The sequence below is a fragment of the Dreissena polymorpha genome, chromosome 12, assembly GCF_020536995.1.
Source record: "Dreissena polymorpha isolate Duluth1 chromosome 12, UMN_Dpol_1.0, whole genome shotgun sequence".
Lineage (NCBI taxonomy): Eukaryota > Metazoa > Mollusca > Bivalvia > Myida > Dreissenidae > Dreissena > Dreissena polymorpha.
In genome coordinates, this window is record NC_068366.1 from 66,337,547 (window position 1) to 66,391,972 (window position 54,426).

Consider the following 54,426-nt stretch of genomic DNA (forward strand, 5'->3'; position numbering starts at 1 on the left):
GTTCCGTTGTCACTAAAGGCTTTCTCCGGGATCCGACATCAGCTTTTAAACCGTTGAAATGCTGCAACGAACCAGTTAGTTGTCAGACAAAGAGCAACTTCAATGTGAATTGCGCGAGTAGTTAGGCACTCGAATAGGCATCCGTATCTCTTCAAGTGTGATCGGCCATGGTTCACATTCAGCGGCCCAAAGAAGTCAACTCCTGTAGTAGTGAATGCTGGATTTCTGGGGTCGTCTGTTCCGGAAGTAGTGAATCCATCCGTTGATTCAGCAGTGGGCTGTGTTGCTTTTTATAAACGAAGCAGTCCTTAAGTACACTTTTTTTACTGTACTTGGACCGCGTAAAATCCAAAATCAAAATCTAAAGGCGAGTACCTGCTGATCACCGACGTGACCATTTAGCTCCTGATAATTCTTAACCCATTATGCCGAGCGGACTCTCCATTCCTTCTAAGATGGATCAAGTTATTTCCAAAATTAGGGATGTCTTGTACATTTATTTCTATATTAAGAATATTTCTTTCAGAAATTCTTTTATGCAAACAGCGAAGACCCTGATGAGACGCCGCATAATGCGACGTTTCATCTGGGTCTACGCTGTTTGCCAAGGCTTTTTTTTCAGGACGCTTGGCATAAATGGGTTAATGATGAACATAGTCAACGACTCAAATACGGACAAATCTGCTTTGTATTTACAGCAACTTAAATATGTTATCATCTAATGAGTATAAAAGCGAATAAAAATGAAAACACATAGTTATGGCTGCATTTTCAAAAGTACAAACGGAACCAAAATTCTAGTCACATAAAGCCAGTTAATAGTTTTGATGAATAACTCTGAATTACTATGAATAAGTGAGGCTAGTGTAGTTAGTTTGTTTGTTATCTTCTTTATGTAGATTTAATTTAGCGAACGACGTTTAGCAGTTTATACGTTAAACCTCGAGTTTATATACGTTTATCAGTAGGTCTATACAATTATGATGAAGGGAAGTTATCAAATGACTTGTCAAATCATCCTGACGAGAGTATCTTACCTTGAATAAAAGTGGTTTTAAATGTTGACTTAACAAACATATCGTCGACTTAAAATTCAATTAAGCTTATAGCATCCAAAACATTCAGATATTTAATTCTTAAAATTAGCTTCTTCTTTAAGTTATTTTTGAAATGAAAAGTGGGAACACCTCAGCATTGCAGATATAAATCAATATACGCAAAATTAAACACATGGGAAACAGCGATAAAGGAAAGACCTAATATTAATTTATGAATAGAAGCAGTAGATGCTGCATCGATAAATATATTATTAAAATTAACAAACGCAATCAAAACACTGTAATGTAAAAGCTAAAAATTCTGGTTAACCTCTTCATTTGAATTATTTATAAATATTAAAAAATCAAAAACTGTTTATCTGATACCAGGAGCAAAAATAGAATACACTGATAATCTAGGCAAAGGTTAAAACAAATCAATGTTTAGGCCATAGATTGGTGGCAATTTCAGCCGAAGTTTGTTTCCCGTCACGTTACTTAATCAATACTATCACAACGTAATTAAATGATATTTGTTCTCATTTTCATATAATGAAGATTCGCACTTTACAAATTTTAACTCTGCACTCTTATATTGACGATTTCAACGAAGAAATTTTATCAAACCATAACTCATATGAAAATACCAATAAGTCTCTATTACACCAGATGAGTATATGATACATTCAAGAGTTACACATAAGGCAAAGCACCAGGCCCTGATAGATTTGATAATCAAATTTTACGTGAATCTATGCGCCAGTAAAAAATCTCCGATTTGCGATCGTTTAAATGTCAGCTTTGCCCAATGTCAAATGCCAGCCGCATGGAAATAAGGCAAACATAAGTGAAGTTTTTAATAAAGATGATCAATCACTTGTTTCAAATTATCGACCTATCCGGACATCTGGAGCCAGTCGGGTTAAGGTTACTGTTACATACCTATCCGAACATCAGCAGCCATTCTGGTCAAGGTTACTGTTACAGACCTATTCGGGTTTCTGGAACCAGTCGGGTCAAGGTTACTGTTACAGAACTATCCGGACATCTGGAGCCAGTCGGGTCAAGGTTACTGTTACATACCTATCCGGGCATCTGGAGCCAGTCGAGTCAAGGTTTCTGTTACAGACCTATCCGGACATCTGGAGCCAGTCGGGTCAAGGTTACTTTTGCATACCTATCCGGACATCAGCAGCCAGTCTGAACAAGGTTACTGTTACAGACCTATTCGGGATTCTGGAGTCAGTCTGGTCAAGGTTACTGTTACAGACCTATTCGGGTTTCTGGAACCAATCGGGTCAAGGTTACTGTTACAGACCTATCCTGACATCTGGAGCCGGTCGGGTCAAGGTTACTGTTACATACCTATCCGGACATCTGGAGCCAGTCGGGTCAAGGTTACTGTTACATACCTATCCGGACATCTGGAGCCAGTCGGGTCAAGGTTACTTTTACATACCTATCCGGACATCAGGAGCCAGTCGGGTAAAGGTAACTGGGAGCCAGTCGGGTCAAGGTTACTGTTACAGACCTATCCAGACATCTGGGTAAAATGCTGTTACGTCTTTAACGGGGCCCGGTGATTGTTGTTCTGTATTTTTGACGATTGTAGATTTTGGATGTTTGTGTGTTTGTTTGTGTGCTTAAATACTTTTAAAGCTTCGCATGTTTTTCTAACAATAGAACAAATAATATTGACATTATGATAATTTTGTTTGTTGATATGAAACCTATTTTAAAATATTTTTAAACAACGCCCTGTCCGTTCCCACACCGTAGTATGAGTATGTTTAACGACGGGTGCAATATAGCACTATAACTAGTTCAGGAATAAATAATTAAGATATTTATGTATTGTTTTGCCAGACTGACAAGCATTTTAAAAAGGATAAAATAAATATAGGATCTGGCACGAGTTGTCATTTCATACCATATTTTATTAAACAAGTTCAGGGATTTTGTTAGTAAGCGAGCCTTTGGCGAGCTCACTAACGAATTTCCTGGACAAGTTCAATAAAATATGGTATAATATGACAACGAGTGTTGATCAGATCTTTTTTATCAGATGCGTTTAAATGAGCAAATTAAATAAATATTTACGCAAACATAGTGATAAATCCCGATATTGTTTACATTTCGTGACGTCATTTGACGTTGCAACGTCATTTCAGCAAAATAACAAAATGCGAGTGGTCAATAAACGAAAAATAAGCCAATGAAAACCCTTAAAAAGTTTGTATTACACATGTGTAATATTATATAAATATTACATGGCTGACAGGTTGACAGTAAATTTTTTATGACTCCTGCATAAGCTTAAATAATGGCATTAATCTATTCTACAGCACAGTTTCAGCTGCAATCGATATTTTAATTATCCAAACACAACGGACATGCAAAACTGCGTACTGCGCATGCGCGAATGGGACAGTTAAATTTTCGAACATTCCGCACGTGATTGCTAAGGCAGCGGGCGACAGTATTTTTTGGACAGTAAATTTTTTCCCGCTGGGTCTGACAGTATTTCTATGTCACGATGGCCTATGGGAGTTGAGCATTGTGAATAAAAGTGAGGTATAATAAAAAAATGTAATGGTTGTATAACATGGAAAACAGGGTATAGCATGTGATAATATCCATTATTTAACAGTATGAAAACTATAATTAAGCGTCGTGGAGAAACACACCAAACTAAGCACGTTGACCTATTTATTTTGACGGCACCATAAGTATGTGTTTTGAAGGTTTAACCCTTTGCATGCTGGAAAATTTGTCGTCTGTTAAAATGTCGTCTGCTGAATGTCTAAAATTAGCATTTTCTTTCATTTTTTTCAAAGAATACTATCACATGTATCAGAATAGCAAACAGTTTGGATCCTGATGAGACGCCACGTTCTGTGGCGTCTCATCTGGATCCAAACTGTTTGCAAAGGTCTTCAAAATTCGGTTCAAGCCCTGAAAGAGTTAACTTTCGCATGGCTAGATTCTTAATATCAAAGTTGAAACCAAGTATCAAAGCACTACCGTTCGTCATTTCATCAGAGTTCATATTTACAGATCGATGACTTATTTTCACCAGTTAATTCACATAATTGACATTCACGCACAGTTGAGAATTGAACGTTTAACATGCATTAAAATACTTACTATCTGCATTTCATCAAAGTTCATATTTACGGATCATAACATATTTTTATCGAATTCTTTCGCATCGTTGAAATGTACGTAGCGTATCGACTAGAACAATATGATATCTCTGTCAGACATAACTTTCGTTTACCAGCGACCCATACAATCATGACCGTTAATCTTGAATATGTTTATCATCGTTACACCTGCGGCAATGGTGTTTGCTCAGTACCCACAGTTCGAATCTCCGTTTCATCTTGGACTTTCCATCACTACTTTCTACTGTATCGAAGTTTTCATTTGCTAATCTGATATTTTTACAGCGTCATGCGATCATTGCGCATTCGCGTAATAAGGTCAGGAGCGTTGCTATGTTTTCGTGATTTCATGTGAGAATGCTCAGGTTGGTCGTTCGCTAGTCGCTACGCTGGATGTATATGGCATATGACCCATTTCTTAATGGTGCAGCTCAATTGATGAGATTGGTGGTTGTTCGCCGTCTGTTGTCACCATATAATAGCTTGCTTTTGACATTTGTTTTTGAGAATGGAATGTTCAGACAAACCTTGTCATATGGACTCACGTTTTTAATATGCATTTTAGGTGTTATTTTGTAGTTTAATTGTATATGGTTTTATATGTATCTTACTGGAAACTAGTTCATATTACACATCGTATCGCCCCTAATACGTTTACAAATGATGAAGAAATGTCGAATATTTCTGGATTTGTTAAACCATATCTCTGGTAGTAATATAGCCTGTTCTAAATTAACACATCCTCTTTCGGTCGGTTATTCGGTGTCCGTCTTAAAATGTCGGCCATCGTTTGTCTTCAATCATGAAAAATTATTGCTTCAAATCTCGTCGCCTTCTAAAGCGCCGAATAGATTTTTACTAAACTTCACACGAATAACCCTTTACGGTCCTCAATGTTGATCAAGTAGATCCTGCCCGATGCATATATAGTTTGTTTTACATAAATAAATACTAAATAAATACTTTACTCGTAAACAAAAATGATGGGATAAATATAAAAGGTTTAGGATTTAGATTTTCAAGCCTCGCTAAATTAACTTATCTGTATTCAACACAAGCCTTTCATTCATTTGAACGACCTCTCTACCCTACCCTCTTACTGTTTTAAATCGGTGAAATGTTTGTTGCCAGCACAATAACGCGCATTTACTGGTTAACCAACTTACCTGGAAAATGTTTATTTTAGCTGACCGGCGCGAGGAAATTGCAATTATTTAAAAAAAAACAAAAAAAAAAAACAATTACCACATAAAAAAGATGTGTACAATTGGAGACTTTTCTAACGCATCACTTAATCATATCAATATAGCTACCTTACTTTTGAACGGATTGTGTTGAAATTTGGACCAAGAATAAATCAACACATATCTGATAATTCCTGAACATTTAATTGAAATTGAAAAACAACAAAATATCAAACTTAATGAATTAAAAACGTCACTTCAAAAGTCAAATTCGCACACTCGTACAACTTTTAATAATAACAATGTGAAAAGTAAAACGCTCAAACTTACACGTCTTAATAACTGACCGGCTTGCAACATGCCGATTGAGCCGTTGCGCTCCTGAATATTTATACGAGCCATATTGTATTTTTTTTTAAATAAATTTTATGTTTTTCTTTTGTAAAAACTTACATAGAATGATGAAATTGAAATCAAATCAATAACATGTATATCGCGTTTTACTACACTTGGTGACTTTTCTAACGTAACACTTTTAAAACTTACATATCTCAGTAATAAGAAAATATTTTTATTTAAAATTGCACATGTGACCATTTGACTGCATTATGTGCAAGCTAAAGATAAAATCATTCATCCGTGACGATTGGTCGCTTTAGCAAGTGGTGAAGGTAGCCTGCAAAAAGCAAAGTGCGCGATTGCGCTGCTGAATATTCATACGAGCTATATTGTTTTGTAAATTAATTTTATGTTTTCTTTATGTAAGAACCCACCTAAAATAACTTTATTGAAGTAAAACAAAAATTATATCGCGTTTCACCATTTCCACATGCAAAAATATGGAACCACACCAATCCCACGTGCTAAAGCGTCCAATCGTCGCGGATTAATGATTTTATTGTGAGCTTGCATAGAATGTAGTCGAATGATCGTATGTAATCTTTTAAATCAATTTCTTTACTCATAACTGAGATATTCAAGTTTGAGAAGTGATGCGTTAGAAAAGACCCCAAGTGTATTAAAAAAATATACAAAAAACCGAAACCTGAAGAATATAGATTTGAAAGGTTAGGATAATACATATTTGGAATGTTACATGTCATTGTGGTTATCTACAATTATTGTTCAAATTGACCATTCGAAACTATCAAACCCTGGCAGTCACATGGTCTACATTAGCTGATAAAACATATAGAACAAAGTCCTCTGCCAAGTTAGCAAAGATCATGTCACCTGTGTCCCCAAAAAGCCAAATATACAGGTCACATGTTTAATTCCAAAGTTACTTACACATTAAATGCTCTTTTAAAGAAATCCCAGATAGTTGATATTTGATGCATATTTGATAGTTAGCAACTATAGTTTTTTTTTCATATGGAAGCTACTTTTTTCGAGAGTCCAATGTCCAATTATGGAAACAAACTCCGTGTATTTTATAGAGGCTTATACCATAATTGTCCGTGTTTAATGTGGCTTCCGTGCTAAAGACAACCCTTAAATAGAGCTATCCTTGTGGTTGAACATTCACTACTTTAGATCTTTTTTCGCAGTGAAATGTTCTTTACAATAGAGTTGTCATCGCATTAGTACATTAAATTTGTTAGTATATTTCTGCTTGTCGTGGTTTTAAATTTATTTGATATGGTATTTGGGATATTCCGTATAAAAGACATCTGTGAAACCTCTGAAAATTGGAAAATAAAACACATCAATGCACAAATAAGATAAGATAATTAAACAATTAATTATACATAAAATGTACTAATTGCATGATACAAACATTTCCGATGTTTACTTTGCAAACGGTGTGTTGTTTGCAATTATCAACAATTTTCCAGTGAATATGTATGTGCATTTTTTATAGAACTCCAGAAAGAACACAACGTGCATCTTAAGCATGGAGTAAAATTCTACTGTTCCAATCGTGTAATTATTATTTTTTAAATAATGAACTAAGGAATTGGAACTAGTCGATGTTTCTTTAAAAAAATATTGTGCTCATTCATTCGAACTGATTCTATGTTATATTTAACATTATCTTTAAGGTCATAAGGAACGTAAAACTATAGTCATTGTCATGTATAGAGTCGTATAGCATACCCCTACAACTAAGAGAAGACTATACACGTTCTAAAATAACGATTTGCTAATCAGCAGTATTACATATTACCAAAAAATCATTTAAACAGATCAATAATGTTACATATCATTATCAATTAAATAATTAGGTATCAGCTAATTTATCTCGAGTTATACGTCATCTAAAAATAAACACATGTTTAGCCCTTGACAAGGGTAAATATTTTTGCTTATTACGTTAGAATCTTAAAACACTAAGCGTTTGATTAGTTCTACTGTTATTAACCCATTTATGCCTAGCGTCTAGAAAAAGGCCTTGGAAAATAGCGTAGACCCAGATGAGACGCCGCATGATGCGGCGTCTCATCTGGGTCTGCGCTGTTTGCTTAAAACAATTTCTGTAAGAAATATTCTAAATATAGAAATAAAGATACTAGACATCCATAATTTTGGAAATAAATTGATCTAATTTAGAAGAATGGGAGAATCCACTAGGCATAAATGGGTTAAAATAACGTATAGGCAAATGGCCATATCAATACAACTTATCGACCATTTACCAGTCCAACATAAGACCTATCGCTACCAGCGAACGCTCAAATGGTCACCCTTAGGCGATATAGGAATGTAATATTTTGTTCGTATGTATATTGAAATGATACAATTTCGTAATAAACACTTTATGAGAGACAAAAGGTCGACCATAATTTTTAGAGCTACTTAAAGAATTAAAGGCTCGCCGTAGCCCTCATATATCGCAAATTGGTAAGTTGTTTTATAATGAAAAATATATAATTGCATCTTAAAAGCTCCAGTAAAAAAGCTAGAATAAGATTAAGAAAAAAAGTGTAACTCTCAACTGGACTCTAACCACTGACTCCTGGAGTAAAAGTCTATCGCTTAAACCACTCGGCCATCCGTCCTCATACCATAACTGTTTTATTTTTTACTTTGTATAAGCAATTCTCGTAGTATCACAAAATATAACGACAACAACAGAGCTCTCCAAATTATTTAATCGTTTTGCGTTGCAACGCTTTATAATTTTCAGGTTTTTAAATCGTCAAAAGATGCATATAACGGATATTTTAGATCATGGTAAATATTTAGTGTTACTGCTTTCTCGCATATATCATAACTACAACGAAAATTTGCGAATCTGAAACATTTTTTTTAATTTTGTCAATAAACCAAAACGTGAAAAGGCCCCTTTAAATCGGTAATTGGTTTAATAAACAATTTGTATTATTCCTCATTTCATGAATTGTAATTCGTTTTGATATTCTTAAGATTATTTTTTCCTAAACCGTAAAGCTTTATATTGTAATGCACGAGTCATTCACGCAGTCATACCAGTTAAACGAGTCTTATTCAACTCGCGCCTCCAAGAGTAATTTAAGAACCAGAAAGTGAAACCATTCAATTGGGCCGTGCTCTGTGAAAAAGGGGTTTGATGTATGTGTCCGCACAGACCGCACAGGCTTATCAGGGATGACATTTTCCGCCTAAACTGGATTTTAGCGAAGAAAAGACTCTCTGTAAACGGAAAATATCATTTAAACGGAAAGTGTCGTCCCTGATTAACCTGTGCGGACTGCACAGGCTAATCTGGAACAACACTTTACGCACACGCATTTAACCCCCTTTTCACAGAGCAGGGCCTATTTATGTAAAGCTTTTGTTTTGCGCTGTGCGGACAATCATTTTACAGATCTATACACCGGGATATAAATAATTCGAAGTTGCATGTACATTAAGATATTAAAAGTCAAAATGTCACGTGCCTATATTTACGCTTGTCATTGATTGATGTATTTTATCACTATACAACAACGTCAATAGACTGTATACGAGATTTTTTTATTTGTTCTCTCCTCATATTCAGCTTGCTTATTTATCGATTAAATTGATATGTGTATGCATTTATGTAAAATTTAGAAGTGTGAAACTTTTGATCATGAATGACGTAGCACAAACGGAATTTCACAGCAAATATTGTTATTGTGTGGCCCCAAATGCAATCTCAAGCAATGTCTGCATGTACGTTACATTCACTAAATATAATTGCGAAATACTGCCATCCAAAATATAGTAATTGAGATAATTCGTTTTTCTAGTTTCAGTTGCAATAATATTGACCCCACTAATGATCCCAAATACAATCCAGCGCCTAATAAGCAATTATGGTATCCACGCTAACAGTTTCATCGATTTAAGTAAGTACGCAAGGGTTGTATTCTGCTAAATTGAAGGTCGGAGTTGTGACCCGTGGTCAGTGATCATATGAAATGAACAATAATACATATTGATATTACAATTGGAGATTGTAGTAAATACTACACTATTGAATTCTTGCAAATGCAAACCTTATGTTTTCGCCAACGACGGAAAATGGGTGAGTGGTTTACTTCGGTCTTAGCTATTAAAAAAACAGGTCGTACATAATGTTCATATCGACAAGAAAGCTGCTTTGCTTTATTGAATATTTTTAAGTTGTCATTGAAGCCAGAGGCGTATCCATAATTTTTTCCAAGGGGGGGGGGGGGCTCAACTGGGGAGGGTGCGGGAGGGGTGTCCCCTTGCGTCATTGATTTTTTTTTTTTAATGGTACCTTCAAATGATGCAATTTCATGCTATCTAATTAGCATTTTGCATGATAAAAGTGCATGTAAAACAAGAACTTGAGTTTAGACATCAAGTGTGACAGACCCACAGACAGACAGACAGACAGACACACAGGGGTAAATCAAATGTCTCTCAAACCAGTATTTTGTTTTAATAACATTACTACGCTTAAAATAATTATAGACACGACTAAAATAAGAAAAAAACAAACAGTTTAATAGCATTAAAAATCTTACTTCAACAGAAATAGTCCAAATTTATGCCTTTTCCATGCATTTTTCGGTACTCTTCATTAAACTTGCGCATAAATTGCAGACCACTGCGCTAGTGTAAACACATAATTTCAAGTATTTGATTTATTTTAAAGAAAATTCGTTTACCTTTTCACGATTCCCAGAAATTGTTGCATGGAACAATCTGTGCGCGCACATCGCGAAAATATGAGACATGGATATCACCTGTCCCGATTGGATGATAATTTTATCAAATCTTTTAATAGTAATATATATGCCGAAATTGTATTGCAACAAATTGCGCTCGGTCAGCTGCTGGAGCGTGCGCGTCGCGACCGAGGCGAGAGTCGCCCGCAGAAGATTTTCTCACCTGTACATATTTCCTTATAGAGGGGAACTTCTGCGGGTGGCTCTGCTAATCCAGCAGAGTCCGTCACCCTCGAGCCGGACGTCTTCCACACTGCTGGGATTGCTGTCTTCTCCAAGATGCAGCGGACTTGTCACCCGCTGTTTATCGTCGAGAGTTCGCCGGCCCGGACCTGCCAGAGGTCCCGTCTGAAGAGGGCCGGGGACGGCGGGACAGCGAGACCACCAGTGTGGGGGACATACGGGACGGACCTGGGGCGACATACACCCAGAACATCGAGGGGGTGGCTTTAGAGAGGGACCCCGGGACAGCGGTACTCAGTACGCTCAACGCACTGGGGAAACTGTCTCGGGGATGAAGACGACGGCTGATGACAACAAGTGGGCCATAAAGGCGGAGCTGTGTGCTGCAGCGGTGCTGCGTTCAGACATGAATTTGTCTTTTGAGATTGTCTTACTACCAGTGCACATTAAGGTCTCATTGGCCACCGTGCACTGGTCTATTTGGATCTAAATTATTTCTTTGGCGAATACCCGGGAAGCCGGGGTAAATTTGACCTACTTTGGCTCTAAATTAATCTTTCTCCCCTGAAAGGTCACAGGGGCAGGTCGGGCTACTATAACCTCGTGAAGAGGCCAGTAGGACCTGTAAATAAACTCTGAAATACACACACGCAACAAATTGCGACTCGGTCAGCTGCTGGAGCGTGCGCGTCGCGACCGAGGCGAGAGTCGCCCGCAGAAGATTTTCTCACCTGTACATATTTCCTTATAGAGGGGAACTTCTGCGGGTGGCTCTGCTAATCCAGCAGAGTCCGTCACCCTCGAGCCGGACGTCTTCTACACTGCTGGGATTGCTGTCTTCTCCAAGATGCAGCGGACTTGTCACCCGCTGTTTATCGTCGAGAGTTCGCCGGCCCGGACCTGCCAGAGGTCCCGTCTGAAGAGGGCCGGGGACGGCGGGACAGCAAGACCACCAGTGTGGGGGACATACGGGACGGACCTGGGTCTTGCGCTTCTGCGCGAGGGGGAAGCCCAAGAACATCGAGGGGGTGGCTTTTAAGAGGGACCCCGGGGCGGCGGTACCTAGTGCGCTCAACGCGCTGGGGAAACCGTCTCGGGGATGAAGACGACGGCTGATGACAACAAGTGGGCCATAAAGGCGGAGCTGTGTGCTGCAGCGGTGCTGCGTTCAGACATGAATTTGTCTTTTGAGATTGTCTTACTACCAGTGCACATTAAGGTCTCATTGGCCACCGTGCACTGGTCTATTTGGATCTAAATTATTTCTTTGGCGAATACCCGGGAAGCCGGGGTAAATTTGACCTACTTTGGCTCTAAATTAATCTTTCTCCCCTGAAAGGTCACAGGGGCAGGTCGGGCTACTATAACCTCGTGAAGAGGCCAGTAGGACCTGTAAATAAACTCTGAAATACACACACGCAACAAATTGCGAACGTTGTAGTTTTTCTTTCAGTTCTTGAGCACTTTTTCATGTCAATGTTGCTCAAAAGAAGATCGACCGTTAAAACAGAAACTTGTTAAATGGTAAATAAAAGTTATAAAAAAAGTAAAATTAATCTTTCGGTTTCTCAAAATTTGTTCAGTGAATCGAATTTTCGAAGTTTTGTTGACCTCATGTCTATTGCAATCGAGTACTCTCGCTTTTCGGATGTTACCTCTCGACTCAAGGTAAACAACGCGCGAAGTGTATGTCATTTGCGGATGTGTATGGAACTATCGGCTTTGTGTGGTTAAACACGCTCTAAATAAACAATTTTGACATGGATTTAACAGGAATGAAATACATCTTTTTAGGTACATCGTTTATTGCGGCAATGTTTGAATTCATTCAGAAATTATTTTTCCTTAACCGCTCGACTGAAGGTAATTGGAGGATATTGTTTTTCACAAGTCCCATGCGGCAGCCATTTGTAAACATTTACCTATAGCTAAATGTATCGATGAATTTCATAAGTTGAATGTATCTCCTTCAGCCAATCAAATAGCGCAGTTTATCACTTACAGTCAATGAAGCGTGCAGTTTAGCTGGCGAAGGTTGGATCGTCTGTACACATGTCTGGGGATTATCACACAAATTGACAGCTGTTAATTGCCTAATTAGGGGCATATGACAGGAAATACACAAGTGGATTGGAACTGTAAGGGGCTCATTTTTATTAAATCATATCTAGCCAGCCAGCTGGCGGGGCTTTAGCCCCCTAGCCCCAACCTAAATACGCCTCTGGAAGCGCTTCATTGATTTAATTTAATCATATGCACATTCTTAATAGGGAAAAAATGAACTGGAATTATGGGTACTTATTTACTTGAACGATTTAACAATTATCACCGTTTTAATGAGATGAGTTTTTCTTAAATGCTGTTGACATCTTATAGAACACCATTTAGCAATCTTACATTAAATGTACCTGAATAAATGATTAAGTAAAAGACTTTTAATCTTGATGTGCCTTTATTTGTTTTGTTTTTTATCAACTTGGTCCGGTTGTGTATATTTACTGCGCGTTGTTAGTAATAAAAACACTTTTACATATGCGTTAAGTGTTGTTACGCATTTAGTTTTTATTTATGCTCATTTTAGAGGAAACTGTGATTTCTAAAAAAGGGAAAAAATACTTTTTAAGTTCCTGTTATTAAAAAAGGATATTGAAATCACAAAAATTGACATTTTTAAACAAAAATGTCTAAAAGAAAGGCGTCATATCCGTGTCGACCACATGTCAGAAGTATCTTTCACGATTTTTGCAATAAAACCACGATATTTAGTTAAAGAAAACATAAATAAAATCGTAATTTATTGTTTTGCCAGAATGTGAGACATTTAAATTCATGATTAAATCATTTCATTAATTTAACAGTAAAAACATTTAAATTTAGTATTGTGGATAAACACTCAAAACTAATCACGTCGAATTTGTTTTTACATATAGGACAATAAACGCGGTGTTTCATGTTTCAACTTACGCATGATTAGATACTGCGATTCAACAGATATTGTATTCTTAAGGATCATTAAATTTTATCATCGGTATCTTTCGCATCATTTACGTCAACGCACAATTAGGAAATAAAACCATGCATCCAAAACACTATCTTCGTTTAATCAGAGTTTTTACTGACGGTTCAATAAGGTAGTTACCGGTGTCTTTCGCATCATTTACATTGTAACGAAAAAAAGAGAGTCACATTTCTGCCTGAAAGAATTGGCGTATTAACAGCGACCCAAACTATCACGCATCATCATCATAGGTTCTTATCGTTCTACCTACGGCAATTGTATTTGCTTCAGTGTTTAGATTTTGAATCTTCGTTTCATCCTAGGGCTTTTATGGTACCCGCGTGTACACGGCGTTATATCACGACTTTTCTACTGTATTGGAGTTATTAGCTTAGCTCGATTTCATTAGCGGACAGGTCATCTCCTGACCAGAAAGATCCTTTGTTTTGGAGCAACGACGGTTCTTTATGAAATAAGACACATTTCCTCAAAACACGATTTATTTGATGCGATGCGTGCTTGATCGCCGTCCGTCGTCGAGTATAGTCCATCGTATGGTGCCTGTTATGTATTAATTACTTTTATTTTCATCGCCTTCTATATATCCAAGAGGATTTATTCTTAACTAACGAGAATGATCAATTACGAACCCTTAAGTTCCGACCCGTCGCATATGAAGGTCCCCGGAGCTTTAATAAGTAAAAACGTAAGAAATATAGACATCAAATTCAAACGCCCAGAAGGTAAATACTTAGAATGTCATATGTCATTGTGGTCTACGTTTTTATTGTTTAAGTCCAGTGCTTTTAAAACTGGCACACCGTGGCGGTCAAATCGTCTTTATCAACTTACAAAGCATAGTCCCCTTCCAAGTCAGTTCAAATCATGTCATTTGTGTAACAAAACAGCTACATCTATAGGTCAAATGTTAAACACATTCCAAAATAACCTTTGAAACGTCCAGGGATTTAATATTTGAACCCCTTGCCTTTGCGGTTTATAAGAAGAAAAATAATGAAAAATTAATAACGAAAACTGTCAAGTTCCCTTCGCGGCAAATAATTGTTAATGGTGATATATTTTTTAACAAACTGTCTTGAAGATAAGATAATACAAATGCATTCTAAGGTGTTCACACGTTTTACAATAGACATATGAAAAAAACTGCCTTTACTAAGTACGGACGAAACTTAACGCACATGCATTAAACCCCGTTTTCCCAGAGCGAGGCTCATTTGCGTTCGTCAGATATAAGTTGCTTTTGTATGAAGTTTAATTACAAGTTTTACAATTTGATGCGGTAAGCTGTTTGATTTACTTTATATCGATTGTATTCAACTCTTAGAAATAGATTGATAGGGTTTAATTTTTTATATCATATATCGTCTTGCAAAAGGATGTTCACTTGGTGACTAAGTAACACTTGTTACAGTTCGTTCATGCGACTGATTGAATGATTATTAATATCGAATATATTTCATAATTTTGTTAATTGCTACATCAACCAGTTTTGTTCTGAATCAGATACGTTATACCATTGTTATGTGAAACAATCTTAATATTATGTCTAATACATGCTCGAGCGCACAGAGACTACAGTAGAATGGATTGTGAACCACTTAAACACATGCGTGTTCATTAAATGAAACATTGTAGACTTAGTTTGCGTCAAATCAAAACAAAATACAAATGAATGGCTTTTGATAAACAGCAAACAATTTTCGTATAGTTTCTGTATGCAATACTTAAATGATGACATGTACTTTAATTCTAGTTAAACGTACGATAAAATATTAACTCGTACAAGAACGCTCTTATTCTGGAAACACGATTTTATTCTGAATACCGTGTCGGTAAAGACGTAGATTATTGCAGTCGTTTCTGTCAAATATTGTTATTGTCTTGTTAAAAGATTCTTCGAATCTGGTTTTCTTCTACTATGGTATGTTAGCAACTTTAAACTTTTCAATACAATAAAATGATAACTTTGTCAAGGACATGGTATTAAATATGAACAGGATTTGTATGCCTTTATATTTCCTGTATTGTTTAAGCAGTGTATTTTTTATATTGAAATCAGTCTAATCAATAATCCTTCTACCCGACTGGATATCTGAACGGGAGATAACATCGTGTCATATTTTTCAAATCGTGAACATATTGCAACCAAGCCCAAAGAAGCATTTAATAACGTAATAACACGCAACACAACGTATCAAAGACTGAACTCTCAAAGAAAGACCGCGATTAAGAGCGTGTGACACATTGTTGATTTTGTGCTCGATCGCTTAGTGTAGTGCTATGTAATGTAGTGTAGTGAAGTTTTGTGTAGTGTCGTTTGGTGTGGTGCTGTGTAGTGTGGTGCGGTGATTTAAGGTGTGTTGTGGTGATGTAAGGTGTGTTGTGGTGCGGAAAGGTGTGGTGTGGAGTGGGGTGGGGTGGGGTGGTAAGGTGTGGCGTGGTAAGGTGTGGTGTGGTTTTATAAGCTGAAGTGTGGTAATATTCGATGTGGTGCGGTTTGGTAAGGTGTGGTGAGGTTTGGTGTGGTGAGGTGTGGTAAGGTATGGTGTGGTATTGTGTGCTGAGGTTCAGTTAGTTGTGGTGTTATAAGCTGAGGTGTGGTAAGAATCGATGCGATGCGAAGTGGTGTGGTAAGGTGTGGTGCGGTGTGGTCTGGTTTGATGTGGTTCGGTAAAGTGGGGTGTGATGTAGTGTAACTCAAGTGTGCTTGTTTGCATTGTAAACTTGATATCCGAATGTAAGTTTGTTTAGAATAGTATGAAAGCTTAGAAGTTCATGAGGGAATTTTATCCAGAAAATAAAGCAATCGTCTAGAAATCTTATTATTTTATAAATTTTATATTGATTATAAAAAACAATACTACAATTAATACTGATATATATTACAAAGAAACTGATTCTAAACAATATCTTAATTATACCTCGTGTCATAATAAACACACAAAAATAAATATTCCTTTCACTTTAGCGAAACGGATTTGTACCATCGTTTCGAATGATACTCTTAAACTAAAACGTTTAAAAGAACTTGAGCATTCACTTATACAAAGAACATATCCAAATTTTTTATAAATACAGGTATTAAAAAAGCACTATCCATCCCTTAACATGAATTACTGTCAAAATCAACACAAAATGACAAGAGTAATATAATTTCATTTATTTCAACACAAAATCCAAAAAATAAAGAACTGTTTGGCGTATTAAATAACAACATTGACATTTTAAAAACGGACCCGCTTATGAATAAAATAATTTCAGATCAGAAGATAATAAAATGTAAGCGACAGCCACCTAATTTAAAACGTCTGTTAACCAAATCTTTCTTTTCATCTCAAGAACCAAGAGTATCAAAAAATGTAATGACCCTAGACGCGCCCTTTGTGGTTATATTATTGAAGGGAATTATTTTGATTTTAATGGCAAAGTGTTCAGAATAAAAACTAATTAGTCAAGTGATATACAAAATGTGATTTATGTATTAGTATGCAATGGGTGCAATTTTCTTTATATAGGCCAAACTAGCGATAAACTTAGAAATAGACGATCTGTCCATGAACAACAAATGCGAGACCCCTCAACAAGACAGATGCTCTTAAGTAAACATTTAGATGAATGTTCACATTATGAACCAAAATTTAAATTTTTTCCATTTTATAAGCTATTTTCGAACAATATTTCAGCTAGGTTAGCCAAAGAACAACATTTTATACATGTATTTAAACCCCAATTAAATTTCATTTGAATATTTATTGACGTTATGACGTCATAATCGATATGACGTTATCTCCATGACATTTTGACGTTGTAATATATTGTATTATGCCCTGTTGAGCTGTGCGAAACGCGTTGGCTATATCAATATATATTTAAAATCCCAGACACGTGTTTTTACTTTTATATATATATATATATAGTTACAACAGGTGGAGCAAATATAAATTATATTATAACACCATTTCTTGAAATATCTGAAATAAGAAGGAGTAAATCTGATAGAGATGACACTAACTATTCTAGACGGATATCATGTCACAGGCAACAGGTTCAAATGTTAAATTGAAGATAATACTTTAAAAACGAGACGTACCAAAATAACAGTTCGCTAAAACCGCTACAAAATTTTGTTGTGACAATACACAATCAAAATTAAGATTACCAAAGAACAACAACAACATGTATAAAAACATAATAATTATTGCTAATAAAGGCAATTTAAAAAAGGAATAACGAGAATCCCTTTTCGAACTATTTAAATAATCTGCATTGAAATTAGTTTTTCATCAGTAATATTTTGTTACTGAACAAAAATATAACAACAAAAATAAAAACAAAAACAATAAATAACAAAGGCACAATCATAAAAAAGTACATATCGATTGAAAGAATTTAAAAAGCCGAACTTACAAAAACACAAGTTTTCAGGAGATGTATTTTTCTTAAATATTTCTTGCACAAAATCAAATAAATATTATTTTAACATTTTTAAAAGTGACTCATGATGGAGCGTGTTCGTGTGGAATTAATTTGACGTTAAGTTAATAAATCTGCTGTACAATGTATCTTCGTCATTTAGAATTGCATTACTGTGATGTTTCGGCAAATTGGACAGCTATATAAATTGTAATAGATTTTGTTACAATAGAATAAATTATTCCACTGTTTTCTATTAGATGTAGAAAGCAATGCGTGTTTTTCTGTTTTACACGGTGGCACAGAGGTGACAACCGCAATTCTTTATTTATATTGTGGCCTCAACTTAGTAACTTATGGGAACAACCTATAAAGTTGTGGGAACAACTTCATATGTTATGGATTCAACTTAAAAACTTGTGGAAACAACTTTCAAAATAACTTGTGGAAACAACAAAGTACGCTGTCTCCACATCTTATTAAGTTGAGACCATAACGTCATAACTTGTTCCCAAAACTTATTAAGTTGTGGCCTCAACTTAGTAATTTGTTCATTTAACTTATTAAGTTATTCCTTCAACTTAATAACTTGTGGGAAGAACTTATTACGTTGAGGCCTCAACTAAGTTATTTGTTCATTTACTTATTATGTTATTCCTTCAACTTAATAACTTGTGGGAACAACTTATTAAGTTATGGCCTCGGCTTAGAAACTTGTGGCGACAACTTCATAACTTGTTCCCACAACTTATTAGTTGTTGCCTCGACTAAAAAACTAACTAAGTTGAAGCCACTACTTTATGTTTAACCAATCAGATCGGCCGTTTCGACATCGAAAACCTGGTCAAAATCGGGTTTGAATCGATGTGAATATGCGCCTGACCAACTGAGCTACATGTAGATGGCTCGACTACAATAAATGAGCCGTGGTTTGTGAAAAGGGAATTTAATGCATGTGCGTAAAGTGTCGTCCCATATAAGCATGTGCAGTTCGCTCAGGCTAATCAGGGACAAAACTTTCCGCATAAACTGGATTTTTGATTAGAAGAGATTTTCTGTACACGAAAAATACATATAAGCGGAAAGCCACAAATATACGACATTTCTTAATTAAACGAGTCAGGGCCGGTAAGGTATGTGTACCATAGACTTGTTTCCAGCAATATACATATCAACCCATTTAAAGTGAATCTACAACATCACACCGAAAATGAAAAAAAACAACAAGGGTCCTTTAGACACCACTGTTTTATGGTTACGACAGACGCCGAAAAACCACCCACCGAATCAATTGAGTCGTAGTATATGGGTTTTATGCCATATTTATCCAGCTAAGCTCACGACCGATGTAAGCATTCGCGCAAATTGGTCAGGGGCTACCTCGACAGTGACTACCCCGTCCCCGAAACCTTGCGTGATGTTTTAAAGGGCAGGGTAGCTCCTGACCAAACTGCGTGAATGCGCAATTTCACATGACGCGGTTAAAATTATATCACGATTAATGCTCAGATGAGCGAATGAAAACTGCAATGAAGTAGAAAGTCGTGATAGAAAGCCCAAGATGAAATTGAAATACGAAATGTTGACACTGAAGTCAACCGCAAACACAATTGCCTTAGGTAGAACGATAATTAAGATATTTAAGTCTTATCATGATTGTTTTGGTCACTGTTTAACGCCATTTATATCAGCCAGTGATATCATCTTGTTCAATTTGTAACTCTACGTTTATGACAATGATGCCAAAGAATTCGATAAATATAAGTTAGTGATACATCAGCAAATATGAACTGTGATGAAACGCAGATAGTATTTATGTGTATGCATGTTTTATGTTCAATTCGCAACTGTGAATGTATGTCAATGGTGCGAAAGAAACTAGTGAAAATAAGTTATTAATCGGTAAATATCTACAGTGAATAAATGCAGATAGCTAGTGTTTTTTAAACATGGTTTCAGCTTTGTAATTTAAGTCTAGTTAAACATATGAAACACCCACGTAAACTGCCTAACAAATTAGCATGTCGACGATGTTAGTTTGGAGTGTTTCTCTAGAGCCATAATTTTAATAATGTAACCTATTGATATTGTTTAATTTTATTTTGTTTATACCTGGTAGATTGGCAATAAATTATCATAATATTCTTATTCTCCAAATAATTATAGTAGTTTGATTGCATACATCGTCGAAGATACTCCTAAATAAGTGCTGGAAAAGGAAGGGCGCCGTTTTACTACTTTTAAGATTTATTTTTATATCAACTAATAAAATGACCGCTGTACCGTAATTAAATGTCAAACACTAACTGCTTTGTTTCTTATAGACAAGCCAATTCACTGAATAAATTCTAAGTCTTTATTTTATTTTTTTCTATCAAAATACGATATAACACAAATTATAATATAATAATAAATCTCAATTGTTTATTCGAATCATGTCGCAAAGTGCCCTGTTTACACAAAACATCTCAATTTATATTGACATATACATAAACATAAACATCTCAATTTATATTGACATATACATAAACATAAAATAATAATACTTCTTATTTTATTCTTTCCGATGATTTATAAAGGAATATCAGTGAAATAAAACTGATAATTCACTGTTACAAACAGTGAAAAATAACAGTGAAAATTATCGATAATTTTCATTGTTTTACTGTGAAATTACGTTTATTTTTTTAACGAAATGACGTCATTATTCCAGTGAAAATCTTCAGTTAAACTCTTTTACAATAAATAAACGGTGACAAAAAGCTTAAAATAAAAAGGAAAATGTGTTGGATTCAGTGAACCAGCTGCACCACTCGTGAACAAATAATTTTCTATGATCACTCGTGAATTAAAATCGATATTTCACCGAATCCAACAAATATCCTTTATTTTTTAAACAGAACAGAACAGAACAAATATTTTATTCACTTAAGCATATTATAGCTGATCGTGATCAATATAAAACATTCATACATGCGTGAAAAATATAGTAATGAAGATAATAATAAATTTCTCGTGAGAGTGTTGTGTGTTTATGTACACACTGAATTGAGTATTCATACTCAACCATATATAAGCAAAGAACAGATGAAATAGCATTTAAAAAAACACATTTCATAATCATTACATAATACACTGAAAATGTAAACAAAAATCGGCGTCAACAGATAAAAAAACACAGTACATTCATTTCATATCAAGCGGTAAATAAATAACCATAATTAACGTTGAGTTAAACAACAATAAAATTATTTCTTTTCTTAAAATCATGTGATGCAGTTAATTGCTAACTTCCGAAGGGTACTTTTATTTTTACTATTTAAGAGTTTCAATAATTAATGCATACTTGGTCTGATTGAATAGTGCTTTGATATGTATTTGGATCTTTCTTCTAAATAAAATTAAATATTTGATTGGTCAAAGAGTTCGTTCTGAATACATGTACTTGTTAATTGTTGATTGGTTGACCGCTAATGTATTGTTTCAATGACACTCCCCGGAAATGGTGTGACCAAATTATCCACGCTTTAACCCAGTTACCGAATGTTAATGATGGAGAACCCTGATTAGACTCCCGTGACCATTTCCGTGGATGTTATTGATTGACAAGATAATATTCTATGTATCATACTTGAGCAGTTTTTAACAGAATGTATAAAAATAGTGAATATCAAAATCCTGGGGTAAAGGAATTATAATACCTATATTCAAGGGAGGGGATACAGAGGATGCGAAAAAATATAGGGGTGTCACCCTAATTAATATTCTGGCAAAAATATACTCAACAGTACTTCTAAATCGATTTAAAAACTGGTCAACTAAACATAAAAACTTGATACAAAACCAGTTCGGCTTTCAGAAAGGAAAGTCTACAGTAGACTGCATATTCGTATTGCAATCTATTATACAAAAACTCTTAGCCAACGGAAAAACTATATTGTGCCTTCGTGGATTTCGAAAAATGTTTTGACAAATTAGACCGAACCCTTATATTCCACAAACTTATTCATGAAAACGTAAGCACAACATTTGTGAACGCCGTGCGGAGCGTGTATAACTCCGTCAAAGCATGTGTCCGACATGAAAGTAACTATACATCACTATTTGAGTCGAATATTGGTGCAAAACAAGGCGACCAAAGCTCAACGTTATTGTTTTTATTTTTCATAAATTATATTGTTTCAAGTTTTAATGATAATATAGATGACCTTTTTACTATTGAGAATGCTAAATTATTCATAGTGCTTTTCGCCGATGACGCGGTCATATTTGTTCATTCGCCTAACGCACTACAATCGCTACTTAAAGATTTAGAAAATTACTGCAACGAGTGGAAACTAACAGTTAATACAAAAAAGACAAAAATAATGATTTTTGAGAAAGGTAGACATACACGAGATAATTTTACATTAAATAACATAATATTAGATATTGTCGATTCATTAAAAAATTTAGGGGAAAAGTGTAGACTGTTTGACAGTCTAGTTGGGTCAAAATTAAAATCGCAGCCGAAACACGGGGCTTTCATGAAGGAAAAATTATCGAACGCATACATTGTAAATTTCTTCGTAAGCTACTTAAAGTTAGAAGACGGACTTTACGGGGAACTAGGCAGATATCCAATGTATGTAAAACGCCAATTGACATTAGTTAAATACTGGGTAAAAATCATTGATCCGAACAACAACATACTGACAAAATCTATTTATAATCTGCTTAAGAGCGATGCAGAACGTAATAATACAAATGCCGACAAGAACTGAGCTTATCAGATTAAAGAACTACTCGAATACATTGGATAAGCTACCATGTGGACGCAACAAAATACGCATACCCCAAACGAATATGAGCTAAAAATAATAACAAATCGAATTTTGGCTATATATAAACAGACTTGGTTCTCAAATATAAACAACTCAAATAGACTGGCTGAATACCGATATTTCAAATATAACTTTGAAACGGAAAAGTATTTAAAATGTATTTATAACAATAAATTTAGAATATCACTTACACAATTCAGAATCTCGGCACATAATCTATCCATAGAAAAAGGTCGTCATGAAAACATACCAAAAGAAAATAGGAAGTGTATTTACTGCAATACCTAAAACCATACTTTCGTCATTAGCCAACATTGAACAAATTCGAAATTATAATGGTGTCCCTCCTAGTTTCACCAGCATTGGACTGTATGGCAGAACCAACCAACTTCAACTCCCAATGACCTCACTAGTTGAAGAGTTCAAGGTTGCCAAAGGAAGACTGGTGGTAACCCTCAAAGAGTCATCAGATGACATGATATGGAAGGCAGGCATCGAGACACGCACAGGGCGAAAGTGGTCAGCAAGCCAGGCAGTCGCCCAGGCAGAAAGCAGGCTACGACACAAAGACATCGTAGGCACCACAGCTATAGGAAGACAAGGCCTGGGCAGTTCAAAACCACAACGCTGGAGCACTGCCGGTAAGAAAGAAAGAAGCCAAATGGTCCAGTATGAGATCAGGCTTTCAGAAGAGGAAGACAGGCGCGCCAGAGCAGTCGGGATGGGAGGGCAGTGCGCATGGACACAATGGCAGACCACAGAAAGACACCTGACATGGGTAGACATTTGGCACTACGAACCACTACGACTCAAATTCCTACTGAGATCCGTATATGATCTGCTGCCATCTCCAGTCAATCTACACAGATGGGGGTTAGTGGAAGACCCAAAGTGTCAGCTGTGCGACAAACCAGGAACCATGCAGCACACCCTCTCATCTTGCCAGACAGCGCTAACACAAGGCCGCTACAGATGGAGGCACGACACAGTCCTCAAGGAGCTAGCAGACATACTAGAGCGGGAGAGAAGGAAGACAAGACCTACCAACAAGAAGGCAGTACCAACAATCAAATTCGTCAAGGAAGGACAAACTACCAAGAAGGCAAGAACCGCAGCAACATCTATCCTTGATGAATCAGAGCGTTGGGAGATGAAGGTCGACCTAGGAAAACAGCTGGTATTCCCAGACATAGTCCATACCACACAGAGACCAGACATAGTTATATGGTCTCCCAAGGACAAGAAACTGGTGATGATAGAACTCACTGTACCCTGGGAGACTAGGTGTGATGAGGCCTACGAGCGGAAAATGGGAAAGTACACTGAGCTACAAGAACAGTGTAAAAGTCGCGGTTGGAGTGCCTGGCTGTTCCCCGTTGAAATAGGGTGCAGAGGATTTCCAGCCCAATCAGTATGGAGAATGCTCAGCAACATTGGGATCAAGGGAGGTGACAGGAAGTGGGCTCTAAGCAGACTTGGACAAGCTGCAGAAAAAGCATCCAACTGGCTGTGGATGATGCGAGAGAAGAAGAGATGGACGCTAAACCACTGACCCGTAGTGTTTGGCCAACACTACGGATCCACTGCCCGGAGAGTGTCCTGGGATTAAAGGATAGAAACACTTGATGATAGGCAGTTCCCAGCTGATGAGTCAGTGGTTTGTGCAGTAGTATCTGTATTCTTCACATCATATATCTGGGCAACCAGTGACTTCCAGGAAAGACTGGATGACGACTGAGAATAGAACAGTGACACTGGAGAGACAGATGACACCAGGAACAGACTGGACCCGGGGCATGACGGGGTAGCATCCCAGATTGCAGTCTTCGTGAGAAGACACCCACTATAAAGCTACAGACTCCGATACAGAAGAATACCCCCAGAGTCTCCCGAGAGGGGGGGAGGATGAGAGACTCGATCAGACGGATTCAACGACAACGACACGGCTAGTCCAATCGACATTGACCGGAACAAAGGCAGAGGTGAAGTGTAGATTTGGAAAGGTGTGCAAGAACCTTAGAGGCTTGCGTATTCATCAAGGGAGAACGGCATGCGGGAGCACGGCAAGGCAGCGGCAACGCTCAGATTTTACATCTGGTGAGACGTTGGAGGATCCTAGTCAGGACTCAACCCACCGCACTGGGGACCTCTACGCAGCTGAGAAGCCACGCACCAATTCAGCAGATCCTGATATTGTCTCGCAAGTCAGCGACATCTTTGAAGAAGATGACCCTCTTCTAGAGCTTTTAGGTACTCCAGAAGACCTGAGGCCAAACACAGACACACAGCACAACACCCGAAATACAGCTTCCAATACTAATGCCACAGCTCAGAAGGTTAGAATTACATGGCCGAAGACAAGTGACAGGAACCTGTGGAAACAGTTTGATGAAGACCTCAACACCATCCTGGAAACAACACTCCAAGGGCCAGTAGAGAAGAAAGTGAAGTCTCTGACCAACCTTGTCCACTCTATCGGCAAAGAACGATTTGGTGAGGTGAAACGGAAACCCACCAGAACCCCTGCACAGCCAAATAGAAGACAACGACAGATCACAGAGATTAGGAAAGAGCTGAAGTCACCGAGGAAATGTTACCAAAAAGCAAATATAGAGGAAAGACCCGGACTTCAGCAGCTTAGAGATGAACTCAGACAGAAACTGACCGATCTTCGTAAGGCAGAACAACTCCGAGACAAGCGAAAGAAGCGAGCCAAGAGGCGAGCTGAGTTCATAGCCAATCCATACAAGTTTTCCAAAGGACTCCTAGACAAAGAAAAATCTGGGAAGCTTGAAAGCAGTATGGAAGAGATACAACAGCATCTAAAGGACACACACTCCGATCCAGCAAGAGATAATCCATTAGGAAGCTGTCCAAGAATTGAACCAGTCCCAGAACCCACAATTCCACTAAACATAAAAGAACCTACAATGAAGGAAGTATCTGATGTAGTGAAGAAAGCAAGAAGCGGCTCCGCACCAGGACCAAACGGTATACCCTATAAAGTATACAAGATGTGCCCGATGCTACTACGAAGACTATGGACCCTACTTAAGGTGATATGGAGGAAAGGAAAAGTCCCAGATTGTTGGAAACAGGCAGAGGGAATATTTACTCCAAAGGAAAAGGGCTCCAAACATGTGACCGAATTCCGAACCATTTCACTGTTGAATGTGGAGGGGAAAATATTCTTCGCTGTCCTGGCAAGACGAATGACCACGTTCCTGACAACCAATCAGTACATTGACACATCAGTACAGAAAGGGGGGCGGGGGTTCCGGGCTTCTCTGGCTGCATTGAACACTCCAGTGCCATCAGTCAGATCATCCGTGAAGCAAAGGTGAACGCCAATGACCTCACAGTCGTCTGGTTAGACCTCGCCAACCCCTATGGCTCCATACCACACAAGCTTATTGGAGAAGCAATGAAGCACTATCATATCCCAGAGCATATACAGGGTATCATAAATGGCTACTTTGATGGCATACAGCTTCGATTCTCAATCGGTGACCAGACAACGCCATGGCAGAGGTTAGAGAAGGGGATAGTAACTGGCTGCACCATCTCAGTGGTACTATTCGTGATGGGCATGAACTTGATCATCAATGCCGCGAAGAGGGAAACCAGAGGACCAAAAACAGCGTCAGGTATACACCTCCCATCCAGCAGGGGGTTCATGGATGACCTGACCATCACTACCACCACACATGTACAGGCCCGCTGGGTACTAACAGCCCTACAGGACACGGTCACATGGGCACGAATGAAGTTCAAACCCAAGAAGTCAAGTAGCCTGATTATCAAGAAGGGAAAGGTCACCAAAAGATTCACTCTACAGGTGCAAGGGGAAGACATTCCATCCATTATTGACAGTCCAGTCAAGTGCCTCGGCAAGTGGTACGACGCCAGCCTGAAGGACACTAATAACATCACTAGAGTCAAAAACCAGCTCCAAGATGGCCTGAAGCTTATAGACCAGACAGGACTCCCGGGCAAGTTTAAGGCATGGCTCTACCAACATGGGTTACTACCTAGGCTTATGTGGCCCCTTATGCTGTACGAGATAGCTACAACCCCTGTAGAAGGATTCGAGAGAGTGATCAACCGGCATCTCCGGAGATGGCTTGGTGTCCCTCCTAGTTTCACCAGCATTGGACTGTATGGCAGAACCAACCAACTTCAACTCCCAATGACCTCACTAGTTGAAGAGTTCAAGGTTGCCAAAGGAAGACTGGTGGTAACCCTCAAAGAGTCATCAGATGACATGATATGGAAGGCAGGCATCGAGACACGCACAGGGCGAAAGTGGTCAGCAAGCCAGGCAGTCGCCCAGGCAGAAAACAGGCTACCACACAAAGACATCGTAGGCACCACAGCTATAGGAAGACAAGGCCTGGGCAGTTCAAAACCACAACGCTGGAGCACTGCCGGTAAGAAAGAAAGAAGCCAAATGGTCCAGTATGAGATCAGGCTTTCAGAAGAGGAAGACAGGCGCGCCAGAGCAGTCGGGATGGGAGGGCAGTGCGCATGGACACAATGGCAGACCACAGAAAGACACCTGACATGGGTAGACATTTGGCACTACGAACCACTACGACTCAAATTCCTACTGAGATCCGTATATGATCTGCTGCCATCTCCAGTCAATCTACACAGATGGGGGTTAGTGGAAGACCCAAAGTGTCAGCTGTGCGACAAACCAGGAACCATGCAGCACACCCTCTCATCTTGCCAGACTGCGCTAACACAAGGCCGCTACAGATGGAGGCACGACACAGTCCTCAATGAGCTAGCAGACATACTAGAGCGGGAGAGAAGGAAGACAAGACCTACCAACAAGAAGGCAGTACCAACAATCAAATTCGTCAAGGAAGGACAAACTGCCAAGAAGGCAAGAACCGCAGCAACATCTATCCTTGATGAATCAGAGCGTTGGGAGATGATGGTCGACCTAGGAAAACAGCTGGTATTCCAAGACATAGTCCATACCACACAGAGACCAGACATAGTTATATGGTCTCCCAAGGACAAGAAACTGGTGATGATAGAACTCACTGTACCCTGGGAGACTAGGTGTGATGAGGCCTACGAGCGGAAAATGGGAAAGTACACTGAGCTACAAGAACAGTGTAAAAGTCGCGGTTGGAGTGCCTGGCTGTTCCCCGTTGAAATAGGGTGCAGAGGATTTCCAGCCCAATCAGTATGGAGAATGCTCAGCAACATTGGGATCAAGGGAGGTGACAGGAAGAGGGCTGTAGGCAGACTTGGACAAGCTGCAGAAAAAGCATCCAACTGGCTGTGGATGATGCGAGAGGAGAAGAGTTGGACGCTAAACCACTGACCCGTAGTGTTTGGCCAACACTACGGATCCACTGCCCGGAGAGTGTCCTGGGATTAAAGGATAGAAACACTTGATGATAGGCAGTTCCCAGCTGATGAGTCAGTGGTTTGTGCAGTAGTATCTGTATTCTACACATCATCATCAAAATCAACAAAGGAACTAAATAACCTATCAAAATATATTTATTTTGCCCTTAAAATAAGGTCAAATGTAACGTGGTATAAAATATATGCTGTTAACACCTTCATGTTTGTATGTCTATTAAAACAGATACAATAATAAGGGAATCGTATTTACTATGATTATTTTTTCCTTTTGCCTACTGTTTAAAATATTAAGGTGATCGAATGACTGTATTGGATAGAGTAAAAGTGATCAACGTGTGCGAATTTTTTATATTATGTTGACTTTTTGTAATGAAGAAGATCACTTCTTTGTATGATTTTCAAAATTTGAAAATGTAATTATCATTATCAACTAGAATGTTCTAAAGGTAAGTGTTTTGTTATCATTATCAATTAGAATATTAAATTTACATAAAAGCGACAGCAAAGATATGTTTAATGCTAAATTATTAAATAAATCTACTCATTATTTTTTGTAATTTTAACATAAGCATTACGTAATAGTGTTACTTAACTAAGTCTGTGTAATTGAACAATTTTTAAATTTTTAATTGTATCCAGCATTGAAAATATAATCGATCATTGAAACAATAAGAACTTTTTTTTGTAAAAGAAATTTACCACCGAAATTATATATTCATTATGTAAATTACAACATTATTGGTAATTTCTGATATTCAATCATTAATTTTAATTTAAATGGGGCTGTTACGTTACACCGTGATATAAGTATTATTATTTTATAAAACATTACTTGAAAATAAAAAATATTTTTCTCTTTTAAAAAATAATATTTTCTTCTACATTGAGCACACACAAAAACACACAAACACTTTGATATATTCACAAACACTGTGATACATTGAATCGTCTCAATAACAACTAAATTTTCACGTAGGTAAAGCGGCATAATTGTTTTCATAAATATCTAGACGACCCGTTGTTTATAATACTTCAGTACAAAATATACTACTCATCAGTAACACTAATGATTGCAACGTCTTAATATCTTTACATTAAAACTTGCATTGACCAACTTTGGATAAAAAAACGTGCAGGGTGCCACAGTATCCGGGGCCAGTTGGGGAAGGGTTATTGCCACTAAATGAGTCGCGTTCTAAAAAAACTGGACATAATGCATGTGCGTAAAGTGTCGTCCTAGATTAGGGACGACTCTTTCCGCCTAAATTGGATTTTTGCTAAGAAGAGACTTCATTTAAACGAATGTGCGTAAAGTGTCGTCCCTGATTAGCCTGTGCAAACTGCACAGACTACCCTGATTAGCCTTGCAAACTGCATAGGCTAATCTGGGACGACACTTTACGCACATGCATTATGCCCAGTTTTCTCACAATACGACTCAAATAGATAAAGAGTTTTTTTTCAATAACTTCAATAGGGAAGGAAATAATTTGATGAACATCGATGCGTTTGTATGTGTAGGTAGCTAACACGCAAAACAAATGTTGGATTGCATTTGAGATCAGTATGGTCAAAAGCACTGTTACTGAAAAGTGAAAAAGGAATTTATTTAAATACGTTTTGTTAGGTTGGCGGTATTTTGCATTGATGTTGTGTTTAACTAGTGTAAATGCATACGTAGCAAAATATTCTACTTGGAGCCAGTTGGGTAAAGGTCACAGTTTCCAAAAAAAAAAAAAGTTATATATGTGACGAGAAAATTTCGTTTGTGTTTCGTTCGCTATAATCAATGATCAAAAGAACAATTTAAAACTTATATAAACTTGGATTGACAAATAAGAGTTGTGCATATAAGAGAACAACTGAAAAAGTCGCTTTCAGCAAATCAACGGTGATGTACAGAGATAAAAAAAAACACACTTCAAGCGTAAAGATAGGTACGTGATAATTAAACTGCTGTCTTTGTAAAATCTTCATGTTGATGCAAATGTTTCACAGTTATCCCCGAGGTATGGATCTGAAAAACGATATTAACGCACGGCGCAACAAGAATCCTTATAAAAGCCCACAATTTGCGTGTTCGGTACGCACATTACCCTGGAAGCCGCTAGTGCGCAAAAGGCTCAATTAACCGGTAAGTTTATAGAAATGACTTGTTTATTAATCAGTTAAGCTATACGTTTATTGGAAAAATTAACTGTTAGAATAGATAAATTAAATACGGCATAATACAAACGCTCATTCGAAAAATCATAAAATACAATAGTCTTTTAAATTTGACAAAAACTATGCATATTGTTAATAATTTATGCATTATCAAACATTTGAAATATCCTTGTTCTAAAAGGGAAATATCTATATTTTATGTCAGTATTGTACTACTCCGTTTATAGTGTGTTTTTTGTTGTTGTTTAAATGTGTGTATTAATAAACAACTTCTAATTTCCGTATACGTATAAAATGACGCGACAGTTCTGCATGATGTTTAGTACAGTCGATTGGTGTATAGCGGATTTTAGTGAGTAACGCATAGGTTAAACGTTTTTTGCAAAATACTTTTATTTATGTTTAGATTAATAGTTTTCTATGAATTGAATACAAAAAGCCTATCATTGTTAAGTCGATTCATGTATTTGTTGACGTGTGTCAATGATTACAACTGTTTTCTTTTTTCGAAAGCAATACAAGGTCACGTTATGTACGCACCGCTTTTGTGACGACAGGAAAAGTGCAGACGACTGGTTTCTTGAATTTTGCAGATTTTGTTTGGTAAAAATAATGTCCATTGATGTAATATATTTTAGTATTATGTGTCCTTTACAAAAGTAAGAATGCTCAGAAACCAAATTGATGCGTACCATATAAAATAAGCATGAAAGCTGCAACTCTGGATTTAGTGAATAACAGACATGTGGTGACCCATATTCAGGAATGTGGGGATTGTCTCAAAATAAATATAAACTCAATTGAAGTTGTCCAATACACATGTGGTTAGCGTGTGGCTATGGCATTAATTAGTGAAAACATCATTTTTAATGAAAAATAATCAAATTATAACGAAAAATCGATTTCTCTGAAAACATATTTTTCACTATCAAATCTATATATAACAAGGTATTCAACTTAAAATGACCCGAATATAGGGTGCATCGCTTTGAACAGCCATTACTTCATCAATTATAAAGCGATTTCCATGAACTTGGTCTTATCAAACGCAGAAATGAATTGCCTTTCTGGAAATGTATATATATTGCAATAATTTTCTACAATTGCTGTGTCAAATTTCAAGAAATAACACGACACACATGTAATCCGATAAAGACCTACGCGATCCGGTAATGGCTGAATCAGTGTACCATGAAATTCGCGCTGTAAACAAATAATATTTTTTTCGGAAATTTAAAACCGCTGGCATGTCTCAATAGGAAAGACATGTGTCTATCTAGGTTTAATGGTTTAATTACTGAATGCATGGTGTTTACGTTGAAATGAGACTCGAAGTCCTTAGCTATCCGTTATACAACAATCGACTGTACATGCACATTTACAGGGTGCATTATCAACGGGGTTTTCAGGGGTTTACACACGGGCTGGACAAAATGTAATCACACCGTTAGGAACTTAATTTTTGCAAATATCTCAAGTTATTGAAATACATTTGTAAAATTATTTGGTGCATACAAGACAGTTTGTGTTGCAGTTTGTGCCGATGTCTTAAGGTATAAGAATAAATCATTGAATAAACGTCTGAAATCGTTGAAAAAAGTTCACGTTCCGTGAAACATAACGGTGTAGTTCAAATCGAATTTTGAATAAGAACACATGCTAATTAAATAAAGTAATTCTGACCTACTTCACATTGCCATAAGCAGCATACAAACCTGCTTTTTATGCACTAGTTAAATTCTCAAGGAAAATTGTTTTAAGAAGTTATTTGAAATAAAACACAATTCACCGTCGTGTTAAAATCCATTAAAGTTAAAACGTGGAACTCGACAAAGTCACGTGATCCTGCACCCTGGTTTTAATATATGCTTTTGATAAAGGTTTTAAATATACATTTCGTCTTTAAAGCATTTTGTTATGCATTTTTCAATAGTAATTATACATTGGATTGAGCATTCGTATAAAATACTTACAACCAATCGTTCGGTATTTAATAATTCGAATCCTTGATACGATATTGAATATTATCTTTTTTTTTTCTTCATTGGCACAAAATACATGTGCACGTATAAAATTGCTTCGAGTCGATGTAATATTCTGTAAAGCATTTCAGGAGAAGTAACATGGCAGCCATAAGTTTCAAGATTCTAGCCCTCACAGCTCTGGTCACCATGGGGCAAGCATCGTTCTTAAGTAGCAATACGGCTGGAAAAATAAATCCCATGGATTTCAACGACCCTAAGGTTGACGAAATAGCGAATTTCGCTGCCAAAGCCATTGGGTTAGAGTATTGAGTGGAACGCGTCTTGATAGCCGAAACGCAGGTGGATATTTGAAATATTCCATTACATGACAAGTAAAATGATTTAGTTCGCATGTGTCGCGTTCATGTTAGTGAGCTATATTTAAAAGCATTCCTTCTTGTATTTTCAATTTGAATGAACAGATTAATATAGATGTATATATATTTCATTGTTCTTTATCAAATGTAAGACAGTAACTATAACAACCCTCTATGAAACGAAAACACTATATGTTTTGAGTAGATGAAAGCGAAAAACAAACAAAAACATACAATTACATAGTACATATAATTAGGGAACAATTGTTAATTTGGTGCCCAAATTTGTATTTTATTATCTTAAGGTAATCAACAATTGAAACTGCAACGCTTGTTTTTTCGCAGGTTGTGGATGGAATCATCAAATTTTTCATGAGAATAAGAATTTCAAACTTTGCGTCTAACCAGGTAAGTTCCAATTTCAAATACTTATAACCTTGTAATTAGTGTGCCTTAGATGCATATTATTTTTTTTTAAAGCCATAATTCCGATTTTAACTTTAAACACAAGGAAAGTACGATATGTATATTGTCACTAGAGATTATTTTAAATACAGTACATGTATATTCGTAGAAAAATGTTAAAGCACTCTGAGAAGCATATATTATATGGGTCGAGTTTTTTTTTATATATGATAAGAAAATTAACTAATGTCAAGGCAAACTTTCGTGATTGGCTCAAAGGTTGTCATCGGTCATTGTTTTTCCGTTGACCTCGTAAGTTCGATTCCCTTTCAAAAATTTAGGATCTTATAAGTGTTGAAGTTATATGTTTCTTATTTCTTAGATTCTTAATTGTATCTTTATATTTTTCAAAACATTTTATTTCGAGAATGCAAACAAATACATATACATTTTTAAGAAATAACACAAGAATGTTATGCAAATAGAAATGAACAAAATAACATATGCAGCACATCAAAGGTTTTCTATGTAATGCTTATACTTGTGTGTTGAAAAAACATAAAAGGAATTTCAAAGAAAAAAGACATTTTCCAGTGTGTATTGAAAAAAACACACACGGATATTTTAATTGTACTATCAGATGAAAAAGGCATAGAGAAAAACATTAATAGCTTCATATAATTATATAGACATTTTTCAGCGTGTTTAGTCAAACAATGAGATATATATATGAAAATATATATATATATATATGAAAAATACGTCTAACAATTACCTTTGTTTAAGTAACGGAACTCTATAAATAGCATTTCCAGAAAGTTGTTAAACTAAAAAGCAAAAAATGCTAACATAATCATCAAATTCAAATTTTGGGTTTATGACACAATTGCATTAAATATGTTCCATTCACTGTCAAAGATTCTAAATTATTTTTTGAAATGGATATTTTTCTCAAGTTATAATATTCATACTTAATGTATTTATTGGCTCCAGTTATGCTTGGAATGCATTTACTCATTTTATACTTTTATAAACATAGCTTTATTAACAAAATAACATTATGTATGACACTATCATACTTTTTTTAATATCCAAGAAGAAACAGTGTGATATTGATAAAAGGAAACGATTGTCTTGGTAACATTTCATTAATAATATCTTTAGATATCTGACATTCCCAGAATAGATGTTCTAAACATTCATCACCGTGTTTTACAACAAGAACTTAATGGATCTTTATAATGTTGTGACGAATATACTCTTGTCCTAATTGAGTAATTCTAGTCTTCCGAATTTCTGGAAGTTTTTGTATTTATAGTGCAAACTGAACCCATTTATGCCTAGCGTCTAGAAAAAAGGCCTTGGCAAATAGCGTAGATGCGCATGGTGCGGCGTCTCATTTGGGTCTGCGCTGTTTGCTTTAAGGAATTTCTGTAAGAAATATTCTAAATATAGAAATAAAGATACTAGACATCCCTACTTTTGGAAATAAATTGATCTAATTTAGAAGAATGGAGAAGTCCACTTGGCATTATTGGGTTAAAATTATTTTATTTTCAATTGCATTTATAGGCGATCACCTGTGACGTCGTGGTACTCTACCCACCCGGAGAGGAAAGCTATAGGCTGACTTCCTTCTCATGCGATACGATGTATTAGATCTGCCTTTCTGGGGTCGTATTTAAGAAACATTTTAAGTCATTTCTTAAATATTTTCACTAAAGTTCCAAGTTACAATGTTTTTTATTTCTTTACTTAATAAAGACGTGCATGTTTTTTTTTGGTATTCCTCAAATAACACTAACATAAATGATGTTTGTTTGATGTAATGTTCGATGCCTAACTATTGCTGTATGAAATGAAACACTTAAGAACAATTCCCAATTTAAGTGTAAAAATAAAATTTAACTCAAGATGCTTCTGGAATACCATCCCTGATCGCCATTTGAAATCATTTAAACAACCATTTATGATAAAAATTTACTTTATATAATGCATTTTTTTTTCTTAAAATGATCACATACTTAACCGACAAATCTCTTGACACGTACTATTGTTCTTGTATACTTTTTCTAACATTTTTATCTATGTATCATCATATTATGTATATTTTCTGAAAATTGAATACACCAATAAAATGAACGTACAATGTATTAATTTGCGAGTTATTTATGAACCGCGAGGGTCACCGTGTACGCTTGTGTATATTAGTACTATTTAGAATGCCAGTTTAAAGGCAAACGCGCGCCTGTTACTTTATCAAATCTTAATTTACCGACTTTGAAAGTGTCGTTTTTAATAAATATATTTCATTTCACGTTGAAAAGTAATACTTGTTCTTAAATCAGTGTTGGTTTTCATGGTATTGAAAGTTGCTAACACAATAATAAAAAGTGTTTGTAAGTGTGTGTTTCACGTGCTCTTTGGTCGGTCTTAATGTAAGGTAAATGGTCATAAATACAGGGCGTTGGAATGATGCAACTTTGGGTTCATTTTGTTTGTATTTGAAGTTTTTAATGAGAACGCAAACAGCAATGTTCTTACTATATTGAATTAGAACAGTTTAAATTATGTTTCGTTGCGAAAATGTTCTGCAAAATAAACAAAAGGAACTCAACTTGTAACACCCGGAGAGAATATTTGAGCCGCGTTCTGATAAAACTGGGCTTAATGCATGTGCGTAACGTGTCATCCCAGATTAGCCTGTGCAGTCCGCACAGCCTTATCAGGGACGACACTTTTCGTTTTAATGATATTTTTAGTTTGAAGAAAGTCTTTTCTTACCGAAAAGTTTAGGGTGAAAGTGTCGTCCCTGATTAGCCTGTGCGGACTGTACAGGCTAATCTGGGATGACACTTTACGCACATGCATTGAGCCTAGTTTTCTCAGATCGCGGCTCATTTATTAGCGGAAAGGGATTCTTATCTATGACAATGGCCGATGCCAAATTAAACACAGCACGTCCGCAAAACGTACAACATTCACGATAAGAATATGAATACAATTAGACCGCTGGTCTTCAAACGAAAAGTGGATATACATGTAGTTGAAGGCGATCTTGAATCGTTATCCGGATGAAACGTAACTTCAATAATAATAAGCAATACTAAGCAATTTGTAAATAGTGTAAACTGGTATTTAAAATATGTGTATAAGCTTGAAATAAACTTTAGAAGTATTATACAAGTAACATAACGAAAGATCTCTCCTTAATTTATTGCATTTAATGTATTTAACATGCCATCGATTTAACGTGAACTCTTATACGTGTAATTTTTTTGCAAGTTCTCATTATGATTAATGACAACATTTACATCACATGACATGGTTTTCAATACAATTTCGCAATGCATTCGCAATTTACAAGTACTTGGTTTTTATACACACATGTAAACGTTTTTTTTTACAGTAGTGGCTCGTTATAAGGACAGTTACTGTTTGCATGATATTAGTAAGGTTGTGAGGAATACAATTTAATATATACATATGATTTTACTTATCTATATTCTTTCCAAACGAATCTATGTATCAGGTAAGAGGTGAAACTTCATTAAAATAGATCCAATTCATTAATTGCAAGAGACCGATCGCCCAACAGATATTCGCGGTAAAAATCACAGGACAAAAAAGCAAACGTTTATAAAACTAGGTTTACCGAATTGGAATTGTTTTATTAAAAAGTGGGACCATGCAATTTGATAACCGGTTAGAAGACAACGCCGCAAATAAAACAAGTATAAAAATGGAAATCAAATGGTATTGCGTTTGTATTTGAGATTCGACCCGCATTTGATGGATGAGCATTGCATTGGGTAACTAGCATATACTGTTGATGTTGTATAAAGATTTGTCCTGATCGATGTTATATAAGGTACACCATTGTATATAATATCCAACATTAATAGCATATCCTCTATATAAATCGTTTTGCAAGTGTTAAGAATCGCTCATACCCGTAAATTAGTAGCGCCGGTTCGTACGCAGCACATTTGAGTATGGATTTTACTTTCTTAAGCAAGAGTATGAGTTTATTATTTATTTCAACCCAATCACGATGTTATCAACTTTATTTGGCCAGTGCCGATATGCGATTGTTTCGCCGAGCATCGAACCCATTTCAACATAATTTTGTTAAAGTAATTTGTAATCTTCTATATTTCATTTATTATGAAAACGAAATCGAAATTTAAAGGTCAATAGCAAATAGTAGTTTTGCTCTAAAATATGACAAACAAATATTTGAACACGGTGCTTTACTGAGTTGACGTTAATTTGTTTTAGCGTCCGAGTGATGCACATTGTGACACATGCATTCTCACAGTATGAATTATTTTTTTTTATTCAATTTAAGACATACAATGTGTATACATGTATATGATCATAAAACAAAGTGACACCATGTAGCAGCAATAATGTTCTAACATATTATACAATATATTCTAATATATATTTTTTAACCCTATGTTTTTTTTTATTAAAAAAATGTTAATATGTATTGTTTTCTTCGGTCGTTTATGATTTTTAATAAAGAAAACAAAAGAATTATTATGAATAAGGATGAGTTCAATAAAGTGAATAGAAAGCATACTGGACTTGTTTATGAAAGTGATTTTCCATTTTTGTTCAAATATATGAAGTGTATAATTGAAATAATTGATAAAACAGTTCATTGTAGGTTTTTGCTTTCTGTATTTCATGCTGAGTATAAACAAGTTCATCAATATAATTATGTAGTTCACAGCGTTATTAACCTCACAATATGAATTATACATATGTTATAAACATAAATGGAATTCAGTAAATATGATCTTGACCTTGAGGAGTCGACTTTGGTCCAGCTTCGGTATCAGATACGTTGGGTTTATTTTGCAAACTATTCGAAGGACTCGACCATTTAGACGATGCTGTGAAGCAGCTCGTCTAAGTTATCATACCTTGAAAAATTATTCACAATGGCGACCTATGTAAAAGACTGAGCCAGTCCGATTGAGATAGCTCGATTTTTCTAATCAGCATACCTCGCTGATTATCATTGATAAAGGTTAAGAAGCTCAGCTATAAATAGGACAGCATATTCTGGGGAAAAGATTGAATAATAATTTGAAAACGTTAATTTTTAATCAGTTATATTCAATCCATTATATGTTTATAGATCAATGAAACAATTATGCATTTTCTGTATTGTATTTGACATTTGTCGTGATTCAGTAAATAAATTGCGAATTAAAACGTGTATAATTAACTTTCAACGCGATCATGAGTGTAAAGAAAACGAATTATTTTGAAACTTCCATTTGTAAACGTTGTAGCGACTATGGTATATAAACAGCATAATAGCCATGATACATGTAAAACTGGCTCTTTTGCGTGCTTTCTCATTTTGCATATTTAATAAACTTTTCAAACATAAATTACAGAGTCACATCTGTGCACATACTATGTTTGATAATTCATTCGTTTGTTGGATATTGTTTGCTGTTTTAAACACATATTAGGTCATATCGCGGAGATTTAGTTAACATTACCATGTGTTCATGAGCGAACTCACGTATTCAAGTGCTCTTACGACTATGTGCTCATACCTACTTTCGGGAATGATCATGAAATTATTGCCGTACTTAACGAACAAACATGCATAAGCTTATTGAATTAGAGAAGAAAAAAAAACAATAATCAACAGAGAAAAATTATAGTTCATGCACATGGGCATGTGAAATCACGTCCGAACAGGAAAGGAAATAACGAAATATAAAGTTTTTTTATGATAAACATGTGAAATTAAAGCACATGGTTTAATTAAAGAGCATGTCAAGTTTTGAATTATATGCTGAAACGTTATGTTATAACCCACAAACGTTTTACTGTAACAGAACGTTTTTTTAAGATAAGTGGTACAGAAAATACACGTCGAATATCTTTTTAAAGATATTTCTTGTTATATTTGATCGAGAATGTAACCCACCTCCCAGTTTCGCTGAATGAATAAAGTTCCCCACGGGTACTGCTTCCCCGTACCCCGAATTGTATTTCGTACCCTACATTTTTCGTACCCATTTTTTTTTGTAACCAATTTTTTCGTTCCCAAATTTTTGCTCGTACCGAAATGTTTTTTCGTACCCAATTTTTTTTCATACCCAAATTTTTTTTCGTAACCAAATCTTTTTTTGTACCCATTTTTTGCATCATTTTTGTACCCACAATTTTCGTACCCATTTTATTTCTTACCCAAAATTTTCGTACCCACATACACAATTGTGGTGATGTAGATAAACTTAAATAGATGCTTTTATATCAATCCTCTTCAAAAGCATCGTCACACCAGTACTGTTAGTACTTTGATTCATTCATTACACGATATCGAGCACTCAAGTCCATGTTTTCTGCACGAAGAACGCTTACTGTCGCAGTTAGTTTTTCACTTGTATTTGGTGAGTTATGATGGAGAGAGCAGCATGTATGCCCTAACTGGAACAAAGAGTCCATTATCTAGTTTACATCCCGTACAAATTGGATTGTGTTTCGACCCTCATATCCCATCACCTATTTGAGGACAGGTGCTAAGACTGTGAAACTTTGCGAAAGCAGACGTGGATGGTGCGGTTTAAATTTCCACTGTTTTGCGATTGTTGATGGTCTTTTCCGTGAAAATTCGTTTAGTTGGCGTAAGCTGTTAAAAGTACTAACGCTTGACTCACCATATAGTGTTACAATATTTGTTCACTTGGTACATCACACATTTTTGTTTTATGTATTTCTGGAAGTGGCTTATCTCATTATGTAACACTTCACATTATCGCAGTTTGTTAAAGGTTTTCTTTTTCAAACTCCAAAACCCAAATATATCGAATTTGTATCACACCCAGTTAAGACATGCACAGCAGGAAGTTAATTACACATGCGTTTACCCTGAACAGTTTTGATTTTTCTTACACTCCTAACGTTAACTTTTCGCGTTGCACCAACGTGTTCGTCTGATCGGAAGACTATGTAATTGTGTCTTGTTCTGTGAATATTGGGCAAAATGCATGTGCGTGAAGTTTCGTCCCAGATTAGCCTGTGCAGTCCGCACAGGATAATCAGGGACGACACTTTCCACTTTAATGGTATTTTTTGTTTAAAGGCAGTCCCTTTTTACCAAAAATCTAGTTCAAGCGGAAAGTGTCGTCCCCGATTAGCCTGTGCGGACTGCACAGGCTAATCTGGGACGACACTTTACGCACATGCATTATGCCCAGTTTTTTAAGAACGTCATTCAATTGTACTCTAGTTCTGCATGGTAGCACTGGAGAAAAAATAAGTCTTTTCTCACCAATTAGTTTCACTCTTTTGTATTTAAGCCCATTCGACAGCTGTGTAAACAATAATAATATCGACTTCAGCTGCAGCATGTATAACCTTACATTTTATGATTTGAAAACTGGTACCAAGAAGATTGACGAAGTTCTGTTTGTTTGCAGAGTTTGTTACAAATGGTCGTTCTTTGAACTTAAACAGAACTCTCGTCCCCATATTACCATAACTCCGAAGTTGATTTTTTCAGAAATCATGGGCGTATAGCCACAAAACCAATGTATTTTATGTAGAAAGGATCCCCCATACAGTGCCATATCATCATATGAGTCGTGTTTTTAGAAAAATGGGCATAAAGCTTGTGCGTAAAGTGTCGTCCCAGATTAGCCTGTGCAGTCCGCACAGGCTAATCAGGGACGACACTTTCCATTTTTATGACATTTTTCGTTAAAATGAAGTCTCTTCTTAGCAAAAATCCAATTAAGGCGGAAAGTGTCGTCCCTGGTTAGCCTGTGCGGACTACACAGGCTAATATAGGACGACACTTTCCGCACATGCATTATGCCCTGTTTCTCAGAACGCGATTCATCTAATTAAGGCAATGCAACGCAGTAAACCAGCGCATCATATGGCTTCTTCGAGTGAGGTCTTTGTTGCTTCTCTCATGCATCCAGTGGGTTAAGATATTGTTACAGAAGCTAAACACACATCATGATCGAAGACATTACCCATATCGTCGGCTTGTCTTGTTGCCGCTACTAACAGGCTTTGAAATGGAAGTTGTGGGCTTACATGTAGAATTTCGTTTCCGGCTTACAGCATAGAATGCGTTGTTCAATGTCAATATGCTAATTAACTTAACATTTCTTAACAGTAGATATAACTTTATTGTGAATTCCCCAACATAATTCTTTAAGCTTTTGTCGATTCGATTGTGTCTTCTTTAGTGTTAAAATATGTTTTTCTCAAACAGATATTTATGATATTGACTGGAAGTCGCCTGGAAAATCTCCAAACCTAAACGATATACGCTCCTGAAATTATTCTGTGCATTTTTTCGCAAACCATCTTCACTGCTGAATCGTTTGACAATTACAATACATAAGCTGAAAGTTAGCAAAGCATAGCATTTCCCAACAGTGCTGACGTGTATTTTGATCTCATCAATAAAAAAACATAGAACAACTAAATATCGCATATTATCCTATAATTAACGATACTGTCTGAAATATAAGTTGCGTGTGATTAGTATGTACCGGGTTAGACTTTTTTCACTTAACGTGAATACCAGGTTAAAGAGATTGAATAGTTTATACCATTTCGTATCACTGTGCCAATCCGGCCAGTATGCATTTGCAATCTAACTGCGGTGACATATGCAAAGTAAAAAATATATATGAGACTGGTCGTGGGCATCGCCGTTGCTGCATAATCCTTAGAACAGTTTTATCAGATACCAAACACGTTTCAAATGACAATAATACAATTGTAACTAGAGTGACTGTATGTATGGTAGGGACTCTTATCTCCATCCCACAAAATAACCCACACCGTCGTGAAAATGAGTCGAAATCGAGTGTCCCGTTTGAATATTATTGGCGTTATTAAGCAGATGTGAAAATTAAGCCTGAGTAGTTTAAGCGATAAGCCTTAGAAGTAAAAGAATATCGAATGACGAAGAGTGTTGAAGAGCACCAGGTCATTTAGTTGAAAACCTGTTTAAATAATAGTCGGAACCCACAACCTTTGAAAATCGGTATGTTGTCCTAGTATGTTTATAATATAGTGTTTACGGAATACATTTGTTTCGACGACATAATGCTATTTCAGTTAGTCAAAGATGACATCAGCTTATTTATTTCAAGGGCAAACAACACCAGTATTGTTCTTATGCCTGCTTATAAACAGTACAAGGTGAAGTCCCTATCCTGAGCGCACAATTGTAATAAGCAACGCAAAATGAAGTTGCCGACAGCGTAGTAATTAACAAAAAATGATGATTGCAACATAATTTTAAACAACGGAAAACAAAACAAATGGCCACCGACACAATACGAAGGTCCCAAAGGCAATAACATTCGACTCAAAATCATCATATTCAACTGGATACTTACATAGTTATGATCATTAATAGATTTTTGCAGCCATCATAAAACACAACCTTTCCGGAGGTGCAATATCGGTATATTGACCTAAAATAAATGTCACAGCGAGACGTTTGTACAAATCGTTAAGGTAGCGCACCCCTAATGGGCACATATCCAAATATAATTTAATTAATTATTTTCATAATCAGCATCATTTCACTGAACTACATGCAAATTTGTAGGTAGGCTTTCCATGCTTTAAAAAAAAAATATAGCGATTTTTTCAAAACCACCCTCACGCTCGGCTTTTGTCCAGTTTATTTTCACCCCTGGGGTATATAAAAGTTCCATAATTCATTCAGATTTCCAAATATGGGCATGCAGTTGGTGTGTACAGATGCAGTAAAGGTGTTTAAAGTTTAAACACGATGAAATAAGTATTCTTTTATAGACATTTATTTTTTACAATTTTTATGTATGGAATAGCGCCATGAAATGTAAGTGATTTCAGCCAAGTAAAAATTGGGTCGGTTAAAAACAAAGTGGCATAAAATTCAAAATAGTATCATTTAAGTTATATTTTAAACTTATTTTTTTATAGAAACACTATATACAGCAAAAATACCAAGAAATAGACAGATTTACCGTTTACTTTTTGAAATAAAAATAAAAATGCAACATGCATCATTCGTATTTTCAGCAGTAATTTACCCAATTTAGCCATAACGTTGTTTTAATTTTAAAAATTGAAGGATGATCTTACAATTTTCAACATATTTAACAATAAACATAGCTTATATGCTATATTAAATCAAATTACGTTAGAAAAGAAATAAAACGCGTCGCAAAACGTATGCGATGTCGGCAGGATTCGAACCTGCGCTGGCTGTTCCCAAAAGATTTCTAGCCCATCGCCTTAACCACTCGGCCACGACAACTTCACATCAGTGCTATCTTAAATTAGATATCCATAAGTAAACAGGTAAAAAGGCTCATCGATCTTTGAAGAAATCGCGAAATCGTATTTTTCAGATGATAATTGGATCAAAGTCAATATTTATAGTGAAAATAATGTATTCTAAATGAATTAGGTAAACACATATCAAATTTCGAACTTTGAAAACAATAAAATGCATCTCTCGGAAATAACCGATCATTTAAGATCGGCAATGATCGTAAAATAAATCGCGGGAAATCATTAAAGGTGCGCTACGTTAAGCCTATACGCGTCACGGGTAGCTTGTATTCACACACTTTGTCTGAATTTCTTGATACAAACTTTGTCTGGAAAACAAGGCGAGTCAAAAGATGTGACAGAATGTGACATATGTACCCTATAAATGCTTTTTTAATGTGAGGGACATTACATAATAGGGAACTAGAGAAAAAAAATCAGTACGAGTAAAAAAAATTAATAACCTTGAATCTGTAGTTTTTACCTGAACATTTCAATGTTAAAAATGGGAGTTGTACGCGACACCTCGTCTGATCATGGGAAATAATAAAACGAATTTATATTCAAATCCTCCTAGCCATGTAAATGTAACATGAACGGAAATAGATATTCACCATTTATGAAATTATTTGTGAAAATCGCCAATCCCCATGGATCAAAGTTTTTTTACCTCGATACAACGTATGGCCTTTGAAAATTTAACGCTTTTGCAGCCTTTATATAACTTTATTTATGTAATTGTATTTCGATGGGAGAGAACCATATATGGGGTGACTTAAAACTAGACCGCCCGCATCATTGGACGAGCTTTACTGAAAATAACTCACAGACAGTATAGTGTACAAAATAATAAAGACCCCGCGTTTCCCCGTTGATAAAAGGCTATGCATCTAAGACCTGATAATTTGTTCCTCACTTTTTAGCTACGACTTGTTTTATTGAACATAAAATCATATTATTATGTATGTTATTATTCTTAATACCATGGGCTTCATGTAATATAAAACTTAAGATTATACCAATGCGTTGACTTATATAAACTACTTTGTAGGCAATATCTGTTTTTGAAAATGAAAAAGAAGTTATATTTTTTCTTGACGGTTGTATACATTCTTTAAGTTTTATTGCCGAATCGATGTTAGCTGTAATTATTTCTTTTTTTTCAAGCTATCTATCTGTAGGCAATAACTTAATATAACGAATATGTAATTAATGTCACACACAGCTTTATTATGGTTAGAAAAAGATCCTTACATGTGTACTGTTTTATTGATTTTGCCTTTCTTATTTTTGTTTTGTTTTTATTGTTGTTGTTGCATTTTCACACTAACAAAATATTACTGATGAAAAACTAAGTTCACTGCAAATTACTAAAATAGTTCGAAAAGGGATTCTCGTTATTCCTTTTTTTAAAAGACCTTTATTAGCAATAATTATTATACTTTTATACATGTTGTTGTTGTTCTTTGGTAATCTTAATTTTGATTTTTTTTAATGTAACAACAAAATGCTGTAGCGGTTTAAGCGAACTGTTGCAATTTTGGTACGTCTCGTTTTTAATGTATTTTCTTCAATTTCACCTTTGAACTCGTTGTCTGTGACATGATATCCGTCTAGAATAATTCGTGTCATCTCTATCAGATTTCCTCCTTTTTAATTTCAGATATTTCAGGAAATGGTGATAAAATATTATTCATATGCCTCACCTGTTGTCACAATACATCTATATTCATTGAAAAATGTGACCTGTAAAAGCTTATCAAGACTCGTTATGTTCTGTTCATAAATATCAGATTACTTTAAGGCTTCACTGAAAAAACGCGATCTCTCTTGATGAAAAAATCGAGTTTTTACTAAATAATGGTCATATTTTGTAAGATAAGTTACTATATAAACATATTTTGTAATAGTCGAACATGGTTCTTGTTATAATTTGAAATGTCTAAGTTTGATTTTTGTACTATTGCACATAGTGTATTCAATATATTGTGAGAAAGCTTGCGATGAATCGCATAGAAGAGAAAATAAACAGTGTGTGATTTAAATTTTAAATTTTCTGGATCCAAACTGACAGTTTCCAAATGCATGAAATTGATGATTATGTTCTGGTAAGCTGCGTTATTGAATTCAAAGATCTTTTCTCGACGTGTTTTAAATACAACTAGCATTAAAATTACCAACAATACTTGAAAACAATGCAACAGTTAACACGACTGAAACTATCTTGAATTCTACGAAGGTCAGTTCTTCTGGAATCCGATTATAAAGTGATCTGCCGTTTGCAATAGCAAACGTAGTGCCGCTTCTTCTTAACACGTAAGCGTTCTACGCCGTTCACCGCGCAACGCGTACACCGAGCCTGTGCAGGTTTCATTCGCGCTTTTTGATAATTTGTCACGTAGTTACATCGTTGTGTTTCATAATTGAACAAATTTTATACGATACTACCTACAGAAGCTTACATCAGGTGGCAAATGGAATAATAATTCCGTTAAAATTTATCACATTGGCCCTGATGAGTGTAGACCGCCTGATCCTGCTTGCCGACAACAGAATCTACATCCGCTATATTACATGCAGAAGGGCAAGAAATGTATCTCTCTTTGTTTGGATCATGTTTGTTTCGTAAATTTATACAATTAACAGGTATGTGTGTGACCCCCTTCCTTACGAATTTTCGGATTCTTGTTTTACGCACATTGTGTACAACGCAGGCGCCCTTTGTATAATTGTGATTGGTGGTTCGTACATAGCTTACATATTTATAATAATCAAAATCAAAACCATTGGAGAAGTAAACGGTGGGCCAGGCAAGAAATGCTGGGTTCAAGAAATGTTGGGACGATCTGATCAATCCACTGCGTTAGTTTGGCTTTATATCATATTTATCACACTGTTTATGATCTTTGCGGTCATTGCTATTGTTATCAAATACATTACAAACAATCGTATGCATTCGATTATCTTTATTAACCTTTTTCATTTGAGCAACGCCTCAGCTGACCCTTGCTTGTATGTGTTCTGGTTCCGACAATGCAGACTGGAGGTTATACAACTGACCTCCATCTGTGTACCGAAGCTGAAACCGCGTGTTGAAAGAATGCGGATAGAAATAGTTAAAATAGTGACTATGAACCAAGGCAAGAAAATTGAATCATATACCTGCAACTGAATCGATGTAGTACATGATGGAAGTACTACGTCTCTGAATAAAAAAGTTAAAAACTTGTACATTACAACATGACGGGAACCTTTGATTCAAGTCAAATCAATCATGTGCGAGTAAATGCAATATTAAGGCTTGACGTTTGATGATAGATAATGTTTGATTACATAATGATATATGAACGAAGATTATGATAACATCAAATACACCTTGAAAAGTGGTAAGTCATGAAATAATGTAATATGAACAGTTCAACAGTGTCCCGCTTCTGTCAGTGACATTTACCTATTTACAGAGCATATACGCAGATGACAAACTATGTCACAACCAAACATTCAAAAGAGGAACGTAAAGTGATTTGTTCACATGAATGATGCTCATATCCCCGTCGCATTGTGATACACTTACGAAATTGCAAGAATGCATATACAAATGCGCAATAGATGGAGCAGGAAATCAAAACATAGGAATAACGTGGATTGTAAACAAAGATCAACGTGGTTTTTGTCTTTACATATTATGAGAATAGAAGCACACAGTTATTTATAGGTAAAAGCTATTGCGTAGTATATTCTATAGAAACACGTATTTGTCAAGGTCTTAATTACGATAAATGTTAGTAATAAATAAAGTAAATGCAGATTAAAACTGTTGTTTTTTATGCATTTTACTTCACCTTTTTCTTCGTATTTAACTATGAAATAACATTACTTAAATAACACATGAAATAAGTCCTACACGACGTAAGGAACGTGCATTACGTTCTTCCCGCCCAGCACGGTGACAGCAATATGTAAGGTACCGCAATAACAAACATGTAAAATATTACATATTTTTCTTAATGTGTATGAAATGAAGATACTTAAGCAACCATTTTTTCTTCGTTTTAGTAATCGTCTTAAAGTGTTGTATGCACTCTTATCACTGTGTACTGGAATTGCGACACCTGAAGGTTTTCATGGGATGGAATGAGTAAGGAAATCGTATGTAGACGCGATACTTCAGTTTGAATAAACACTGATAATTTAAAATAACTTTTCGACACTTCCCACCTTCATAGCATCGCGGACTATGATAATTATGCAGGGAAGTATTGTCAACATGTTAAATTTAAGCAGCTGACAGCGGCGGCATGTTGTAGACGCAAAGCATATTATTTTCCTTTTTAATAAGTTTTCATTTTTTAGAACTATTTCACATACAACAGTGTTCTTGGTAAAGTAATTTATTGGCATTTAACAAAGAGGTAAGACGTCTTCGTAGCAGTATCAACAACTAATTTCTACGCCTCAAATAGATTAAGCATGGATACATTACATCTCTACAGTTATAAAACAGTAAGTATACAAATAAAATACCCTCAGACAACAAGAACTATATATATATATATATATATATATATATATATATATATATATATATATATATATATATATATATATATATATAACAAAGTCTCTATTACGGTCTTAATCAGCGGCCATTTTTTATTTTCGTGCAGGAATAAACGTTAATAAAAGGGCGCGTAAACAACGTTGACGCCGGAAATGCACGACGTCATTTCCGTTCATAATGAAACATCTGAAAATAAAAAATGGCCGCTGATGAAGACTGTGAGGTCGGCAAAGCTTCGGCAAAAAATAAGTACAGCGTTTTTGTTTATTTATATATATTTATTTATATATATGCAAAAGCATAGTTTTGCCGTCTCAAACACGATATTAAACCACTTTGTTGTTGCTGTATCAAGTGTTAAAACCGTTTGTTTAAAATTGTGAAAATAAGATGTTATTTTATGTGAGCATTTAAAATGCTTGTCATTCAATTTTTGAAATCTGAAACGAGTTTCCGAATTTGGTTAATGATAACGAGGTCCATCTAAAAATAAATATTTCTAGACAAAAGCGGGCGAAAGTTATGCTTCATGTGCAACGTCGCATCATGCTCACGTAAAGCTTAGTAATTAATTTAATACTTCATTACTGAATACAAAAATCGTGGTGCAAAGAACGTTGAAGTTATTACTTTCAGTAACATAATGTGTCGTCACATTGTTTAATATTGCAAACGTTTTCTCTAAATTAAAACATTGAGATAGGTCAGAATAGATCTGTTTTGTTGTGTTTGTGTGTTAACATAAACTGAGAACTTGCAGTACGTTTGGTGGCTATTTTAATACTACATCGTATGAACAGTGACGATCATGCAGAAGTACATAGAGGGCGTGGTTATGATACACATGATTGAACATTAACCAATCAGGTGCATTATAAATACATAACAATTATCCCCCTTTTAAAATTCATTGATTCCTAAAATAAAAATATACAAGAAGATACATATAATATAGCATTCAATAATTGGAAGGAACCAGCAACATTTTTATGTTTTTTTAACATAGTTCGCATTATTTTAAAAATGGGGCAATGTAGTGCAATTAAACGAAGATTTATTAATCCACACATGTAAAAACAATACAATCACCACCCATTTGGAAACGGAGGGACATTTATAAGTTGTGTCATGGTGGAGTTTTTGAAAGCAAGTTGATGTATTTTGCCTGTGTCACGAGAACATGTTTACCAGATTGATAAGCTCATGCCATCAAACAATTGCGCTCAATATATACTAGGTACTACATGCACACACGCATTGGCCTCTTGCGGATCTAATGGATAATTTTGCATTTTTCTAAACGAGATGGTATCAATGCCAAGGAGGTGGCGCTAAGGACAGGCGGTGGCGCCGATGCACGATATATAAATTAGCACAATACTTACATTTGATAAATAATGCTCCTGTTCATATTTCTTGGTATATTTTAACGTATATATGTATTCCAAATCTCTATAAAACCTATACATTCTCTAAAACAACAAGATGTAAATATATAAGTAACCAACCCAATGAAGATATCAGCAACCTGAATAAAACATATTGTGCGATATAAACCAAAAATATGTAATACTAAATAAGACCTATAACACACTTATCAACATTCTCACAATATTAATTCAGCAACAATTGTATAAGATAATTCACGAAGAAATCATCAAACGAAAATATGAGATATGTACCCTAACCCAAATGCTTAATTTACTGAAAGGAAAAGGTGGACGAATCTTGATTAGGCAAGAATAGTAAATAACGAATGTAAAAGCATAATACATTTGACAAACGTTCTTCTCTCAAACACATTACAAATGTGATTGATTTATTTATATATGTAAAGTTTATATGCTATCAAATGTATACCATGTTTGTTCGTAAAATAAACTATGATTAAACTAAACGTTGAAAGGGGTCATTTTGGCCGTCTTGTTTTCGTTGTATGTGTGTAATTGTCTGTATTCTAGTGTAATGTATTGTCTTAATTAGAAGATTTAGATGAGAAAAATGATGTTTCTGCAGTTTCATTACTCCTTTTTTCCAATTAAAAAGGACGTAAAACTTTCTTATGATTGACACTACAGTTTAAGATCACGACGTAACCACACAATTATATTTCAAATTGTGATTGAATCTAATCATTGAATGCAAACTACTACGTGTTGAGTGAGTATTTAAATGATAATTATATTTTACTTACAAAAATTGAGAAAAAGACACATTTTTTTGTTAATTTTAAAGGTAAGCTACAAACTTATTGACCATAGGTAAAAAAACTGTCTTAAAAAGAACATGTTAAGACTGTTCGTTTCAAAACTAAAATAAAGTAATTTAAACATGTACGCACCGAGGTTATATTAGTGTGTAGGTTACAATGTTGTGTTTATAAATTTTAAGCGAAATAAGTATCAGTGTTTCAAATTGTGTATACCCTAATATAAAAATGATGTTAAAACATGTAGTTGTTACACTTTAGAACAATTATTTACTTAGCAAATACAACTTACATTAAACTTCCTCACATGTAAGGTATTGACGACTTACAGTATTATAGTATCGCAATTTTATTGCATTTATCAGTCCTTGAGTACGTGCTTATGCCTAATTCAAAACTGAACAATTAGAAACAATTCCGATGTGCAAGTTAAATAAACATGCGTACATTTCTTTTAAGATGTTATGTTCATGACATACACATTTCCAGTATCCAAAATTCTTATTGCGTAGGTCATGTTAAACAAACATGCCTGTGTAATTGTTCTTTCCATTTCATAATGAACTGAAGTTCTGTAAACGACTAGCCATTTCATAATGAACTGAAGTTCTGTAAACGACTAGAGCCTCCCTTTGCACTTGATCGTACCCGAGTCAAACGGTTTAAATGTATTATGTTATCTGTTTTGCAGAATAACAATCATGTCATTTTAAATTGATATCGAACAATTTTTTTTTATTTTTTTTTTGGGGGGGGGGGGGGGTTGAGAGGGGGTATAATGTGGGGTGGGGTAATTTATTAGACGATCAAAAATAAAAAAGGAAACAAAAATTTGGGGGGGGGGGGGTAGGGGGGAGTAGGGGGGAGGTTGAGAGGGGGTATAATGTGGGGTGGGGTAATTTATTAGATAATGTTTGAAAAAAACTTTTTTTTTTTTTTGGGGGGGGGGGGTCTGGGGGGGGGGTAGGGGGATGAGAGGGGGTATAATTGGGGTGGGGTAATTTATTAGATGATGTAAAAAAATATGGGGGGGGGGAGGTTTGGGGGTAGGGGGGTGAGAGGGGGTATAATGTGGGGGTGTGGTAATTTATTAGATGATATTTAAAAAACATTTTTTTTGGAGGGTGGGGTTGGGGGTGGAGGGATTCTGGGTAGGGGCGTGATGTATTGTTTGGGTGGAATCTCATTGTGGTATTCAGGTAATTGTTGTTTTGTCAAAGTAATAATAAAATGTGATCATAAATAAAGAAGTTATGGCAATTTAAGCAAAATGTTCAATTATCTAAGTGTAAAAGGGGCCATACTTATGTCAAAATACTTGATAGTGGTCTGCTCTTGTTTATAGGTTGGGGTCATGTTGGTAAACAAGTATGCAAAATATAAAAGCAATATGTCAAAGGATATAGGAAATATTTGGGGTAGTACGCAAAGTTTAACATAGTTTTATCAATAATATGCATATTCTAAGTATAAAAGGGGCAATAATTCTGTTAAAATGCTTGATACAGTTGTATGCTATTGTTTATAGGTTGGGGTCATGATGGTAAACAAGTATGCAAAATATTAAATGAATACGTAAAGGGACATTGAAAATAGTTGGGGTAGTACGCAAACTTTAACATTTGCACGCTAACGCAGACGCCGGGATGAGTAGGATAGCTCCACTATATATATTTCATATATAATAGTCGAGCTAAAAATGTCTATAAATAGAAATTCCGCTCTCAGGACATTTCTTCTGCAGGTTTCATGGATACTATTAACAAACAAGTGTTTCAGGACATATACACGTCGGAATCGAATTAAAACACATAGCACCGAGTTAACGTTTTCATTCTGTTACTGGATATTATAGTAACGTATAATCATTGTATGCAGGATTTCTGACGGATGCAATTTACAATGAAAATATTTGCATTTTATCGCAGTTTTTTGGGGGCCATGTTGTAAATAAAACACATACATAGCAGACAAAAAAGTTTATTAGAATCGTTGAATTCGATTTCAGTCTGCCATGTCTGAACGCAAATACTTATAGTCAGAGACGGCTCAATGTTTCCTGTTCTCTATACGTATTCGGAGGTTCAAGTATAAACTCCATTACAAAGCAAGGCATTTTAGTGTACGTACATGTATAAAAAACACTGTTTATAGTGTTAAAATATGACATTTTAAAATAACAAATTCAATGAATTACCCTTTGTTTTTAGGAATTATTTATTTTTTCTTTGTTGAATATATCTTTGTGTAGATAGAGACATGTGAGTACGCATCAGTATACTGACGACCAAAACTTAAGAAATCAAACCAAATAGAGTTGTTGTTCTTTAGGACAAAAACAAAATAGAGTTGTTATTCTTAAAGAATCAAACTAAATAGAGTTGTAATTCTTAAGGAATCAAGCCAAATATAGTTGTTGTTCTTAAGGAATCAAACAAAATAGAGTTGTCGATAGTATGGAATCAAACCAAACAAAGTAATTGATTTGATCGTGCGAGATTGCACATATTCTTCTTGTTAACTAATCAGTGGATAATAAATATAATACCTGTAAATTGATATTAAGATTTGACAAAAATACAAAACAAAATAATGATAAAACAACAGTAATCAAACCAATGCACTAATTGTGTATATAATGAGCTAATGTGCAATTTCAGTGTCATTTAGCTCGTTATTACATATAATATTCATTCATTGTTGGAATCTGTGAACAACTAATACGGAAAGTATTCCTATCGTCTTTTAAGGTCTTAAAGGTTCAAAGTTATCAACTTTACAATTAATACTAAACAATCTTATTGCAATTGCAAGTGAAAAAAGTATGAGTATTTAACAAATTAAAACTAACAAAAGAAAATACTATTGCATTCAAATGTACCAAACTAGTAAAAATACATACACTTAAGATAGTTTACTTATATAATGGAACTTCATTTAAAGATGAAGTAATCCAAAGTCGGTGACGGATTTCTCAATTATGATAATTGATTCTATGTTAAAAGTTTGGAAATCCTTACCTATTCTTCTGCCAATGCCTCTTGGTTACATTGTTAACGGTGCTGAATACTTTATGCACTACATTATATGGTCTCGGTCTAATCTTTAAATAATTTTAATCATAGACTGAATTACGTCTGAACGTTTTTTGTTGTGGACAACATGAAAGATAGATAAATAGATCTTATGTGATGAAAACGTCAATATATACCCATGCGTTCAATATAAACATAACACATACCTTAAATTTCCGGCTAATTATTATAAATACGTGTTTATATCACATATATTGATGATGCAAATATTTTAGGTAAATTTTCAAGTGAATAAATAATATACGATACGATAAATCCTGCTTCAAAATTTGTACTTTTATTTATTTTATTATCATATTTAAGGAGAAACATGACAATCTATACAAAAACTATGCGTGAGAAAATTAAAAAAAAGATATGTTTTGAATATTTACCAAAAACACAAACATTATATGACCGGCTATTAATGATAAATAAATTATATATATATATATATATATATATATATATATATATATATATATATATATATATATATATATATATATTATATCAAATATATTTATTTAGTAAATAGTTAAGGTAATAAAAAAGAATTTACATGGCCAATTGAAAAAGTAAAAATACATATATATATCAAATATATTTATTTAGTAAATAGTTAAGGTAATAAAAAAGAATTTACATGGCCAATTGAAAAAGTAAAAATATATATATATATCAAATATATTTATTTAGTAAATAGTTAAGGTAATAAAAAAGAATTTACATGGCCAATTGAAAAAGTAACATGGCATTTACGTAAATACTATAATGCCTGTTTTAGAATTTTTATTTTACTTTACCTTATTATCATGTTCAAGGAGAATCATGGCAATTACAATACAGTACAAAAATCAGTATGAGGAAATACAAAATTAGATCTATTTTGAATTATGAATATTTACAAAAGCACGTACTTAAGGTCTTTTATATGTACACTTAGTTAGTAAGTAGAATTTTTGGAGTGAAAAACAAAA

At 35.3% G+C, this 54,426-nt stretch overlaps 3 protein-coding genes across 3 annotated transcripts; all 3 read left to right on the forward strand.

The window, feature by feature from the left end:
* Positions 1-23,370: 23,370 nt before the first annotated feature.
* LOC127852683 (uncharacterized) lies at positions 23,371-24,522 on the forward strand. Its single transcript, XM_052386633.1, has one exon. The coding sequence runs from the start codon at positions 23,371-23,373 to the stop codon at positions 24,520-24,522; it is 1,152 nt and encodes a 383-aa protein (XP_052242593.1).
* Positions 24,523-24,595: 73 nt separating this feature from the next.
* On the forward strand, positions 24,596-26,314 carry LOC127852684 (uncharacterized). Its single transcript, XM_052386634.1, has 2 exons — positions 24,596-24,620; positions 24,822-26,314. Exons 1-2 carry the CDS (start codon positions 24,596-24,598, stop codon positions 26,312-26,314), a joined length of 1,518 nt encoding a protein of 505 aa, XP_052242594.1.
* Positions 26,315-26,394: 80 nt separating this feature from the next.
* LOC127852686 (uncharacterized) lies at positions 26,395-28,311 on the forward strand. The gene has a single exon (XM_052386635.1). It carries the CDS (start codon positions 26,395-26,397, stop codon positions 28,309-28,311), a length of 1,917 nt encoding a protein of 638 aa, XP_052242595.1.
* The last annotated feature ends 26,115 nt before the right edge of the window (positions 28,312-54,426 follow it).

What these genes read in the sequence shown, in the direction of transcription:
- LOC127852684 (XM_052386634.1), top strand. Translation starts at nt 24,596, where the DNA reads ATGATAGGCAGTTCCCAGCTGATGA. An exon ending in AGGCAGTTCCCAGCTGATGA is followed by an intron (nt 24,621 to 24,821) that starts GTCAGTGGTTTG and finishes CCCACTATAAAG; the next exon opens with CTACAGACTCCGATACAGAA.
- LOC127852686 (XM_052386635.1), top strand. Translation starts at nt 26,395, where the DNA reads ATGAAGCACTATCATATCCCAGAGCATATACAGGGTATCATAAATGGC.
- LOC127852683 (XM_052386633.1), top strand. Translation starts at nt 23,371, where the DNA reads ATGACCTCACTAGTTGAAGAGTTCAAGGTTGCCAAAGGAAGACTGGTG.